At 37.2% G+C, this 55,579-nt stretch overlaps 1 pseudogene; it reads right to left on the bottom strand.

The window, feature by feature from the left end:
• Positions 1 to 15,051: 15,051 nt before the first annotated feature.
• On the bottom strand, positions 15,052 to 26,104 carry LOC107027712 (annotated as a pseudogene).
• Between the last annotated feature and the right edge of the window lie 29,475 nt (positions 26,105 to 55,579).

The following is a 55,579-nucleotide window of genomic DNA, read 5'->3' as shown; positions in this document are numbered from 1 at the left end:
CCTGCACACAGTTCTTCACACAAGAACCCTAGGTGACAATTTCTCACAGTTTGTGTTACAATGTTGTTGAAACCTCGCTCTGATACCAATTGTTGGGAATTAAACACACAACACACACAAATAATCTAGAGAAAAGAGAAACGGAACACAAACGGGACACACAAGAATTTAACGTGGTTCGGTTTCCCTACTCCACGACTGTAACAGGAGGATTTTTATTTCACTTGTGCTGCTATGGAATTACAAATACAAGGATCATATTTATAGGAAAGCCAAATGGTTAACCTAGGGTTTCAGTAATGGGTCGGGCCGGCTCACAAGCCTCCACAAAGCCCAACAGTTTGAACCTCTTTAACACCTCTACTAGACACTCCACTTGCTCAACATTTAAATCTGATGCAATGATTACCGGCAAAGTGTCATCTTTTCCCAAGAATACATACCTCAGATTAGGTGGTAGGACCTTAAGCTCTAATTTTGGGGCCTCCTTAACAGATGATTTCGCAAGTGGAGACTCACAATGCTTTATTTCTAACTCCAATTTCTTTGGTTTGAATCGAACATCACGTCAATCAATTGACGCAACCAATGACCCATACTCCTCAATACCATCACTTTCAAAATTCATGATCACTGCCGCTAGTGCCTCAACACCAAGGCATTCTTCGATTTGTACGGCAGACGTACTCTCAATCCTATAAGATATAGCAGATACCGTTTGGAGCTCACAACTTTGCTTCATAGACCTACAAATGTTGAAAGTTGCTTCTTCATTGTTCAACCTAAACTTCATCTGCCCTTTTTCCATGTCAACGAAGACGCGACCGGTAGGAAGGAACGGCCTCCCAAGAATAATAGGCACCTCAAAGTCCACCTAACAGTCAAGAATAACAAAATCGGCCGGAGATATAAATGACTTCACCTTCACTAACACATCATGAAGTATCCTAATAGGCCTCTTCATTATTTGATCGGCCATCAGTAACCACATTGTAGTGGGCTTGCGGTCACCCAAACTCAACTTTTTGTAAATAGAGAGAGACATGAGATTTATGTTTGCCCCAAGATCACATAATGATTTAGTAAAGTGTAACAACCCGATGGTAGATGGAATAGTGAAACCTCCCGGATTTTTTTTCTTTTAAACAAGAGACCTTGTAGCATAGCACTATAATGTTGCATCTGATCATCATCCTCTAAACTTATCGATATGTTCTTAGTAACCATATATTTCATAAAATTGGCATAACTGGACATTTGTTCAAGAGCTTCTATCAAAGGGACATTGATGGAAAGCTGTTTCAACATAGTAATAAAACTCCGGTATTTACCATCCTCGATCTTTTTTACCAATCGTTGCGGGAATGGTGGTGGTGGCCTTGGAATGGGGGTCACCTTTTGGGGTATCTTGGCTTCTTTTCCCAATTTGTCTACCATCTCACCAGTAACTTCCACTACCTCATCATCTCTTCTTACCTCATCTTCTACGCCAGTTGGTATAGGTGGATCAATAGTTTGCTTACCCTTTTGAGTAGTGACTGCCATGCAATGTTCATCATTTTTCAAATTTTGGACAGTGTTGCTAGGAAGAGTATCCGGTTGACGTGGGTTCACAGTAGAAGATAATTGGTCTATTTGCTACTCAAGATGCTTGATTGAGATTGCATGTGCGTCAACCTTTTGCCCAATATTAGTCAAATCACCTCTCAACTCTTTGGCGTGCTCATCACTACCATCAAACCTCCTCCTCATCTTTTGCAATATGTCCCCAACTTGCGCCATACTAACTCCCCCATCCCTAGGAGCAACTTCCCAATTTTGACTTGGAACATAGGGCCCACTTCGATCATTTCTGTTACCATATTTACCACGGTTGAAGTTGTCGCGGTTGTAGTTTCCGTCTCGAATATAATGACCCTCTCGGTTGTAATTCCCATAGTTCCGACCTTTATTTCATTGACCTTGGAGCCAATTCTCCTAATTAGAGCCTTGGGCATTCGGTCGAAAACCCCCCTGTCTGCTCATTCACTGCATAAGAATCCTTTGATAGTAAAATTCATCTACTGTCAGTGGTGGTTTAGTTAAATAGTTCACCGCATTCACTTTCTCTGCACCCAGTGACATGTTTCAATACCAACCCAAGCTTAGTCCTCATTTGAGCCATCTCTTCACGGATATCGTCTGTGGCCGGGTTTTCTGTAGCTTGCACTGCAAAGGTGTTTCTCTCAGTGTCCAACTTCCTAGTGCTCCAAGCCTTATTGTTGCGAGAGATTTTCTCCAACTTCTCTGCAATCTCTGCATATGTGCACTCACCATAAGAACCACCCACAATCGTGTCAAGTACTGCCTTATTATTATCATCTTACCCATATAGAAGTACTCTACAACGATTCATCATCAATGCGGTGGTTTGGGACACTTGCCACAAATGAGGTGAACCTATTCCAAGAACTACTTACCGACTACCCAAGAAATGCCACAAAGTTGTTCACTTTATCTTTATGGTTGAGCTTTTTATACATCGGGTAATACCGTGCTAGGAACACATCGCTCAACTGCTCCCAAGTATAAATCGAGTGATAGGGGAACTCAGTAAAGCAAATTGAAGTCTCTCCCGTTAGTGAGAGATCTCCCGTTAGTGAGAGAGGGAACACCCTTAATTTGATGACATCCATGTATAAGTCTGGACTTCCTACACCACTCTTACACACCGACCTCAGTTTCGCGATGTGAGCATGTGGATCCTCATATGGTAGCATCGAAAACAAACCTCTAGCAGTGAACATCTACATCAAGCTACTAGTTACCACAAATATATGACCCTGTGGTAGAGGAGGTAGGACAAGAGGCCCATCAGAATCTGTGATTTTAACATTGCTCCTAAAATACTCTTATGAACGTGGGGCGAGAGGTTGCCTCCTCAAAGCACCAGCACCAGGGTTCTCCACAATCACTTGGTTGTGAGCATTAACCGGCGAAGAAAGTTGACAGTTGATCCCATAACGAATATTAGAAGGATTATGTCTATCGTTCATTCTGCAGAGTGTATGGTTCAGTTCTGGATCAAATGGTATTGGTTTTCCTCGACTCCGTGTACTTGGCATAAACTATAGCTAGACCTGAAAGAGACAAAAACAACGAGAAAAATTAAAATTAGGAATTGTTGACTAAACATCAGTAATATCTCTAAAAGTTAATCTAAAAGCCACTTTCCCCGGCAGCGGCGCCAAAATTTGATATGCCCAAATTATACTTCCCTAAAGAAGTATAAGTTGTCTTATGAAGTAAAGAACTCAATTATTAGGTTGGGGTCGATCCCACGAGGAAAATTATTTAGACTTAACTTTAGTTTACAATTAAGTATATTTAGTCAAGTCCTTTCCCAAAACAGTTCATAAAAAGGGGGGTTTTGTGAAATAAAAGTGTTCCATTATTTCTAAGTAAAACAAGTAGCAAAATTAAAACTTCGGTGTTTATCAAGTGATGAGAAAAACTAGGGTGTAAGTGTTCCCCATAGGTTCATAACGCGGTAATTCTATCTATAACAATTATTTCCTAGTATCTTGCATGCAAAGTGATAAGTTAGGTATCTCTAATTCCTTGGTTTGACAAATAGAGAATTTAACCTTGTACCTTGGTCTGGCTACATGTGTATAATTTACTAATCCTTACCTTTAACTCTTATTAATCATCATATTCAATGTATGGCTTAGTTACTATTTTGCACCAATCAAAACTAGCCTATTAGATAGTGTCCACTAAATCTATGTTGATAATTCTTTTCCTATTAACTACCCCCTTGGTCTGGCAAGTAGAAATAGGGCAAGTTCTAACGCGTGCACTCATTAAAAAGACTTCTAAATGAAAGAATTATTAATACATGCAAGAATCTATTCTAGAATGGTTATTCACCTAGTTTTACCTTGTTAATCACCCATGGTTCCCACAACCCTATCTGTGGATTTAGTACCCATGCCTAAGGACAATAATTCATGTACTTACTTTAACAAGTTTGAATAAAATCCAGAAATAACACTTGAAATAGCAAAATTCACTTGTAAATTGATTCCGGAAATTTGATATAATTGCCCAAGTTGCAAAGTCAATTCCCAAGAACTAAAGTATGAAAAATAATAAAAAGTTCAACCCCAAAAATGAGGTAATTTACCCTATATATAATAACAAAGTCCTAAACTAAAAGGAGTTCTAAATAAGGAAAGTTGTCCCAAAACGCGTCTACAATCGACGACTCCACAGACGGTCCGTCGAAGGAACGATGGACCATCGACTGCCTCCGTCGGCCCATAATTACCATCTTCCTCAAGCGTCTAAATTTTACCTTCTCTAATTCAATCGACGGACCAACAACACGGTAATTTGATGCACTTACGGTCCATCGATGCATAATGTCATTCCATACTTGGCTTTTCTCCGACACCAAGTACTGGGGCAGTCTTATATCACATCGACGACTTGCTAGCACGGTCCGTCGATCAGACTAAGGACTGTCGATCATTTAGTAGCCCCACACTTGGTCAAAATTCCCCAAGTTGCTTCCAGGTGCTCGAACATTCAATCGACGGTTGATACGCTCAAATTATACTTCCCTAAATAAGTATAAGCGGTCGTATCAATTAAAGAACCCAATTGTTAGGTTGGGGTCGATCCCACGAGAAAAATGATTTAGACTTAACTTTAATCTATGATTATGTCTATTTAGTCAAGTCCTTTCCAAAAACAATTAATCAAAAGGGGGGGGGGGTGTGTAACAAAAATGTTTAATTATTTCTAAGTGAGACAAATAGCAAGTTTATAACTTTGGTGTTAATCAAGTGATGAGAAAAACTAGGGTGTAAGTGTTCCTCATAGGTTCATAACGCGGTAATTCTAGCTATAATAATTCTTTCCTAGTGTCTTGCATGCAAAGTTGTAAGTTATGTATCCCTAATTTCTTAGTCCGGCAACTAGAGAATTTCACTCCGTACCTTGGTCCGGCTACGTGTGTCTACTTTACTAAACCTTACCTTTACCTCATATTAAGCATTCTATTCAAGATATGGCTGAGTTAGTTACTACTTTGCACCAATTGAAACTAGCCTATTAGATAGTGTATACTAAATCTATGTTGATAACTCTTTTCCTATCAACTACCTTCTTGGTCCGGCAAGTAGAAATAGGCAAGTTCTAACGTGTGCATTCGTTAAAAAAACTTATAAATGAAAGAATTATCAATACATGAAAGAACCTATTCTAAAATTATTATTTAGCTAGTTTTACCTTGCTGATTACCCATGGTTCCCACAACCCTAGTTGTGGATTTAGTTACCCTTGATTATAAATACACAATTCATAGTTATTAAACAAGAAACTTATGTACTTACTTTGACAAGTTTGAAGAAAATATAGAAATAACACTTGAATTAATGAAAATATCTTGAGAATTGATTCCGAAAATTTGATGTAATTCCCAAAATCCAAAGTTCAACTTCCAATAACAAGAGTATGAAAAATAACAAAAAATCTAACCCCAAAAACGAGGTTTCTAACCCTATTAATAATAATAAAGTCCTAAAATAAAAGGAGTTCTAAACCATGTATTGGCCTTCTACGCACCACCGGTTGGGCTGATCAGCAACCGGTGCAGGGATGTAAAACTGGGGTGCTTGAGTAGAATTCGCTCTATCGGCCTCATCAGATGAGGCAGAGTGGACAGGTGCTGCAATAACAGTGGCACCATGCGATCCTGAGGAATGGGCCGACTCCGACACGGTAGCCTCCTCGAAGCCACATGCTCCCTCAGAACCCGCGGCAGACCCAGATGGTGTGTCGGTCAGTGTGCACCCCTCATCAGACTGGGAGGCAGTGACTACGCCGGATTCCACTTTCTTGGGAGTGCCCCGAGTGGTCCTAGCAGTAGGTGTCGGTTTCCGGGTTCCTGGTGGCACATGCTCAGGATCACTCTCATCGTTCGACGAACCAATTACAAGCCGGTGTGAAGAAGCGACGGACTTGGAACGTCCTCGAGAGTAGACAATGTCAGGCTTGCGGGACATTTGTACCTTCAAAGGAAGGTTATTAGTACCTTTAAAAGAAGGTTATTAGTACCAGTGTAATCATGCAACACACTCAAAGAAAGCAAACAACAACGGTTGAACACAAAACACAGTCAAGTTCAGAACTGCAAAACTGAACGACAGGCACTATCGATGGATCATCGATGGAACAACGGTCCATTGGTAGGGTCCGTCGGCGGAAGCTTAGCAAAGTTTAGAAGTTATAGGTCCACAGTAGTTGCAGTTAGAAACGATGGACCGTAGTCCATATCCGTCGTTGGACACTTAGAAAAAATTAGCTTCAGAAACACAGGTTCTGTTACAAACGACGGATGTTCAGGATGGTCCGTCGATGAATAAACGAACCGTAGACCACAACTGTCGGTGGGAACTTAGAAAAAATGTTTGAAACCCTCAGCAAACAGGGTTTTGTTAGAAACAACGGATGTTCAGGACGATTCGTCGATGAATCGACGGACCGTAGACCACATTCGTTGTTCCAGAGTTGAAAGAAAAAAAAATTGGGGTGTGGTTATCGACGGTCCATCGATTGACCGACGGTCCGTAGACAGGGTCTCTTACTGTCGGTCAGAGTCAGATTTGTTGCCACCCCTTTTGCACACCACACATACACAAATTCAAGCATAACACTTAACACATGTTCTATAGCAATATACACATCATTTCATCATTCCTAGGGCTTTGATTATTTCAATTTTAATCCCAGATTCTTAGATGCTAACAAGCCCTAAGTCGGAAAACAACAAAACACCTAACTAATATCATTTAGACACTAACACCCCCAGCCTATTCACTTCCCATCATTCTAAAGGACTACGGATCCAATTTTAACAAGTTAATCATGCAATTTCGTCCCCAAGACAAGACCCACATACATGTTTCATCATTTTCACATGCTTCTGAAGAGTATTCAATGAGAGAATGAGAGTGGCATACCTATAGACTGTAGTGGAGTAAATGGGAGGATGAATTTTTCAATACAACACCAAGCCCGCCTTCAAACACCAACCGTAAAAAAGGAAAAAAAGGATGGGAGTTTGGGGATTGAGAGTTTTGGGAATGTGGAGATGGTGAGATAGTCAAAAATTTATAGAGGATTAATGGGTGAATTAGTGTGTGAGTGAGTGGGGGGTAAGGTAATGTGGGGAGAAAAATGGTTGGGGGGAGAATTTGAAAAGTTGGGAAGTAATTGAAGAGTTTAAATTATTTTATAGTCGGCCGGATCCAGTTGGGTCCTTGAATTTGGAGAACTTACGATTCCCCATCGACGGACCGTAAGTCAATCGACGGTCCATCGATTGCTCTGTCGATTGTTCCCTAACTTAGACAATATTCAAAAACAAACCTGGGACCTATGGATCCTATCGACGGTCCGTAGACGGGACGACGGCCCGTCGATTGGTCCATCGATCATTGCACCAAACCAATTTCTGTTGATTTTTGGTGATTTGATCCCTGCACATTTAGGACCCAATAATCCATTATTTTTTGTATTTTCTGTACACTTTTTAGACACGGATTCTAGTCTACTCTCTAGCCAACACTTCTAAAGAAAATCCACACATGACATTAAGTAAAAACAAAAAAAATGCAACTACTCCTAAAAAGTCAAGAAAACCTATTGTAGGCTAGAGGATACATATTGGGTTGCCTCCCAATCAGCGCTTGGTTTAACATCGCGGCACGATGCAAGACTCTTGATTACTCAGACTTTATCATGATGGTATGCCTCAACCACTTCATTCGCATTTTCCGCGTGCCCAAGGTAGATTTCGATCCTTTGCCAATTTAATTTGAACCGTGCACCCTCTTTTTTCTCCAACTCAACCGCACCATGAAGGAACACTTGAGTGATCAAGAATGGACAAGTCCATTTGGACTTGAGTTTGCCCGGAAACAAGCGCAACCTAGAGTTGAACAAAAGCACCAAATCCCCAACCACAAATTCGCTTCTCAATCTTTTGGTCATGGTACTTCTTCATTTTTACTTTGTAGAGGGTTGAACTTTCATATGCCTTCAAGCGAAACTCATCAATCTCATTCAACCCATTTAATCTCTGTTACGCAGCTTCATTGCAATCTATTTTAAGTTTCATCATTGCCCACATGTCCTTATGCTCTAACTCAATCGGTAAGTGACAAGCCTTCCCATATACAAGTTGGTATGGAGACATACTTGTGGGAGTCTTGTATTCTATCTGGTAGGCCCAAAGAGCATCATCAAGTCTCCTTGACCAATCTGTTCTACTAGCATTCACCGTTTTTTCCAGAATCTACTTGATTTCTCTATTTGACACTTCAACTTGCCCACTAGTTTGAGGATGGTAAGGAGTGGCTACATTGTGGCGAACCTCATATTTCTCCAATAAACCTTTGAACAACTTGTTGCAAAAGTGGGATCCCCCATCACTAATAATGGACCTCGGGGTGCCAAATCTGGAAAATATGTTCTTTTTCAAGAACGCGGTAACACTCTTCCCTTCATTATTTGCAAGTGCTATGACTTCCACCCATTTTGACACATAATCAACCGCCACAAGAATATACTTCATCCCATGAGAACTCACAAAAGGGCCCATAAAGTCAATGCCCCACACATCAAACAACTCAATTACAAGACTGAGATTTAAAGGGAGCTCTTGCCTTCTAAAATTACCTCCATCTCTTTGACACCTATCACATGCCTTGGCAAACTCATGATCATCTTGGTGGATGGTTGGCCAAAAGTAGCCACATTGCAAGATTTTTTGGGAAGACCGGATACCACTATGATGCCCACCCACAGGCGAGGAGTGACATGCCTCCAAAACATTCAACATCTCATCTTCCGGCACACACCGATGAATAAGACCATCAGAACAACTCCTATATAAATATGGCTTATCCCAAAAGAAATTTTTCACATCATGCATGAACTTTTTCTTTTGATGAAAGGACAAGTCCGATGGTACTATGTCACTAGCCAAATAATTGGCAAAATCGGCGAACCATGGAATCAAGTCATGGGAAGCAGCTAAAACATGCTCATCAGGGAAAGTATCATCAATTTCAACATTTTCACCCAACTCTCGCATAACTTCATCCTCTAATATGGACAAGTGATCGGTAACTTGATTTATCTTTCACTTCAAAGTCAAATTCTTGCAACAGTAATACCCACCTAATCAACCTTGGCTTCGCATCCTTTTTTGCCATCAAATCTCTCAAAGAAGAATGATCAGTATGCACTATGACTCTCGTGCCAGACAAATAGGGGCAAAATTTCTCGAACGCAAAAACTACCGCAAGGAGCTATTGTTCAGTCACAGTATAATTCTTTTGAGCTTCATTAAGGGCCTTACTGGCATAATAAATGGGGTGAAGGATTTTATCCCTTCTTTGTCCCAATACTACACCAAGAGAAACTCCACTAGCATCACACATCACCTCAAATGGTTCGCTCCAATCCGGGGAAATAATAATGCGCGCAGACACCAATTTCTCCTTCAACTCTCCAAATGCCTTCAGACAGGATTCACCAAAATAACATTTACACTCTTTCTCAAGTAACTTGCACAGAGGATGTGCAATTGTTCAAAAATTCTTTATGAACCTCCAGTAGAAGCCCGCATGCCCAAGAAAACTCCTCACACCTTTTACAGAGATGGGTGGAGGAAGTCTCTCTATAACCTCAACTTTGGCTCGATCAACCTCTATACCCTTCTCTGAGATGCGATGGCCAAATACAATACCCTCTTTCACCATGAAGTGACATTTTTCCCAATTAGCACAAGGTTGCAATCTTCACACCTCTTGAGAACTTCGGCCAAGTGACTCAAACAATGATCAAACGAGTCACCAAAAACAGAAAAATCATCCATAAACACCTAAATGGTGTACTCCACCATATCGGAGAATATAGACATCATACATCTCTGAAAAGTAGCCGGTGCATTATACAACCCGAAGGGCATCCTCTTGAACGCGAAAGTTCCATGAGGACAAGTAAAGGTGGTTTTCTCTTGATCTTCCGGTGCAATAGAGATTTGGTTGTAACCCGAATAACCATCAAGAAAAAAATACCACCCCTCCTGCAAGCCTATCCAATATCTGATCCATGAAGGGAATAGGAAAATAGTCCTTCTCAGTCGAAGCATTCAATTTCCGATAATCCATACACACTCTCCATCCGATCACCGGCCTCATTGGAACAAGTTCATTTTTCTCATTAGGGACCACAGTCATTCCCCCTTTATTAGGCACACACTAAACAGGGCATACCCAACTACTATCAGCGATCGGATATATGAATCTGGCATCCAACCAGTTAATAATCTCCTTCTTCACTTCCTCTTGCACAGGTGGATTTAACCGTCTTTGATGCTCTATACTTGGCTTATGATCGAGCATGAGTTGGATTTTGTGTGAACAAATACTGGGTGGAATCCCAATAATGTCCACAATAGTCCAACCAATTGCTCATTTGAACCTCTTCAACACCTCTACAAGACACTCCACTTGCTCCACATTCAAATCCAATTCAATGATTATCGGAAAATTGTCACCTTTTCCCAAGAAACATATCTCAGATGAGGTGGTAGAGCCTTAAGCTCCAATTTCGGGGCGTCCTCAATAGATAGTTTCACAGGTGGAGATTCGCGATGTTTCATATCTAAATCCAATTTCTTTGGTTTGAATCGACATCACCTCGATCAAGTGCCGCAACTTATGACCCAGATCTTTTTTAGTTTGCACAAGAGACCTTGTAGCAATAACACTACAATGTTACATACGATCATCTTCCGCAAAACTGACCGATCTCTTCTTAGTGACCATATCTTTCATAAACTTGGCGTAATCAGGTATTTGTTAAGAGCTTCTATCAAAGGGGCATCGATGGAAAGCTATTTCAACATAGTGATAAAATGTCAGTATTTACCATCCTCGGTCTTTTTCACCAATCTTTGCGGAAATGGTGGTGGTGATGTAGGAATGAGAGTCACCTTTTTGGGTATCTCAACTTCTTTCCCATATTTGTCTACCAAATCACTACTAAATGTTTCTACCACATCATCTCCTCCCATCTCATATTCTACACTCGACGGTGTAGGTGAGTCAATGGTTTGTTTACCCCTTCGAGTAGTGACTCTCATACAATGTCCATCAATTTTTGGATTTTGGACGGTATTGCTAGGAAGAGTACCCTGTTGGCGTGGGTTCCCAATAGAAGACAATTGGGTCGTTTGCAACTCAAGATGCTTGATTGAGATTGCATGTGCATCAACCTTTTGCCCAATATTTGCTAAATCACCTCTCAACTCTTTGGCGTGCTCATCACTAGCATCAAACCTCCTCATTATCTTTTGCAAAATATCCTTAACTTGCATCATACTACCTCCACCATCCCTAGGAGCAACTTCCCGATTTTGAGGTGGAACGTAGGGCCCACTCTGATCGTTTCTGTTACTATAGTTACCCCGATTGAAGTTGTTGTCGCAGTTGTATTTTCCATCTCGAACATAGAGATCTTTTTGGTTGTAATTCCCATAGTTTCGACCTTGATTTCCTTGACCTTGGCACCAATTATCCTGTAGGAGCCTTGGGCGTTCAGTTGGAAACCCCACGTCTGCTCATTAACTGCATAAGAATCTTCCTCATAGTAAAATTCATTTATCGACGGTGGTGGTTTAGTCAAATAATTCACCGCATTCACTTTCTCTTCATCTCCAGTGACATGTTTCAATACTAACCCAAGCTCAGTTCTCATTTGAGTCATCTCTTCATGAACTTCATCTGCGGCCAGGTTGTGTGTAGCTTGCACTGCAAAGGTGTTTCTTCTAGTGTCAAACTTCCTAGTGCTCCAAGCCTTGTTGTTTCGAGAATTTTTCTCCAACTTTTCCGCTATTTCTGCATAATTGCACTCACCACAAGAACCACCCGCAATAGTATAAAGTACCGCCTTATTATTATCCTCTTGCCCCCAATAGAAGTACTCTTTCAACAATTCATCATCAATGCGGTGGTTTGGAACACTTCTCAGAAATGAGGTGAACCTATCCCAAGAACTACTTATCGCCTTAGGCAATGCTACAAAGTTGTTCACCCTATCTTTGTGGTTAAGCTATTTACAAATCGGATAATACCTTTCTAGGAACACATCCCTCAACTGCTCTTAAGTATAAATCAAATTATAAGGCAACTCAGTAAACCAAATTGCGGCCTCTCCCGTCAGTGAGAGACTAAACACCCTTAATCCAATGATATCCATGTCCAAGTTTAGCCTCCCTACACAACTCTTGCACACCGACCTCAGTTTGGCGATGTGAGCATGTGGATCCTCAGGTGGTATCCCCGAAAACAAACCTCTAGCGGTGAGCATATGCATCAATCTACTATTTACCACGAATGAATGACCTTGTGGTAGAGGAGGAAGGAAAAAAGGTCCATCCGAATTGGCGATGTTAATATTGCCCCTATAATACTCCTGAGGGCGTGGGGCAGCAGGTTGTCTCCTCAGAGCGCGCTCATCTGGGATTTCCAAGATCACGTGGTTATGACATTAACTGGCGAAGGAAGTTGAGGGTTGATCCCATCACCAATATTATCAGGATTGTGTGGCTCGTTCATTCTGCATAGTGTACGGTTCAGTTCTAGATCGAATGGAAGCACTAGTTCTCCTCGACTCCGTGTACTTTGAAATACTAGAGATAGACATGAAATACACAAAAACAAAGAACAAAGTAAAATTAGGAAATTATTGACTAAAATTTGGTAATTGCGCTTAAAGTTAATCTAAAAGTCACTTTCCCAGGCAATGGTGCCAAAATTTGATACGCTCAAATTATACTTCCCTAAAGAAGTATAAGCGGTTGTATCAGGTAAAGAACCCAATTGTTAGGTTGGGGTCGATCCCATGAAGAAAATGGTTTAGACTTAACTTTAATCTACGATTACGTCTATTTAGTCAAGTCCTTATTAAAAAGTTATTAATTAAGGGTGGGGGGGGTTGTGTAACCAAAATGTTTAATTATTTCTAAGTGAGACAAATACCAAATTTATAACTTTGGTGTTAATCAAGTGATGAGAGAAACTAGGGTGTAAGTATTCCCCATAGGTTCATAACGCGATAATCCGAACTATAACAATTCCATCCTAGTGTCTTGCATGCAAACTGGTAAGTTATGTATCCCTAATTCCTTGGTCCGGCAACTAGAGAATTTCACTCCGTACCTTGGTCCGGCTACGTGTGTCTACTTTACTAAACCTTACCTTTACCTCATATTAAGCATCATATTCAATATATCGCTAAGTTAGTTACTACTTTGCACCAATTGAAACTAGCCTATTAGATAGTGTATACTAAATCTATGTTGATAATTCTTTTTCCTATCAACTACCTCCTTGTTCCGGCAAGTAGAAATAGGTTAAGTTCTAACGCCTGCACTCGTTAAAAAGCCTTCTAAACGAAAGAATTATCAATACATGCAAGAACCTATTCAAGAATTGTTAGTTATCTAATTTTACCTTGTTAATTACCCATGGTTCCCACAACCCTAGTTGTGGATTTAGTTACCCAGGCTTAGAAATACACAATTCATAGTTATTAAACAAAAATTCATGTACTTACTTTGACAAGTTTGAAGAAAAACCAAAAATAACAATTGAATTAACGAAAATATCTTGAGAATCGATTCCGGAAATTTGAAGTAATTCCCAAAATTCAAAGTTCAACTTCCAATAACAAGAGTATGAAAAATAACAAAAAGTCTAACCCCAAAAACAAGGTTTTTAACAATATTTATAATAATAAAGTCCTAAAATAAAAGGAGTTCTAAAACAGGAAAAATCTGTCCAAAACGGGTCTTCAGTAGACGACCCAACTGACGGACTGTCGACTTCCTCCGTTGGTCCACACTTAGAATCTTTTTTCAGCCTCCACTTTTGCATCCTTTCTGTTACAATCGACGGACCAACAGCACGTTCTGTCGTTGGACTTACGGTCCGTCGATGCCTTCGTTCCTCCACACTTGGTGATTTCTTCAAGTCGGGTACTGGGACTACTGTCTGTTACAATAAATGGTTTGACAGGACGGTACATTGATCCTTCCGTAGCCCCACACTTAGTCAGAATCCCCCGATTTGATTTCAGCAGATTGAACCTCCAGTCAACAATCACCACCTAAGGATCGTCGATGGGTCGATGGGCCATCGATGGCTCCGTGGGTCATCATTTCTACATTGATTTTAGAAGAGTCTTTTGCACTTCTATTTTGGACAGTTTTTCTGCAAACACAGATAAAAATAAGTTAAAATTACTAGAATAAGTCCTTAGACACACACTAAACATAGGGAAAAATCATTGGAAGTACCGTGAAACCAACGTACATCAACGGTTACCTCCTACGGTCCATCAATGAGACGATGGGCCGTCGATGGCTTCGTAGGTTATTTCTGCACAGTTTTCTGCATTTCAATTCTTGACAACTTTCCTACAAAACACAGATAAAAACACATTAAAATTACTACAAAAAGGCCCTAGACACACACTAAACCTAAGGAAAAAGCATTGGAAGTACAGTAAAACAACGGTACATCACTACCATAATAGTTATAACAGAAATCTCAAACCAACAACATGAAATGAAATCACTTTTAATAAGTCAATAAATGAACAATATCAGAATCTTGAAGAGATGTGAAAGGGAAAAAACAAAAGATGCCCCTCACATTATTAAGTTACTGTACCTTCATAATGCTCCTTCTAAAAGACCTTAAAAGGAAAACTAATGTTGGTTCCATCTTTATAAGAACTCTCACAAGTTAACAACTTTCTATCTCAAAATCCAAATTTTGAGTCATATTATCATATAATGTCCAGTATCATCTCTCTTAACGGGAATGCCTTACCATCATACTTCATGGCCCTCGAATACTATTACCTGGCTGGACAGAATAATGCAGAAGACCTATCCAAGTCCAATGCACAAACATTAAAGTTCTAGCACCAATCAGTTATCGGAACAAATGTGTTTGCTCACAGTGACATTGGTTGGCAGCTAACATCTTCACAACTCTTATAGTAGAGCATCTTATGTTAATAGTATATCAAATAGCACTATGATGTCTTAACAACTTATTCGTCGACTTCAGTCATCCATGCATCATCACATTTGTACCGTTAGTTTCTCAAACGCAAATATGTCACATAGTGACCAGATTCTAACATATCTAAATGTGTGACCACTGCAAAAATTTCAAATTCTGTAGAAACTTCAGATTCATCACCCTAAAAAAAGATTATGTTCCCGTATCTTTTTCTTACAATTGAAGACGATAAATATGGTTTAATGTCCAAAAGAAAAGGGAAATTGTACATGGATATTGATCTTTCTAGACATTTTTCTGGTGGGAGAATGTTCAAATTGCTTAATATGAAAGCAGAGCACAAGAGGGAGCTTTTTTATGGACATTTGTTTATCAAAGCATCTTTAATCTGGTGACTATTTTCACAGTACGGTTTCTGATGAGATCCCTATTTTTCTTGTCTTGTGAAGAGGTCAAAGCAACCTACAAGAGATTCATTTGGTTTACTTGACATGCTAGTAAAATCCTTTCAGCGGTAGCTGCACGCACTCAAGTGAAGAGAAATGTCCATACAAGGATCGTGAGTTGTAGAAGTGAAACCGTATGATGCATTGGTAATCTTTATTACTCCCTCCGTTTCAAAAATGATGGCTTAGTTTGACTTGGAATGAAGTTTAAGAAAAGAAACAACCTTTTTAATCTTGTGATTCTAAATTAAAGTTATGTCAAATGTACCAAAATGTCCTTTAATCTTGTGATCCTAAACATGCCACGTGAAAAGTTAAAGTCAAAGTGTTGTAAAAAAAGGAAATGGGTCATTTTTTTTTAAACAGACTAAAAAAAATAGGGGGGTCATTCTTTTTTAAACGGAGGGAGTATCTGTTAAGAAATGTTTCTTTGTAAGAGACAACGAAGAAGAAGAAGACACAAAAATCTCGAGTTCTCAAGGTCATAATATATGAATAACGCTTTGCCTTATCAATGAAATTGATCCCAAATGAACGCACATGCCAAAATTTTGAAATCAGAAATCGAGCATCTATATAAACAAGATCTCTATTATATCTACTCACGGTGTCTTATTTCAGACACAAAGAGATGAGCCACTATCTAAGCAACAAACTCCAGAAGATTTCCTACATAATCAAGTAGTATAAGAGTCATTCTCATCAAAATATACCTTTTATTGCCAGACTTGTTTCACTCTCTTTTTCTTGGATCGTGTCCAACATTGAAATGAAGAAATCGTGAGCATACCACTGCTCGTAAGTAGCATGATTTTATGACTCCTGCCACCAACTGCAGACGTAACACTTCAATAAAAAAGAATCACTATGTAGGTCTTCAACATGTCAAGTCTCTTACCAACCTTAACAATTTCCACATCTAAGCATCCGATCTAAGCATCGGATGGTGATATCTCACTACAGCATAGAGATTTTTATTTTGTCATTATAAGAGAATCGTTCATGTACATATTGCCCAGTTATAGAAGAAATGCATCAAATCTTGGTTTCACAATTACACTCATGATTAATAAGACAACTCTATTATTATCTAAAAGCAAGGTTGTGAATTTGTGGGGATTAAACATCTTTTACATTTTTGCAGATCCGGTTATAATTCAAGTATATATTATCAATAATTTAAGCAGCAAAGACAAATAGAATGATACTTGAGTTCAATCATAGGAGATACTCCAACTAATAGTCACAGACTTGTAAAGAAACTTAGATGGACTACAAAGGGACCGATCACAAGAAAAATACAGCTGAAAACATGAAATCAATGTCCGAAGGTAGACACAATTGATTTGGGACATCTTTCTGCAAATTTCTCGATTATGTCTATCACTAAGGAATTAATTATCAAATGGGGTGCATGAAGCGACACTTGCAACACAAAATTCATGAAACAAATATTCCCCAAAGTGTTCAAACCTCGTAATCCCAATGGAAAACATGATTTTGATTTCCTAACAAACAATCTCTTCATATTCTTTGAATTAAATCCATCCCAAAACTAAATCTTCTCCTCTTACTCAATCTCATCTCACTCTCCTCAACCCCATTTTCACTTCTTGAAAACTCCTTGATATGTTTACACATCACAGCCTTGTCAAAATCAGGATCATACACCTTATCACAACACACAGAGTAATAAAGCTCAGCCCTTTCCATATCTACTAAAATCTCGTGTCCATCTTGAGGCTGCAAAAGGACATTGTTTGATTCAGTTTACAAACAAAAACCATTGATGAACAGGAAAACACATGTATAATATCCAATTTCAACATCTCCAATGTTGTCCTACCATATGGAGTTGTCCTAAAACAATCTTGAATCAAATTGTACCCACATATACAATTTTTCACCTTGTACTCTGCAAGATGCTTGCAGGGATTTGGATGGAATATGACCATCAGAGCAATGATTTTGGGAATCACAAGACTAATTTCCCATGGATGAGTGGTGTTCCTAACACATGGTCAGAAATGGTTTAACTCGAGAGGAGTACAAGCCATTAATTTGCAGCAAAACAGTGATATGAAAGGCACCATCTAGTGATTGCTTCAAATTTAATGCTAATGCCTGCCTCAATAGTATTATGTATCAGAAACTCATATGGAAATTTAATTATGCTGAAGCCAGAAAGTTGAAAGATTGAGTAGCTATTGAGGCTGAAATCAAGGTTATTGAGAGTGGCCTGAGTATCGTCTAGCTAATGGATTGACACTAATAATCATGGAATCTGATTCATCAACAACTATGAAGATCCTTATGTAAATAGCTCATGCATACCGAGAGGGGAATAAGTTGGAAGATTTTTTCACTAACTATGCATTCACTTGTGAAGGTTCGGGTATTAATCAGTTTCAAAGCATACAAGACATTTCACAAACAGCTAAATATATTGTACAATTAGAGAAAAACAAATTTCCAAATTTGAGAACTCGTAAATATCAAAAGCAGGCACCATATAATGTAAATGAATAAAATGGAAACATTTGATTACAAATGCTACATACAAAATGTCTAATAAATTCACACATGCTACAAAAAAAGGCATTCTGACATTCATGAAGGTGAACCATAGATACAACCAGAATGTCTAAGGATTCAGAAATACTGCAGGGAAAGATAACGACACTCAAAGATAACCGAATGCAAGGAACGACAGTAGTATCAAAACCCTGATCAAAGTAGTAAAACTGCAATTCACTTGTAGAATACTTAGAAATAATCACATTCCCTAAACAAAAAGCAGAATTGGGGGATGATGTTTCAAATTTTCCATTCATAATACTTTTTAACCATTAAAAGAATACTTAGACATAATCACAAATGGTGAAGAATTCAACTTCCAAATATCACAGTCTCGACCAAAAAAATTCCCACAAATCCCCTCATATAAAAAAACCCTAAAATCTCTCCACTTTATTTTCTCAAATTTAATTTTATTTCACCAGTATCTTCAATCAAGTTACTTATTTAATCCAACAAGAAACGCTTGCATACACAAATTTATACAAGAAACCCCATAACAAACACAAACAAAAAAAAGTAATTCATTGAAACATTAATAAAAAAAATATACACAAAAAAGAAGATAAACCCCAATACTCCAATTTTATTCCTACAGTAAATAAAAGTACACATAATAAACAGAGACCAAAAATAGAGAAACACTCACAACGTTGAAGGAATAGGAAATCGAGTATATGAGCAGAGACAATTGAATAAAACAAGATATTAGAAAGTTCTCGTTGTTTTTTGGTCGCTCCAACATTCAATTTTCCGACCTGATTATTCTCCGACCCCGATGAACTCACAGCTATTTCTTGATCTTTTTTTCTTCTTCGCCACCACACTCGAAACAATCAAAAATGTTGAAACCTTATCAAGAAGAAGAAGAAGTGTCACGCCCCAAGTCTATCCTGGACATGGACGACACCCAATGACCATATCTGGTCTTGAGCAAGCCCTTAGCCTGGTTTGCGTAACTTAGTGGAATACTTAACACATTATAAGAAAGAGACGTTCTCATAACTTTGCCAAAATATCTTTTAAGTCCCATATGATAAAATATCTTTAAATAAATAGAGACTCAAACTATACCAAGTGACTGACTATCTTTCTATGAAGCCACTATAATACAAGATGAATGTTGGGACAAACCCCTCAACATTCTATAATGTAAAGACTGAAAGCAATAAAAGAGTCCTCCGGATGCAAGCTCACCACTGAATCTGGATGCCCAAATTGGATCAACGAGGTGTTGGATGTTGATCCTAATTACATGCGTTTGTATCATAAGACAATGGATGTCAACTGATATCAGTACATTGAATGTGCGAATATGTGAGTTACAGTGCTAAAAAACAACTTTAAACTTGAAAGGAATAATCTGAAACTTACCCTGGCTCTGCTCAAATCGTGGATTGCTCAAATCAAGGATTCCTAAACTTAACATAAGGCCGTAAAACACCTGCAAAATATGTAAAGCTCTGTAAAATAGTAAAATAACTTAATTCGTTAAAGAAAATGCAATAATAAACTCAACTATACTTATTTATAAAAAATCATATAGTTTCTGTGGGAGATACTCTAACTGACAACCATCATTATAAGCCTAAGTGATGATACAACGTCTTACCTCACGTTGCAAGAGGATTGTCCTATACATTGCCGTCAATAAAGAACCTTAACTACTAAGTGGATCCACTAGACTATGCTAAAAGACACTAAGGAATTATCTAAAAAGTATGACCCTTCTTCTCTCCATGTTGGCTACATAGTTTACGAGGGCTTGAGTTAATATGAACTCGCATCGCCATATTGATGCTCAATACTACTCCCAAAATACATAGCTCATATGTTTTAAAAGAAACTTCTTCTCTTGTTTGAGGTAGTTGCTTAAACTTAGCTTTAAAAGCTCTCTTGGAAATCATAGTTTCCTTTTTACTAAAACTAGTGAAAGGCTTGTTAGAAGTCTAGCTTCCTTTTTCTTGATCAAAATGTGAAAACATTTATAACTCTTAGGGAATAATTAGTTCCCTTATAACTTTTGAGAAATGAACTCAATTTTTTATTCTTTACTCAACTTGAAACTCTTGACTTTAACTCGACTCTTTGGGAGTACTTAGTTCCCTTATATATCTTGAAGGAAAGACTTCAACTTTTACTCTTTGCTCTGACTTGAAACATGAGCCTTAAAACGAAGTTAAAATGCTTAATAAAGAATCTTGAAAACTTTAAGAAACTTTACTTTGACTTTCCTCTTAACTTCTAGACTTAACTCTTAACTCCTTTGACTTTGATCTAAACTTTCCTTGAATTGGATTATAGATTCAAGGTTATGATTTACGGTCTTTAGTGATTTTTAGGTGTTAAGAAATCATTTAAAGTAATTAAAATCATTTAAAGTTGTTAATTCACCTTAGAAGGACTTTAAAAGGCTAAACTACGAAAACGCTGATCCGGGCTTGATCTAGTGCATTGGTTGTGCGCCTCTCCAGGCCCCAGTGGTTGAAGCCCTTTTTTTTTGCGCACTGCAGATGCGACACACCTGGCCTTGCGCTGGTGTGTCTGACGAATTTTTTAACTTCTTTCCTGGTTCCAAATCGCCTAAACCTCCATGGTTTCATCCCCGAACCCCTTGGATCATCAATACCTTCAATACCCATCAGATCTAAACCCTAAACAACACCGGAAACTAGTAATAAACATCAATGGGCATGCAATCAACTCAACCAAAAAAAAGGATTCAACGAGATTATTAAAAATCATTTCTAATCATGTAATCAATTCTAAAACTTCTAAACTGAAAAAATATTGGTGTGCGGATTAATTAACCCAACACGAAAGAGCTCACATACCTCGATAGGGATCAACCCCGATGAATTCCACTCGAAATCCCTTGGCGTTCTTGGAGAAACCTTGATATTTCTCCCTTCTCCTTCTCTTATCTTTTATCCCAAGCCCTAAGAGTAAAAGAACTTTTCTAATCTAAACTAAAACTTATTTTTACCCCCAATGAAACCCTTAAAATGAATTAGGAATTAAAGGGGTAAAAAGATTAGTATACCCTTCCTTAAATTCGTATTGGACTTTCCTTACATCAATAACCCAACTTCCGAAAGGCATATCACCCTCATACGATATTGAAATCATGCAAGCTTGGCGCGGTTGGAAAGATTTTTCCAAGGGTTTTCCAACCATGTAAAGAATTGACTCTAACTGATCCTGGGCTACAAGTTCTGGCTGTTTGAAAATGACCAAAAACTTACTTTCTTAACTGTAGGAAATTCTCTTGATTTCCCCTATTCTTTCCAAAAGTTAATTATTCTTAGTTTCTTTGCTTATTCCTAGTTATTTCGAGTTACAAGATTTTATAATATATCCCCTTGGGAACATTCGTCCTCGAATAAGATTTCATTTACTAAGCTAGGAATGGAAACTCAAGTTTAACACTTATCAAACAAAAGCAAGTAACAACATGCTTACTAATGGATTATAAAGCACTAAGAATAGAATTAGTACCTTGATCTGCATTTTCTTTGAATTTAAAGAGATATGGATATATCCTTTTCATATCTTCTTCAAATTCCCAAGTTTCTTCTTCAACATATTGGTTCCTCAAAAGGACCTTGACTGATGCAACCTCTTTTGTTCTCAACTTGTGAACTTACCGATCTAAAATTTGAACCAGAATATCCTCATAGGATAATCCATCCATCCTTAATCCCAACATTTTCAGTTGGTAAATCAATGAGGGAACACCCATGCACTTCTTTAACATGGAAACGTTAAATACCGGATGAACCGCTGCTAATTCTTGTGGTAGATCCAACTAATAATCTATATTGTCAACTCTCTTGGACATCCTATAAGGTCCAATATATCTGAGACTAATTTTCCCCTTCTTACCAAACCTCATAACACCCTTCATGGGTGAAACTTTCAGAAATATCCAATCATCCACTTCTAACTCCAACTTTTTCCTCCTAACATCTGTGTAGGACTTTTGATAACTCTATGCCGTTCTTAATCTCTCTTGAATCACCTTCACCCTCTTCATGGATTGGTGAACTAGATCTGGTCCTATCAACCCTACTATACAAATTTACAACCACTCAATAGGAGATATGCATCTTCTCACATACAAAACTTCATATGGAGTCATTTGGATGTTCGAATGGTAGCTATTGTTGTTAAATGAGAGGTAAGTGAGCATCCCAATTCCCTTCAAAATCAATTGCACAAAACCCTCAAAATATCTTTTAAGGTCTGTATAGTACGCTCCATTTGCCCATCCGTCTGAGGATGAAAAAGCAGTGCTTAACTTCACATTTGAACCCAAACCTTTCTGGAAAGACTTCTAGAACTGAGCAGTAAATTGTGCACCTCTATCTGAAATGATCTACTCTGGGACTCCATGAAGTCTCACCACCTCCTGGATGTATAACTTCATATAATTCTCTGCCGAATGAGTGGTATTTACCGGCAAGAAGTGGGTTGATTTTGTCATTCTATCAACAATTACCCAAATCGAATCATGTTTCCTGCGAGACCTTGGTAACCTTATGATGAAGTCCATATTAATCACCTCCCACTTCCATTTCGGAAATTCTATATTTTGAGCCAAACCTCCAGGCCTTTGATGTTCTGCTTTCACTTGTTGGCAATTAGGGCATTTGGCAACAAACTCAGCAATGTTATTCTTCATACTTTTCCACTAGTATACCTCTCTTTAGTCGCATTACACCTTGGAGGAACCCGGATGAATAGATTTTTTGGAGCTATGAGCTTTCCCCATGATCTTCTCTTGGATTCCATCCACCCTAGATACACACGATCTACTTTGATACTTCAGCACACCATCTCCCCTTTGTTCAAAAGTCAATACATTTTGCTTATGAACATTTGCCTTCAAATCAAGCATGATGGGGTCTTGGTCTTGTTTTTTTTCACCTCAGACACTAGTGATGATTTAGCCCCGTTTGTCACCATTATCCCTCCTTCTGTGGAATCGATAAGTCTGACTCTCAGGCGTGCAAGTCTGTGCACATCCTTGGATAACTCTCTCTTTTATTTGTCAACATAGGCGGTACTCCCCATGGATAATTGCATAAAGCATCAGCAACAACATTAGCCTTACTTGGGTGGTAAAGAATACTCATGTCATAATCCTTGAGTAATTCTAACCACCTATTTGGTCTGAAATTTAGCTATATACAGGTGAACACATATTGTAGACTTTTTGTGATCAGCGAATATATCAATATGAACACCGTATAAGTAGTGACTTCATATATTTAAGGAGAATACAGCAATAACCAACTCCAAGTCATGGATTGGTTAATTCTTCTCATGAACCATTACCTGTCTCGAGGCATAAGTTATGATCTTTCCATTCTGCATTAACACACAACCCAAACCAACTCTTGATGCATCAAAGTACACCACGAAACCTTGAGTACCCTCTGGTAAGGTCAAAACCGGAGCAGAAGTCAACCTTTTCTTTAACTCCTGAAAGCATTTCTCACAAGCTTTCTCATAAACTTTAGACCATTGAAACTTAACTATCTTCTGAGTCAACTTGGTCAAGGGACACGATATAGATAAAAACCCCTCAACAAACCTTCTATATTAGCCAGCCAAACCTAAGAAAGTCCTTATATCAGTTGGAGATGTGGGTCTAGGCTAACTCTGAACTACTTCTATCTTTTGGGTATCAACTCTAATCCCATCATCGGAAACTATGTGGCCAAGAATGCCATAGACTTAATCCAAAACTCACACATGGATAACTTGGACACAACTCCTTAACTTTCAAAGTTTGAAGGACTATTCTGAGAGGAATAGCAAGATCTTCTTCATTCCTTGAATATATTATTATGTCATCAATTAAAACAATAACATATCTAAAGAAAGCTTAAAGACTTTGTTCATAAGATCCATGAACGCTACTGGTGCATTAGTTAAACCAAATGACATGACCGAAAATTCTTAATGTCCATATCTGGTTCTAAATGTTGTCTTTAGAATATCACACTCCCTAACTTTCAAGTATTGGTAGCCTGACCTGAGATCAATTTTTGAGAAGCAGGAAGCACCCTGAAGTTGGTCAAAAAGATCATTAATTCTTGGAAGAAGATACGTATTCTTCATGGTAACCTTATTTAATTGGTGGTAGTCTATATACATCCTAAGGGAACCATCCTTCTTCCCCATAAAAAAGACCGGAGCACCCCAAGGTGAGATACTTGGTCGAATAAAACCCTTATCTAACAAATCTTTTAACTGTTCTTTCAACTCCTTTAACTCTGCTGGTGTCATTCAATATGGCAGAATAGAGAAAGGACGAGTATCTGCAATTATGTCAATGCCGAAGTCTATTTCCCTCTTAAGAGAGACTCCAGGTAGATCATAAGGAAAGACTTCCAGAAACTCATTTACTATAAGAACTGACTGAAGGGAAGGTACCTCAGCACTTGAGTCATTAACTTGGACTAAGTACTAGATACACACCTTTGAAACTTACTTTCTCTCCTTAAGGTACCAAATGAAATGACCCTTAGGCACAGCTGAACTATTACACCACTCTAAACTGGCTCATTAGGAATCAGAAACTTGACAACTCGAGTTCTACAATCTATTGACGCATAGTAGGCATGAACTCAGTCCATACCTAAAATGACATCAAAATTTACCATGTCTAAATCCACTAGATCATCCATGGTATTTTTGTGATTGATAGAAATAGTACAACCACGATATACTTTTTCTGCCAGAATAAACTCTCTAAAAGAAGGGTAGAAACACAAAAAGGTTCACAAAGTTTTTCACGAAGAATCTCAAACTGATTTGCAACATAAGGAGTTAAAAAAAGATAAACTTTATCTTGGGTCTAACAAAGCATAAACATCAAAAGTAAACACTGTGATCATACCCGTGAAGACATATGGAGACTTCTCTTGTTCTTAGTGGCTAGTGATTGTATAGAGGTGGTTTGCCTCTCCGCCCGTACCAGAAATGGTTCCTCTAGGTGCAACCTTGTATGGTGGGGAAAGTGACGAAGATTTAGCTCTATTTCTTTGATTTACACCACCTTACTTATTCTTAGGACACTCTTTTATGAACTAACCTCTTGGCCGCACTTGAAACAACCCGACTGGCCATCACGATAAGTACCGGCGTGGTTCCTACAACACCTACCACATACATAAGCCCAACTACCTCCCTGTGCCACACTACATTGGGACTGGGCTGGTTTAGCCCTTAAATTCTGTGAATTTCGGCCATTATACTCACCTCTATTTCTGGGTGCATGTGCACTAGCAGATGATGGCGCATACCCTTTTTGTTTCTGAAATTGTGGCTGATTTGAACCACCCTTCTGCTGCCCAGACTCATTCCCAATCTTAACTTTCTTGTTTTTGTGCTCCACTCTGTACCTCGGCTTCTCCTCTTCAATTTGATGCACATAAATCATCGACCTCGATAAATTCATGTAACCGATTAGAATTGCAGCTCTGCCCTCTTTTTGGTAGATGCACGACCCAAGCCAGCGACAAATAAGCTCATTCTGCTCCTTATATCCTTAACCATTTCAGCAGCATAGTGAGACAGTTGGGTGAACTTCAAGACATACTCACGAAGACTCAAGAAGTCCTATTTTAGTTTAAGGAACTCCCGTACCTTTGCCTCTTTCAGTTCTCGGGGAAAAGAAATGCCCCAAGAAAGCCTCTTCAAAAAAGGCCCAACTCGGATGTGGTGCATTCTCATCTCTATCCTCCTTCAACTAATCGAACCAAGTCCTAGCTACATTATTCAGTTGGTATGCAGCTATCCAACTCTCTCAGCATCAACCACGTGCATCACATTGAAAACCTTCTTGAACTCTTCCACAAAGTTTTCCGGATCCTCAATATTGCTTGAACAGGTGAAGCTGGGAGGATTCATTCTTAGAAACTCGCAAATGCTCGAGGCGTCAGCCCTTTCCTGTCGAGCTCCTCTCTATTTCCCGACTTGGTTAGTCACCATTTGGCTTAACATTCAGATAGCCTCAAGGAACTCAGAATTGGTGACTTCTCCTTGAGATTGCGCATTTGGTGCATTAGGTACCTCATGCTCCTCTACATACCTTCTGGATGGAATACCTATTGCTGATCTTCATGGAGGCATGATGATATGAAACACATGCAAGCACGAATTAAAGAGAAACATTTTAGGGATAAACTCTTAATGCACGAAAAGGAATATGAGAAAAGTGAGGAATTCCTAAATCTTACATGCCCTTTATCATATATATGGCGTGCTTCACCCCGATAACTAAGACCCTATAGACACGACTTCATAGACTCCCTAGGATTCTTAAACACTGTGCTCTGATATCAAGTTTTTCAGACATCGAGTCTACACCCTGGACGTGGACGGCACCCAATGACCGTTGCTGGTCTTGAGTGAACCCTTGGCCTAGCTTGTTTAACTCTGGTGAAAACTTAACTCATTATAAGAAAGAAACGTTCTCAAAGAATTACTTTAAGCATCATAATTTGGCCAAAATGGCACTTAAGTCTCATATGATAAAATATCTGTAAATAAATAAAGACTCTAACTATACTAACTGATTGACTATAAGCCTCTATAATATGAAGATGAATGTTGGGACGAACCCCTCAACATTCTATAATGTAAAGACTGAAAACAATAAAAGAGTCCTTCGGATGCAAGGAGGCTCACCACTGAATTTGGATGCCCAAACTGGATCAACGAGGTGCTGGATGTTGATGTTGATCCTGATTAACTATGTCTAAATCATAAGATGATGCATGCAAACTAACATTAGTACATTCAATGTGCAAGTATGCGAGTTAGAGTGCTAAAGCAACAACTTAAATAAGAAGAAACTTACCTTGGTTCTACTCAAATCATGGATTATTAAATTTAACATAAGGAAGTAAAAAACATGCGATATGTATAAAGCTTTGTAAAACAGTAAAACAACTTAGTTCGTTTAAAAAATGCAAAACAAACTCAACTATACTTATTTATAAAAGTAGTATAGTTTTTGTGGGAGATTCTCTAACCGACAACTATCACTTTGAGCCTAAGCAATGGTACAACATCTTACCTCACGTTGCGAAAGGACTGTCCTATACCTTGCCGTCCGTATAGAACCTTAACTACTAAGTGGATCCACTAGTCTATGCTAAAAAGCACTAAGGAATCATCTAAAAAAGTATGACATTCTTCTGGCCATGTTGGCTACATGGTGTAGGGGTCTTGAGCTAACATGCACTCGCGTCCCATATCAGTGCTCAATACTAATCCCAAATACTTAGCTCATACTTTTTTAAAAACAACTTTTTCTCTGGTTTGAGGTAATTGCTCAAACTTAGATTTAAAAGTTCTCTTGATAATCATAGTTTCCTTTTTACTAAAACTAGCCAAGGCTCTGTAGGAAGTCTAGCTTCCTTTTTCTTGCTCAAAATGTGAAAACATTTATTACTCTTAGGGAATACATAGTTCCCTTATAACTTTTGATAAAATAAACTGAACTCTTTACTCTTTTCTCAACTTGAATCTCTTGAATTTAACTCAAATCTTAGGTATACTTAGTTCCCTTATATTTCTTAAGGGAAAGACTTCAAATTTTACTCTTTACTCTGACTTGAAACTTCAGCCTTAAAACAAAGTTAAAACGTTTAATAAAGATTCTTGAAAACTTTAAGAAACTTTACTTTGACTTGCTTCTTAACTTCTAGACTTAACTAACTTTTAACTCCTTTGACTTTGATCTTAACTTCCCTTGAATTGGATTATGGATTCAAGGTTATTATTTATGTTCTTTAGTAATTTCTAGGTGTTTAGAAATCATTTGAAGTAGTTGGAATTATCAGAAGGTGTGAATGTACCTTATAAGGACTTTAAAAGGCTAAACTACATAAATTGGGCAAAAAATGTCAATTCGAGGGCATTGGTTGTGCGCCGCGCAAGCCTTAGTTGACTTAGGCTTGCTTCTGGTGCACTGGTGGCGCACCACACCAGGCCGTAGTTGTTTGAAGTCCTTTTTTGGCGTACTGTAGACGCGACACATGGCCTTGCCCAGGTGCGTCGGACGAATTTTTTAACTCATTTCTTTTGTTCAAAATCGCCTAAACCTCCATGGTTTCATCCCCAAACCCTAGGATCACTAATACCTTTTATACCCATTAGATCTAAACACAAAACAACATTCGAAACTATTTATCAACATCAATGGGCATGCAATCAACTCAACCAAAACAGGATTCGTCGAGATATCAAGAATTCACTTCTAATCATGTAATCAATTCATTAAATTCTGAATTGAAACGAGATTGGTGTTCGGATTTCCCCTTTTCTTTCCAAAAGTGATTTTCTTAGTTTCTTTGTTTATTCCTAATTATTTTGAGTTTCAAGAAGAAAATTTGTTGCTCGAAATAGACGTTAGGAGTGGACAAGGATTTGAATTGATACACTTCAAACTTTTGTCAATAAATTTTACTAATAGGTTTTTCAGTACTTTTTTTTCCAACTTGAAATAGATGAAATAATATAATAATATGTTAATTTGTCCTGTGTTCAAATCTACCCGTCACAAGTTTTTTTATAATAATTTATTTACATTCTTTTTGATATTTTGAGATTTTATTTTTCTAAGAATAATTTTCAAAAATGAAATAGTTTATTTCTCCATCGTCTATATTTTTATTTTTGGAGTAAATTTCCATCAATTGCATATTAAAATTACATTTGTTTCATATAATGTCAGTTGAGAGAGAAGAAAGTCTTTGACGTGTTATATATTCTTTTGAAAAGAATAGTAGCTGAATGATATTTTTATTCTAAAAAGAAAACACAAGTAGTTTTTATAGGCAATTCTAGAAATACGAGTGAGCATCCATACAAATAACTCTTCAATTAAAAAATAAAACATTGTATCAAAAACTCAGATGGAGATTTTATTGTGATGAAGCCAGAAGTTGAAAGATTGTGTAGCTATTGAATCTGAAATCAAGGTTATTGAGAGTGGCCTAGCGTATTGTTTAGCTAATGGATTTACACAATTAATCATGAAATCTGATTCATTAACAACTATGAAGATCCTAAATGGTATATGGGAGGTACCTTGGTTGATTTCTGTAAATGTGAGGGTTATTCAAAAGACGATGAACAAATGAACATGTGGAAATAGCACATGCATAGAGAGAGTGGAGTAAGTTGGCAGATTTTTTCACTATGTGTTTAAGAGCATACAAGACATTTCATGAACAACTAAAGTATGTACAAATACAGAAAAACAAATGCCCAAATTTGAGAATCCATAAATATTAAAACCGGGCACCATACAATGTGAATAAATAAAGCGGAGATATTTGATTACAAATGCTATAAACAAATGTCTAATGGATTCACACAAGGTACAAGAAAAAGGCATTCTGACATTCATGAAGGTGAACTCATAAATACAACCAAAATGTTTAAGGATTGACATATGCTCTGTAGGAAAAGATAACGACACTCAAAGTGAATTGGAATGAGATGCTATAGATACCAAATATTGGAAGAACAATGTTATAACTAAAAAATGGGCGTCCCTAATATAACAGCAAAGAAGTGTCAAAATAACACGGGAAACAACGGAACAACAACTACAACTCAATTCTACAAATACAATCAACTAAATGAAATGATACCTTAGTCGGCCAATCAAATTTGACAATGGAAAGGTTAAAATCGGAGTCTTTAAACAAGGGTTTTAGCTCCTTTGGAGCTCAACCTGTTAGGGATGAAGAAATGGATATTACCTATACTTGTACTATTGTTATGAAGATCAATTAGAGCTTCAGAGAGAGTTAGATATTTTCCATCATTGATAAGGAAACCCATTGAGTATGAATTCATGGTGCTCGTGGGACTTGTGAAGCCCATTGAGATTGTTTTTCAAGAACATCGATTCAGCTTGCAGCTCTCTCCCATGATGTCTCAAGGTCGTCCAGAGTTGTTGTACCGTCTATGCTTTTTATATTTGTTTTGTTTATTTTACTTTTATGCTTAGCATTTTAGTAAATGTTAAAAATCTGAATATTGCTTCTCAAGGTATGACACACTCAAAAAGCTGAATATAGCTTAACTATACGTGAAGAATACACTAACTATATATTAAGTACCAAATTTTAAATATGAATTTCGCTCAATATTTTGAGTCTTATGATATATAATTCGCTCTAAATGATTTTCATGTGTCTTTACATGTATATGAAGTTGCTTCCGAGGAAGCTATTCGAATGGAGTTCTAATTGTATTTTTTACTCATTATTATGTATATTATTTGTGTTAGACAAACATTAGGCGTGTTCTCATATTATTGTTTGAATTTATTATTTGTATACATTTCATGTTTATTATGCTTGTACATCATTATTATCTCTTCCTCAATTTTAAAAAAATGAATTTTGTTGGGACCCATAAAATCTTAGACTTTGAAAAGTGTTCAGTATCTTCCCGTCTAAATCACTTGAACCCTTACTTAGAATCTATTGGTTCCGTAGAATTTTTTTCTTAATTAATTAATTAGTTTTCTAGTTATCCAAAAAGTAAGTGGTGACTCCTTAAATATCTTCTTTATTTAAATTCTTTTTTTTATTTGAATTAATTGATTTTTTTTGTGAGTAATCATGATGTCGCCTTAGGGATTTCAACAGAATATCCACTTCGCTGGAGAAATAGAGGTTTTAATCATCATGAGTTCATTTTTTAGAATTAAAGATGCTTGTCTTTTCTTATGTCATACATTGTATCTTGTATACTTTATTGATTATTTATATGTTGTAATTATTATTTTATTCACTATTTGTTTGATTATATGTACATTGTCATTGCTTTCATTATAGGTTTCCATCAAATGACATCAATTTTGTTTATATTTAAAGAACGATTTTGCGATTCCGCAGTTGTTTTTTAGATATAACCCTTTCAGAATGTATGATAATTTACCGATTTGTCATGCATCCAATTGTTGTCATACCAACTCAAATTATCCGCTTGGGCCCGATATTTTGAATAAAGGCATTGTTGGTCACATAATTTTAGAATATTCACAGTATAAGTCTAATCACCATTTATATGTTGGAATAACGTTTGACCTGATTCCTGCTTCAACAATATACGTAGGTGCTACAATGACTCAGTCATGTTTCCCGTAAGCTTTTCATTATTTAAAAACATAGACTCGACAAAAGTTTTTGAGCCACTCTCCTAAAATTTGACAAATGATACAATTGCTACAAGATTGAATATCGGAGGTTATTAAAGCTGAAAGAGGGACATAAATTTTAAGGAGATTCCTCAAAAAACTTACCAAAGTTTTATTGAGATACCTGATTTATGAGGCATTCCTCCGAGCTGATTTATACCTTTATATTTATTTTTTGTACACGATGTTATATTCAATATTATCTTTGATTTTATTTGTTTTATATTCCATTAAGAAATGAAAAAAAATTCTTGACATTTTTAAAGTTTGGATGGTCCGTTCTTCAATCTAACTCATTGATTTTTCAATTTTTTTACTTTTTTTTTAAATAATAAAAAACTTATTATTAAATTTGAGTTGTCTTCCCTTCAATATGATTCATAGATTATTTCATTTCAATTATTTTTTTCTATAAAAATATTTATTTGTTGTTTAAAACATGTCTTATGTCATAATTACACAAATTATACAGACTTGATTCTCATATCAATGAGATATGTAGGCACCCTTCTAAGATTCAGTATTCTTATTCAAATTTTTTTATTCTTTTAGAAATATCTATATTTCTAAAATTATTCTTTTGATGTTTTGGTGCCAACACAGTCCGAGTGTGCATATCAAGAACAATCGTTTAAATGGTGAAGATTGACTTTATGATAATTATAGATTTGTTTGGTACCTGTTGTTCCTACTTTTGTTACATATGAAAACATCCATGCACTCAAGATAAGCACAAAAATAGATTCATTATTTCATGCGCATGGTGTGGTGAAGTTTGATTAAATTCAATTGTGTTGCTTTATTGATCTAGACCTCGCCTGTTAAGGTGAAATCTTGAGTAATGTTTAAATTGAAAAATGACTATAGGTCTGATTTTATTTGACATGTTTGAGCCTTTCAAATCCCACCAATGATAATCAATCCTTAGTATGTCCCAACTTTGAGCCTAAATTCTTTCCTTTATACAATCACATTTTAGCATATACCCTTTAGAAGTACTCATATGCATATTTCTCGCTTGATCCAACTTTCTTCAGCACAACGAAGATGTGCAAGTTATAAAAGAAGATTCAAAGTTTAAATTTTTTCAAAGACAAAGTTACAAAGTCCTTGAAAGTGAAGAATACAAAAATGACTTCAAAAGAAAGATTGAAAACTCTTCACAAGTTCAAGTAAGCAAAATTTTAATAAAAGAAGAACACTCCAAATAAACATAAGAAACTTCAAAAATTGATGAAAATGAGAAAAATATCAAACAAGCAAAGTTTTAAAAGAAGTCAAAAAGTACAAAAGGAAGGGACAGCAAAGAGGATCAAACTCTAAAAGTGTAATAAACGGTGAAAGTAAAAATTAAATACACTCAAAAAGGAATTAAGTTATTTTATCCCAAATGAAAATCCTACACGTCCTTAAGCCTACAATACAATCAATAGCAAGAACTACATGATTTTATTTCAAATGTTCTCACATTAATGGAGAATGAAATGTTTTCACGCCAATTTCAGCATTTACATGTCCTTTTTAGGAATTGTGCAAATTCCTCAATTTTTTCGTGTGTATTAGCCCATGTATCTGGCGTCAGAACGCCCAAAATCATTTTTCAAAAAACTTTATGAGGACCACTGTACTGAGTTGGAGAATCATCACATATACTCATACCATTTCTTTATGCCCATTTCAGCATTTACAAGCCTTTTTTTAGAAATCACGCAAATTCTTCGATTATTCGTGTATATTAGCCCATTGATATGGCGCCTGGAGCACACAAAAAAAATTTCTCAATAAACTTTTTGTGGACCTCCGTATTGACTTAGCGAACCATCACTTATACCCACACAATTTTTTGCATGCCTATTGCCGCATTTACAAGCCCTTTTCAAGACATTGTGTAAACTTCTAAATTTCGTTTGTATTAGCTCATGAATCTAGCAATCTTAGCACCCAAATTTTTGTTCTCGAAACTTTATGAGGACCTCCGTATTGAGTTGGGAAACTTTCACGTATATCACACTATTTTTTTCACGCTCTTTTTTAGGCGCAAATTCCTTAATTTGTCATGTGTTTTAGCCCATTGATATGGCGCCCGAAGCACATAAAAAAATTTCCCAAAAAAAATTTATGTGGACCTCTATGTTGAGTTGCACTACCATCACATATACTCATACCATTTTTTTAATGCTCATTTCTGTATTAACATGCCTTTTTAAGATATCTAGTAAATTTCTCAATTTTTCGTGTGTATTACCTCGTGGATCTACTGCCCAGAGAATCCAATATTTTTTTCTCAAAAAAATTATGAGGTCCTCCGTATTGAGTTTGGGAACCATCACTTATACTCATTTTTCACGACCATTTCTGCACCGGCACTTTTCTGGGAATCGCATAAATTTCTTAAATTTTCATGTGTATTTCAACATGGATCACACACCCAGAGAACCCAAATTTTTTTTTTCTCAAAAGATCTTACAAGGATCTACCTATTAAGTTGAGGAACCTTTACATGCCCTTTTTAGGAATCACACAAATTCCTCAATTTTTCGTGTGTCTCAGAGCATCCAAAAAATAATTTCTGAAAAAATATATAAGGACCTCCGAATTTAATTGGGGAACCATCATGTTTTCTCACACCACTTTTTCTGGTCCATTTCATCATTACATGCCATATTTAAGAATCGCGCAAATTGCTCAATTTTTCATATATTAGCAAATTGATCTAGTGCTGGGAGCATCCAAAATTTTATCCTCAAAAAACCTTAATGAGGACCTTTGTATTGAGTTGGGAACCTTCACTATACTCACACCAATTTTTTTCATGTCCATTCTACATTTACATACCCTTTTTAAAGGACTGCGCAAAAATCTCAATTTTTATGTGTATTCTCCCATTGATTTAGCGTCCAGTGCACCCAAATTTTTTTTCTCAAAAAGCTTTATGAGGACATACATATTAAGTTAGGGAACCTTTACATATACTCATATTATTTTTAACGTCCATTTCCGCAATTACAAGGCCTTTTTTCGGCAAATTCCACAATTTTTTGTGTTTATTAGCCCATTGATCTAGCACACGGAGCACCTAAAAAAAGAATTTTCTTAAAAAACTATATGAAGACCTATGTATTGAGTTGGGGAACCATCACATATACTCACACCATGTTTTTCACGCCAATTTCTGCTTTTTACATGCCCATTCTAGAATTTGCATAAATTCTTCAATTTTCGTGTGTATTAAACCAAGTGTTTGATGCCTAGAGCACTAAAAATACAAAAAACTTTATGAGGATCTTATATTGAATTACGAAATCATCACATATACTCACACCATTTTTTCACGATAATTTCCATATTTATTCCTCAAATTTATATGTGTATTAGCCAATGGATCTGGCGCACCCAAAAAAATTCCTCAAAAGACTTTAAGAGCACTGTTCGCAACAAATTTTTGTAGTAGCTGAAAATTAACAGCAAGCAAAAATAAATAAAAGAAAAATATGATTTTTATTAATGAATTGTTGCGAGTACAATTCCGTTGTTCTCTTAATTCTCTCTACTAAATTTCTCCACGATTCGAGGGCCTTCAGTAGCGTATTTCTCGAATATAGGATGATTTAGACCTCCTTAAGATGTATTTGATCTCCAGGAATGTCGAAAAGCGCTTCGTCATTACAAGTTGATCTCCGGGAAGAACTCCGTTCATCAATCCTATGAAGAGCTATGTAGTTGATGTTGTATCTTATGCATACCTCTTTGAGATATATTTATCTCCGAGAACGTCGGGAAGCGCTTTGTCGTTACAAGTTGATCTCCGGGAAGAACTCCGTTATTACTACTTCGAAGAGCTATGTTGATGATGTTGTAGCTTTCTCCAATTACAAAATGCTTGTTGAAGTTTTTTCTCTTTTTTTCTTGAATGTCATGTCCATCCCCTATTTATAGTTGTAAGGGGTGGACAAGGTTGCTTGTGATTGGCCAAAGGATGTCATTTTGATACTTGGCGCATTATGATTCGTTCTTGCATTTGATCGGGACTACCACCTCATTTGGACACGTGGTGTCACCTTGTTGGTCTTTGATGTCTAGTCACTATGACACATGGCATGAGTTTGGGCTTCAAAGTGAAATGGACCTTGGACTTAATTTAATAAAAATGGCTTATTTATTTGTAAAGCCCAAATTAATCATTCAACCCAAATAAACATGGATTTTATCCAAATTTTGTATGAATTAAATCCAATAAAATTTGTGTGTCTACAGATGCCTCCTACTTCAAGCCTTGTTGAAGTGTAGGTTTAACAACACTTGGTGACAAAACTTGAAGTATTCATGTATGTGTATTTTTTTTAGACCTGTCAACATGTAGGCTTGTCGAATTTGACGACGAAAGTTGAAGTCTTTATGAAGGCATTGTTGAGACTTCAAGAGTATTTGTTTCTTGTCATCGCATTCTAACTAGGTCATACAAATGATTTGTTTGTAGTGATCTCAAAAAAAATTCTTGCTTGACAACCACGTGGACCCTCTATATTGATTTCGAATAGATAGGTCTAGTGAGTAGTAACATTGTGTGATCTTCCTTTCAAGGTGTGAGAAGAACAAGAAGATTGATTGGATCTTGAATCAAATAAAGGAATATTGACTTTCCCTTGGTTGATTTTGTAAGAATCATTCTTGACATCTCAAGACTTATTGCTTTCCTTTTGAGTGCTAGCAACTTCCATTTAGATGGTAGGAATTGATATGATTTGATTATTTCAATTTTATCAAAAATTTCCTTATACAAGAAATAACAATTCTTCTAACCAAATCAATGTGGAACTCCAAATTTTGTGTCTTCTTTTCTCAATCTTGTGCAGTCCCAATAAAATTACGTTTTCTTAGTGTAGAAATGTCCAAATGACGAGTGGCATTACTACAGCCTATCCAAAAATCAGCCTCAAGAACCTTCCGAATTGTCGGGAATCAATTTTTGAAGTCGGATCCAAAATCTGTCAGTTCTTCTCACAGCTATGCGAGATCTCGCCAAAACATTAGTTTCTTGGTGTAGGAACATTCAAACGATGAGCGGCTTGATTCTGGAGAAACTAGACTTCAAGTACTACGACAAATCCAATAATCACAGTTAGAAACCTTTTGGACCGACGGGTATACATTTTTGAAGTTGGACCCTAAATCTGGACGTTCTTCTCACGGCTATGTGTGATCTCACCAAAACATCAGTTTCTTGGTGTAGGAACATTCAAACGATGAGAGACTTGATTCTGGAGAAACCAGACTTTAATACTACGACATATATAAAAATCATAGTTAGAAACCTTTTGGATCGACGGGAATCAAATTTTTAAGTTTGAACCCAAATCTGGATGTTCTTCTCACGGCTATGCGCAATCTCGAAAAAGCAACACTTTCTTTGTATAGGAGCATTCCAATGACAACACACTTAATTCTGATGAAACTAGACTTTTGGTTATACGACATATCCAAAAACCAACGTTAAACTTCCTCCGGATCGACGGGAATAAAATTTTGAAGTTGGTCATCAAATCTGGAAGTTCCCTCATGGATTGCGTCATTTGGATTTTTCTTGTTTCTCTTTCTTGTAGGTATTGGTTGTGGTTTTGCATCTTTATTTTGCATATACATGTTTCTTAAACAGAGGAGATTGATTTTCAAGATCCAATTTGACCGTAATTCAAAACTTCGTGCTATTGGCACCGCTATGTCGAACAAGATTGTTGTGTTGCTGCTCATGTTTGTCATGTCATATTGAAGGGTCATGCACTTACTACATCAGTTTATCAGAAGTATATCAACCAAAAAAAATTAAAACTTCGTGCAGTTGGCACCGATTACTCCAATTTTTATTCTTTTTTTTGTTTCAGGTTTCCAAAGGAGCGTCACCAATCTCGACATCTTATCAAGAAGATGTAAATAACATTCGTAATTGCAATGGAACACATGATGTACCTACACTTCTGATTGCAGTTTTCACATATTACAATTTAGCGCGGCATCTACCTTTTCAAATGAGGATTTGGCAAACAATCATTTAGTATTTCAGCTTAAACGTTCAACACAGACTTGGTTGAGAAAATCGACTTTTTTAGCTTTCATTGGGGACTTGGCGAGACACTACTTGGAGAATTCATCATTCTTGCGGCATTGGTGGAATCAACTTGTCAATTCCAAAATCCACTCACAATTTAATCCTTCTCGACTTTTAGCTTGGCGCATCTGTAGTATAAAATTCACAACTCAAAGTAGGAGTATTGAAATTGCGATTTTCTTTTTCCGATGGAAAAACAACTCAAAGAACTACACTATGTGTAACAATCACAGCCAAAACCTATACGGATTTTCACAAATATGTCTGCTCAGTTTAATTTCGAAATCTGATGGTCTATTTCGCAGCTTTGGGTGGTCGTGGTCGAAATTACATAACTTGGCATACAAACCTCTGAAACACAAGCCAATTTTTATGTTGCGAATCAAACTCCAAGAATTGCAATATATGTGAAAATCATGGTCAAAACCTTTGTGAATTTTTAAAAATATGCCTTTGAAGTCAGCTAAGATGTCTTGCTCAACTCTTCTCTTTTGCTCATCTGTGACACATTTGAACTCATATGCTAGCTATATGGTTTTAAAGAGCTAGGGTGATGATCCCTCAATGCCACAAATTTTTTTTGTTACTCATTTGACTGAACTTAGAGTGATTACTCCAAACGCCTACGTACCTCGGTGAAAAGGATCAAGTCAAATCGTAGTTCAAGATGATGAGTTTGTTTAGGCCGTACATAGCATATACTCTTGCGGGCCAAGAGTAACATGCAGTTTATGCTCTTACCTTAAGGAGCGTTGTAACTTGCAGTTTAGGCTCGTACGTTGAGGAGCATTTCTAGGAAGAACTCCATCTATGTAACTGGTATTTAACCTTTTGTGATGAATCATTCATGTACTTCAGTTTGGTGTCGGATTTTATGATTTCACATTTTCGAAGCTGATTCGTACCCGATTTTGTGTCGACTTTTGAAAGTCGAAGTTTAGAAGTCCCTTGATGCTTTTGCCTTTTGCGAGCGACCAAATTCCAATTGTTATCACTCTCTTTATTGAAAAAATCATCTACCTTGGATATGTTTGTTGTTTTCTTCAAGGCAAAAATTTCAACTAGTTCAAAGCTCCTAAAATGTTGTATGATGACATCTTCAATTTTTGGGGAAGCCACAGGACTTAGAACTTCTGAAAATGTATCATAATCCAGTTTGACACTAGCATGATTTGTCTCAACTGTCTCACCATCGTCAATGATGATCTTTCTCTCTCGTACCAACATCATGATCTTTTCCTTTAGAGTGAAGCATTTTGTGGTGTGATGACCGATGATGCGGTGAAATTTACAATACATAGGATCATCGACTTTATTGGATTCTTCAAGTCGCTTTGACTTTGGGAGTGCAATGATTTTTTTGGTTAGCAGCTCGTCAAGAATCGCAGGAACGTCAGATTTCGGAAAAGGATACTCTTTTTCTTGTAACTCCTTCAAGGTAGATTGATTTTTCACTTATCGCATTTGCTGATGTGCTACAATATCTTTGAACTTTTGTCTCCCATAGGCTTTCATAGAAGTTGTGGTTATCGCCATAGACTCATCAGTTGTGTAGTCTAACGACTCTTTGAATTGTATATCTTCTTATTTTGGATCAAAGACATGTGATGTCTTTCCATGGCTTGCAATACTCAATTCCATGTCATGAGCGCGTATAGCTAATTCTTCAAAAGTTTGAGGCTTAATTCCTTAAAGGATATATACAATGCCCCAATGCATTACTTGTATACAAATTTCGACTGCAGAGATTTCAGAAAGTTGATCCTTGCAATCTAAGCTCAGCATTCGCCAACGATTGATGAGTCCACAACGAGTTCATCCTTACCTTGTTTCAACGATTGATGAGTCCACAACGAGTTCATCCTTACCTTGTTTTGTGTTTGTCAATTCCATCATGCTCACTGTACGGTGGGTACTGTAGAAACGATTGAGAAATTGATTTTCTAGCTGTCCCAACCTATCAATTGATTCAGGCTCCAAGTTCATATACCAATCAAAGGCGTTTTCTTTTTAAAGAACGGACAAACTGCTTGACAAGAATATCATCATGTGTACCGGTACTGCTACAAGTCTCGACGAAATGGGCAATATGTTGCCTTGGATTTCCCCTTCCATCAAATTGCTGCATTTTTGGTGGTTGATATCCAATTGGCACTAGTAAACCCTCGATTCGCTTATAATACGGCTTTGAATATCCTAAGGAACTTTGTGATGGGCCACCATATTGAGCTTTAATTTTGTTTGTGATCATATCTTGTAGTTGTTGAACTGTTAGAGTGGCAACTGAAGCAGACTGTTTTTGCGCTTTGAGAGTCAACTGACTTGTTGAGAGAATCAATATCAACTTTTTCTTGAGTTTTTAGATTGTGATGTGACTCTCTAGAGCTGTAGAGATCTCTCTTGATCATAAGTTGCGTGATTTGAAGATTTTTGTCATCAATAGACTTTTCAAGGCTTCAATAGTTTGCTCCATCATTGCGAACTTCTCGTCCATGTCAGTTGTGTCAACCATAAAAGAGTTAGCCTTTATTGAAATTAAAGAATCTGTTGAACTTTTAGATTCACCAAAATTGAAGCTAGAGTGAGAAAGTTCATCAAACATTTGATGCAATGTTGCCCCCAGGGATTGCAGTTTTGAGTGTCATTCGAGAGTTGCTCTTTCTTGGCATCTCAAAATACGTGAAATACTCAGATCAATTCAAGGCACTTGTCTTGAACTCGTGTCGAGTGATTGGACAACATCACTAAAATCAAAAAATGTGGCAATAGTAGAGTTCTTGCATGAAACATCATTGATCTTCTTGAAGACCATATTTTTAGGAGGAAGAGATGAAGAGCAAAATTAGTCCCACTGGGTGTGCCAAATTTTTTCGCAAAAATTTTCGCAGTCTCTAAAAATTAAGTGCAAGCAAAATAAATAAAAGAAAAATGTGATTTTTATTAATGAATCGTTACGAGTACAATTTTGTTGTTCTCTTGATTCTCTCTCCTAAGTTTCTCCGTGATTCGAGGGCATTCAGTAGCGTATTTCTCGAATATACGATGATGTAGACCTCCTTAAGATTTATTTGATCTCCAAGAATGTCGAAAAGTGCTTCGTCGTACAAGTTGATCTCCGAGAAGAACTCCTTTGATCAATCCTTTGAAGAGCTATGTAGGTGATGTTGTATCTTATATAGACCTCTTTGAGATGTATTTATCTTCAAGAACATCGGGAAGCGCTTCGTCGTTGCAAGTTGATCTCCGGCAAGAACTCCATTGATCACTCCTTCGAAGAGCTATGTCGTTGATGTTGTAGCTTTCTCCAATTGCATAATGCTTGTTGATGTATTTTCTCTTTTTTTTCATGAATGTCATGTACATCCCCTATTTATAGTTGTAAGATGTGGACAAGGTTGCTTGTGATTGTCCAAAGGATGTTATTTTGACACTTGGCGCATTGTGATTCGTTCTTGCATTTGACTGAGACTACCACCTCATCTGGACACGTGGCGTCACATTGTTGGTCTTTGATGCCTAGTCACTATGACACATGGCATGAGTTTGGGCTTCAAGGTGAAATGGACCTTGGACTTGAATTTAATAAAAATGGACTTATTTATTGGTAAAGCCGAAATTAATCATTAAACCCAAATAAATATGGATTTTATCCAAATTTTGTATGAATTAAATCCAATAAAATTTTTGTGTCTACAAACACCTCTATATTGAATTGGGAAACCTTCACATACCGTTTTTCACACCCAGTTCCTCATTTACAGACCCTTTTTTTAGGAATTGCGCAAATTTCTCAATTTTTTGTGTGTATTAGCCCATGAATCTGGCACTCGTAGCACGTAATTTTTTTTCAAAAAACTTTATGAGGACCTATGTATTGAGTAGGGAACCTTCACATATACTCACACAATTTTTTTCACACTCATTTCCGCATTTTACATGCCTTTTTTTAGGAATCGCATATATTTCAAAAACATTTTGTGCCAATGCCCATAGATCTGGCGTCCTAGACATCCAAAATGTTTTTCTCAAAAGACTTTATGAGGAATTTGTATGGAGTTGGGGAGCCATCACGTATGTTTATACCATTTTTTCACTTTGATTCCGCATTTTCAATCCCTTTTTATGAATTGCAAAAATTTCTAAATTTTTTATTGTGTATTAACCCATGGATCTATCCCTCAAAGCATCCAAAAGAATTTCTCAAAAAAGTTTATGAGGACCTCCATATTGAGTTGAGGAATTTTCACATATACCCACACCATTATTGTCACGCCCATTTTCGCATTCACAAATCGTTTTAAGGAATCGCGCAAATTTCTCAATTTTTCATCTGTACTAGCCCATTGATTTGGCGCCCGGAGCACCCAAAAAATATTTCTCAAAAACCATTATGAGGACCTCTGTATAGATCTGGTGTACCAAACACCCAAATTTTTTTCTCAAAAAACATTATGAGTACTCGGTATTGAGTGAGGAACCTTCACGTATACTCACACCATTTTTTACACTCAATCCTGTATTTACAGGCCCTTTTATAGGAATCACGTAAGTTCCTCAATTTTTGTGTGTATAAGCCCATGAATTTGGCGCCCAGAGCACCCAAATTTTTTTTTCTCAAAAATCTTTATGAGTACCTTGGTATTGAGTTAGGGAACTTTATCAATACTCACACCATTTCTTTCATGACTATTATTGCATTTACAAGCTATTTATTAGGAATCGCGCAAATTTTTATAATTTTTGTGTGTATGAGCCCATTGATTTGGCATTGATGAGTTCGAGATTGGACTTATTCAGGAATTTATTTAGAATGATTTAGTGTCTTCAAATGCTTATTTTTTGTCAATAACTAACGTAAAACCCTTGTTTCAGGCATATGAATTGAAGAACAAAGAAAAGACACTAATTTGCAAAAAGGAATGAAGCAACATGAAAGAATGAAGAAAAGCAAGCCTAGTGATCGTCAAGTCCACTTGGCGAGTCGTCGAACAACTGGTTGACCGTGCCAAACTTCGCAGGAAAGAACCAAGTTGATGAGAGAAAGGAGCAGTCGGCGTATCACCAAATGGTTCCGCGATGCAGTGTTGGATCGCCTAAAGTTACAGAACTTGACGATGTTGAAGGCCAAGATAAAAGGGAAATGGAATTGACCAAGGGAAAGATCGGCGAGTGGATTAGCGAGCCTGACTTACTATGCCGAGCGGATCCTTGCAGCACATTTTTGGCGACTATAAATACATTTTTGAACATTTAGTTTGGTATCAATTTTTCATAATCAATCACTTTTTAGAATAGTACTATTAAATTTTGAACACCAAGAAAAGTTTTCTCTAGTTTTCATTTAGCTTTGAAGAATTGAAGTTTTCAGTTTTGAGAAATTGGAAATAGGTCTTTGAGATTCTTCAACTTGGACCTTTGTAAATACGAAATCAATCATACCAGTTGATGAAAACTGAACTTGGTAACAATTTTTTATCGTTTTATGATGTCTATCTAAAACCCCAATTCTTAGGGTGTGATTATGGGTTTATTTAGCTTATGGGTATTGCTAATTGTTAATTTAAATATATTTTAGAAGTGAGTTCAATCAATAGTTGTATTTTAATTTAAGACTTGTAGTTGCAAATGTAGTTCCACATTTGTGTTTTTGGCTTGCTCGAGAGAGAGGTTTTAAAACTAAGATAATTGATTGATGGTGTGTGGGTATTGGGTTGTCATGGGTTCAGCTCGAGAGGGTGAATCTTAAACCCTTTTTCCACAGATTTAGCTCGAGAGAGTGAAAGGTGTGGGTTGGCCTTATTTTTCATGCTTATCGATGTTTGAGAGAACTCAACTTCATTCGGGGTAAATTGTTCGAGAGAAAGTTTACCTCGTCTATAGTATAGCTTACTCACTATACTCATTTTTCTATAGTAGCCTATAATCGGATCACATCCCAAGATCCCGTCTCATTATTGTTAATTCATATTGTTAGCAACGATTCATAGTTGATAATTTCAAACCAAAATTCCCATTTGACATTTGTGTCACCCCCTGATTTGGATAATGTTTTTATTCGATAATATTTATTCTTATGACTGATTTGAGCATGTTAAACACTTTTCTATTGAATCTTAATCATGTACCGCTCCCTGTGAGATTCGACTCCAACTTATTTAATTGGGTTGTATATTGACTAGCAATCATTGACATTTAGAATTGAATGAAGTGTCCTTCAAACGTTAATCAAAATGGTGTCGGTACTGGAGAGAGGTGTTGTTTATGATTATTTTGGGTAAAGATGGATTTTGTTCGTTTTAGTTATAGTTGAATCTACTTGTTTTTAGTTTTGGTTTTTATATGGCTTGTTTAGAATAGAAGAAATGAGCATGTATTGTAGCAACGGTAACCAAGTGAGCCACCTTTCTTCGAAAATGATGATTCTTAGGGATAACATCCTGTGTTTCAGGCAATTTGATGGTGAGTCAATCCATGAGTTGTGATTGAGATTTAAGATACTATACCTGCAATGCCCAACTCATGGAATCTCAAATTAACTGCTATAGGACTGCTTCGATAGAGGTCTTGGTCCTGAGAACAGACGAGTAGATGACCAAATTTCTCCAAGTTGTCTAATATGACTACCCTATGCAATAACATCTCCTTGATCACGTGGTCAAGACCAACAATGAGCCAGAGAAGAACCAGGTCTTGTCCACACTGTTGACTTAGCTGGATCTTGTGGCCCAAAAGAACATGGAATTAGAAGTACCATACCAAAACAAATATAAGTACATTCCACCTCATGAGCATAGAAAGTCCAAGGAGCACAAAAATGGACAAGTAAATGAGATACTCTCAGTCATTCTCCGCAAAGTCAAAAAACATGATAGAGTATTGAAAGAGATAAAAGAGCATGTCTCAATCCTGAATCAGATGACTGCTTCCCATTCCTTATCTATTCAGCTACTAGAGACCCAATTTGGTCATGTTTTGTCTCATATCCACCTAGGAGTGAAGTCTGAATGGGGACTTGTGTCGTGCCACGACTTTAGCGTAGGCGTTTCTTAGGAGGCAACCCAATTTTTATATTGCTTTCTTTTTGTTTAGAAATAATCGCATATTGATTTTGCAGGTTGAAGTGGAATGTGTTTGAAAGGTGCATATTAACAAGAAATATGTCCAATCGGCGACTCGCCGAAGAGGTCAACGAGCCCAACTTGGACTATCGTTGGTCTGGAGAAAGTATAAATTTAGAGTTTGTAAAACTCGGAAACCCATGGAATACTTGGCAAATCACCGACCAGGTTGGTGACCCCGACTTTGTCCGCTGTTTCGACCTCGACATTAACTGGAGGTCCTATAAAACTTGGCAAGGTAAGTGATCACTCATTGTGTCGTCGAGTGGTTTGGCGAGCCCTATTAATGTCGCCGAGAGGGAGAGAACTAGATGATTTTAAATGCCAAAGGTTTAAAGTTTCATACTCTTTCACATTCCCTCACTTTTAAGCTTCCCAAGATCAACACCCGCACTATAATTTTATATATTTTTACATTTTTCCGCTGCCTAGTCGTCAATATTGTGTTTGGAGTTGGAATTCTTTGTTGCCTAGCTTGTCACAGTATTTATTTGGCATTAAATATTGGTTTTCCGAACCCTAAACTTCCATTTATTTTTTTAATGAATTGTAATTGTTTTGATCTTAGCGATGTATGTTGGGACTCTCCAAATCACTGTTTTTGTGTCTGTTTTCCCGTTTTAAATTGGGAATCTTTCCTAAATTGCCTATATTGTTGATTTGAATTTCGTGATTTAAAATTGATCTAAATAGTTGGGTTGTGCTAAGTTATTTTTGGGTCTAGTAGGGTGAAGTCTACCCGATGATGGAGTGTTTGATGTCATTCATAAGGGCATAAGTCATCAAATGACCAATTTTAGCCAAACCAAGGAAAGTTTGAGTACCCCCGAGGCATGGGTCTGAATCTAATTGCATTAGTGTATGGTTAGATTTTATTTTCAGGAGTTGCGGGGTTAATTTTAGAAGTAAGGGCTGAAAGTAGGCACGTTAGGCACTTTGGAAAGCTGGGTCGAGCTCACCAAACCACTCGATGGTTCGCCGAATCCCACCTGATTGGTTTTGATTTCATGCTAATGTTAACTTTTGGTTTGTAACTTTTAGCGAGAAGCCTGAGTTCACCTAGTGCACTCGGCGACTCGTTCAAAGTCTTCTTTGATCGCTCTTTCGTGCCTCTAACCTTTAAAATACACTGTAACTTTCGTCGATCTTTTCTTTGCTCGCTGAATATTGTCAGCGATTCTCCGAAATTCCCCTCAAATTGCCGACATGCCAACTTTTCTAAGAATTTTTTAGCCAAGCCTTTCGGTGAGCCCGATCTGGCTTGCCAAAGTGATCCGGCTACTCGCCAATCCGATCGGCGAGTCTGTATGAAATATAATTTCTATGATTTTCTTAATATGATTTTAACTTTCTATAATGTTTTTGCAGATACGCCTAGAACCAACCTGGACATGCCGACCCGTAAAAGAGGACAGGGCATAGTAATAAATGAAGGGGCAACAAATCCCCCTAAAAAGGGAAAGACGGCACCTCCCAAGACAGGCAAAGGCAAAGGAAAGAAGCTCGCATCTGAGGTTCTGAAGCATAACCCCGGCAGTGAGGGTGAGTCTTTTAACTCCCAAACTACAGTTTTAAAGCCCAACGATTATCAGCCTCTACAGTCGTGCTAGTTCTTGCTGAGACTCATCGAAATCCCTAGCAGCCACCCCTCCAATAGCTGATATAGTGCCAACTCCGGCATCGACTGTGGCACCAGTGCCACAAGTAGAGGTTCCTCCTCTTCGGCTTCTCAACAAACTAAAATCCAATGGGTTGCGGAAAATTCTCGAGAAGAAGCTGTTATCCACGGAGGGATTAGTAGGTAGATACTCCGCTGGAACGGACACAGTCCAGTTTCACCGTTTTGAGCAGTTCACCAAGCCTCGACGCCTCTATATTCCTACATGCATTTGAGAGTTTTACACAGTATTGTGAATTCATACCCAAGGGAAAGAAGAAGACCAATGCCTTCAGACTAGAGAAATTTGTCATGGTCCGAGGGAAAGAAATAGGGTGCAGTTGCAGCCACAGTAATAATGCACTCGACAAGGCTTTAGGTTCTACACATGCATATGAGGACTTGGCTACTACTCTATCCCTGTATGACTTAAAGGGCTGGCTTGCCCCTCTGATTTTTTATACCACCCCGAGATGGATAGAGACAGGATCTCCTATCGAGAAAAAGGACCTAAATATTGTCGCTTGGTACTGGTTTAGTTTTCTTAACATCACCAATATGTCATCCCAAAAAAAGTCCATCATTCGCCATCCCAAAGAGGCTTGCCTTGGTTCGATCATATCTAGAAGTAGCATTGAAATGGGACTCATCATAGAGTAGGATATGTCCATGAGGACCAAGAAGAGCCAAACGTCCCTTTCATTCCCAGTATTAATTATAAAGATGTACCAGCATGCTGGAGTCTCTCATGATGAGATGAAATATATTAAGGTCACTCCCACATCCTCCATAGACATTTGCAAATGGAGTCTGAGTACACCAGGAGGAGGTATACATGATGAGAGCATCTCCAGAGATGGATGTTGATTCTATAAGTGCAGAGACATATTTGCCTACTCCGGCCTTTAGGTACTTCCACTTCCTCCTAGACTCCTGGTGCTTTTACTACTTCCCATCCCACCAGGATTACTCAGTCCATGATCCTGAAGATGGGGAACTTATCCCATTCTGCGGATGTGAGGGCTACTCGATTAGAGGTTGTGGTACCATGAATGGGCAAGAGTGTTATCCTAGTTGCACTAACATCCCTAGAGCATCAATTGACACTGTCAATGAGAGTTGAGACTTGTCAGAGTAGGTAGGTCGCGACTTTAAAAACTGAGGTTGCAGTCTGAGGAAGGATGTGGACGACTTGAAGTCCATTACCTTCACTTCACTATTTGAGGTAACATATGATGTAGATGTCCCGGCTTCTTCTGAGATCCCTCCAGCCACCACCGAAGACGTGACGATGGATGATGTGATCGCTTTTGCATCAGAGGTGGAGATCAATAAGGATCATCTAGGGGAGAAACATTTTGTTGTATATGATAATCTCACATACGCAGGCCAAATGGCATTAGTACATTGAATGTACAAGTATGCGAGGGGATTACTAAAACAAGATATAAGCTTGAAAGGAACTGGAGGAACATATGTGGTCTCAACTCAACTCATTCAATATAAAGCAATAATGTAAATACAATATGAATAAAAACTTTTAAATCATAAATAACATCTCTGTGTATTTAGAAATACAATGGTAACTCAATTTCTATACATGGATAAATATAAGATGAGAATCTTTCAACCAATCTCATGTAATAACCAGCCAAACTAAGAAACTCCTTATATCTGTTGGACATGTTGGTCTAGGCCAACTCTGATATACCTCAATCTTCTAAGTGTACACTCTAATACCCTCACCAGAAACAATGTGGCCTAAGAATGCCACATACTTAACCCAAAACTCACACTTGGAGAACTTGGCATACAATTCTTTGTCTCTCAACGTCTAAAGAACAATCCTTAGGTGAATAGAATGATCTTCTTCATTCTTTGAATAAATCAGTATGTCATCAATGAAGACGATGACAAAAAGATCTAAATAAGGTTTGAAAATTCTGTTCATAAGATCCAAGAACACTGCAGGTGCATTTGTCAAACCAAAGGACATAACAAAAAATTCATAATGCACATACCTTGTTCTAAAAGTTGTCTTGGGAATATCACATTCTCTTACTTTCAACTGATGATAGCCTGATCTGAGGTCAATCATGGAAAAGCAAGAAGCACCTTGAAGTTGATCAAAAGATCATCTATCCTTGGAAGAGGATATTTAAACTTGATGTTCACCTTATTCAACTGACGGTAGTTTATACACATCCTAAGGGACCCATCCTTTTTCCTAACAAATAAGACCGGAGCGCCCCAAGGTGAGACACTTAGTAGGATGAAACCTTTATCTAACAGATCTTTCAACTGTTCCTTTAGCTCTTTTAACTCTACTGGTGCCATTATATATAGCGGAATAGAGATCTGACGAGTATCTGGGATGATGTCTATGCCGAAGTCTATCTTTCGGGAGAGACTCCGAGTAGGTCATCAGGAAACACTTCTGGAAACTCACTGACTATAGGAACTGAAAGAAGGGAAGGTACCTCAACATTTGAGTCATTAACTCTGACTAAGTGATAGATACACCCTTTAGAAACTAACTTCTCGCCTTAAGGTACGAAAAGAAACGACCCTTAGGCACTGTTGAACTACTAACCCACTCTATGACTAGCTCATTTGGAATTTGAAACTTGACAACTCGAGTTCTGCAATCTATTGATGCATAATAGGCATGGAGCCAATCCATACCCAAAATGACATCAAAATCTACCATGTTCAATTCTACTAGATCAGTCATGGTATTCTTGTGATTGATGGAAATAGGACAATAACGATAGATTCTTTCCGCTAAATCAGGCTCCTCAACAGGTGTAGAAAAACAGAAAGGTTCACAAAGCTTTTCAGAGAGAATTTCAAACTGATTTGCAACATAAGGAGTTACAAAGTATAAACTTGCTCCTGGGTCTAATAAAGCGAAAACATCAAAAGTAAGGACTTTGATAATACTGGTGACAACATCTGGAGAGTTCTTTTTCTCTTGGCGGCTAGTGATTGCATAGAGGCGATTTGCCCCTCCGCCGGTACCAGACGTGGCTCTTCTTTGTGCAGCCCTATTTGGTGGAGCAACTGACAAAGATTTGGCTTTATTGCCCGGATTTTCACCACCTTGCTTATTATTAGGGCACTCTTTCATTAAGTGACCCTTTTGACCACACTTGAAACAACCTGTCTGGCCATGACAACATTTGCCAGGGTGGATTCTACCACATCTACCACACGCAGAACTGCCACTACCTCGTTGTGCCACACTACCTAGAGATTGGGTCGGTCTGGCCTTGAAATGTTACGAACTGTGACCGCTATACTCACCTCGATTACGGGGTACAGGTGCACTAGCAGATGATGGTGCATGCCCCTTTGATTTCTGGAATTGTGGTTGGCTTGAACCACTTTTCTGTTGGCCAGAATCATTCCTAGTCTTTGCCTTTTTGTTTCGGTACTCCTCTCTATCCTTCACCTTCGCTTCTTCAACTTTTTGAACCTATACCATCAGCATGTATATGTCCATGTCACCTATCAACATGGCAGCCCTACCTTCCTTTCTTGAAGCGCAACCCAACCCTGCAACAAACAGACTCATTCTGCTCCTCATGTCTTTCACCATCTCCGGAGCATAGCGAGATATCTGGGTGAACTTCATCCCATATTTCTGTACACTCATGGAGTCCTTTTTCAGAGTAAGGAACTCCCTCACCTTGGTTTCCTTCATTTCGCGAGGAAAGAACCTCCCAAAAAAGCTTCTTCAAAGCAAGCCAAAGTTGGATGTGGTGCATCCTTAGCTCTACCATCCTTCCATTGATCAAACCAGGTTCTAGCCACACCCTTCAGTTGATATGCAGCATATTCAACCCTCTCAGCATCTACCACATACATTCCCTCAAATACCTTATTTAATTCTTCTACAAAGTTCTTCGGATCCTCAGTAGGGCTTGATCTGGTAAAACTAGAAAGGTTCATTCTCAGAAACTCGCAAACTCTCGAGGTACAGCCCCTTCTTGTCTAGTTGTTCTCTGTTGCCCAACCTGGTTGGTCACAATCTAACTTAACATCCGAATAGCTTCTTGAAATTCAGCATTTGTAACCTCTCATTGGGGTTGCACGTCTGGTGCATTTGGAACCTCTTGTTTCTCAAAATTTCTTTGTGGTCGACCTCTGACTGCTCTTCTTGGAGGCATGATGATATGAAAAAATTACGTGTAAGCATGAATTAGAGAGAGACTTTAGAGATAAACTCTTCACGAAAGAAACATGAAAGAAGGGAAACATTCCTAAATGTTGTAGCCTTCTAATCATAGATGTGGTGCGCTTCACACGGATGACTAAGACTCTATAGACACGGCTTCCTAGACTTCTTAAGACTTTTGAACCCTGTACTCTGATACCAAGTTTATCACGCCCCGAGCCTACACCCTAGGCGGAATCGGCACTCGAATACCACTACTGGCCCTCAAGAGAACCCTTGGTCTGTCTTACTTAACTCAGTAGAAGATTAAACTTAACTTAAACAAGAAAAAAACATGTTTAAAGGAAAGTACTTCATAGCATAACTTTGGCCAAAATGGCACTTAAGTCACAAAGTAAACTAAAATACTATTGTCTACGAAGCCTCTAAATGATTTAAGAGGGCTGTTAGGAAAGACCCCACATCATCCTAAAAGCTAACTAAAAAAGCAATGAAAAAGTATGCCCTCCATAATGCAAGGAGGCTCACCACTAGCTATGGAACTCTGTCTGGATCAACGAAGTGTTGCATGCTGATCCTGGGTACCTGCGTCTGCATCATAAAATGATGCAGGCCAACTGGTATCAGTACATTGAATGTACGAGTATGCGAGTTGGAGAGCTAAATGACGACATATACATGAGAGTATTAGGTGAAATTACCTTGGCTCTGATCAATTCAAGAATATACTTAACTCAAAGGATATACATATAAAGCAGTTTAAAACACATGCACAATATGTGTAAAACTTATAAAACAGTAAAACAACTTCGTTCGTTAAAGAAATGCAATAACAAACACAACTTTACTTGAATATAAAAGTAATATAACTCTGGTGGGAGATTCTCTAACCGACAACAATCACTATGAGCCTAAGTGATGGTACAACGTATCACCTCACGTTGCAAGCGGACCATCGTAGCCATCGGTGTAGGACCTTACTCAACCTAGTGGATCCACTAGCTCTCCTTACGCGATCATCTAAAAAGTATGACCCGTCAATTGTCATGGTGGCAACATGGTTTACATAGAGACTTGAGTTATATGAACTTTCATCCCCACATTGGTTCTTAATACTACTACAAAAATTGACTTTATCTCATTCTTTAATTTCTTTTCTTTGGGTTGAGATAATTTGCTGAACATTTTAGCTTTAAGAAGCTCCTCTTGGAATCAATGTTCCCTTTTTGTTCAAAACTCTTTGGAAGTTTTAGTTCCCTTTTTATTCAAATGTGAAACTTTTGTAAATCTTTAGGGATACTTAGTTCCCTTATAGCTTTTGAGAAATGAACTCAACTCTTGCTCTTTACTTAACTTGAAACTTAACTTTTAGGGAATACTTAGTTCCCTTATAGATTTTGAGAATTTAACTGAACTCTTTACTCTTTCTTGACTTAAACTTTAAGTCTTTAAAACAAAGTGAAATGTTTGTGATAGACTTTAGAAACTTTACTTTGACTTGCTCTTATCTTCTAGACTTGACTCTGAACGTTCCTTGAATTAAAGTATGGATTCAAGGATCGTGATCTCATATTTATTGATGATTTCATGATGTTTAGATGTACTTTAGAGAGTTAGGATCAACTAGGGATGAAGGGCACATCACTTAGGAACTAGTACGAAAAGATAGGAAAAGAATGGTGTTTTCGGGGGGTCGGGGCACTCTGAGAGGCGGAGCGCCTGACTGACAGACTCTATGCCGAGGCGCTTTGGTAGTGCGACGCCCCAGTGCCTATCAGACGGGTTTTTCCAACTTTCTTCTTTGTTTTCATCTTTAAACCTTTCCAAACTCCCATGGATCCCACCTCCAAACACTTAGGATCCCTAAATAACTCATTACCCAATAATTTAGACCTGAAAACAGTCCAAAAACAGGAATAAAAAGTACTAAAGATCAACTACAAATCAACCCACAAGAACTTCAAACTTTTCATCAAGAACTTCAAGGTTTACTTTCAATTAACTCTAAATCGTTGTAATGAATCAAGTTGGAGGGTGGGTGAAAGAACCCAACACCGAATGATCTCACAAACCTGATAGGGATCACCCCCAACGAAATCTTGGTGTTCTTGCGTCTTTTTCTCCCTTATCCTCTTTTCTCCTTTCTTTTGAAGCTCTATCTTATTTTCTAAGTGTGTAAACTGAATGGGATCAGTTTAAACCCCAACATATTACCCAAAAACGAAATTAATGATTGACTTAGGAAAAGACCAAAATGCCCTTAACAAATCCGGATTGGAAATTCCTCTGCTTAACAGCCCAACTTACGAATGGCATATTTCCCTCATACGAACTCAAAATTTAGCAAACTTGGCATCGTTGGAAAGATCTTGCGACGATATTTCCATCCATATAAAGAACACATCCAAACTCCTCTTGAGCTGGAAATTATGTCCGTTTGAAAATGATCAAAACTTACTTTCGAAATTTGGAAATTTTCCAGATTTCACTACGTATTTCCAAAGTTGATTCTTCTTGTTTTTCTTAGCTTAACCTTAGCTAATTCTAGATACGAGATGTTACAGAATCAGTACACAGCCACCGTCAACTCGTAAGATCACGCAGCATCCTTCTAGTGTAACATAAACAAGTCAAACATAACATTATAATCATATGCATATATATCAACATGGTGAATCAACAATACATTTCACATTTATCCTCACATTATTGATCCTCTCACGGAACCCAAACTCAAATTATTAGTTTGCCAGAACGTGGAAATCCGATTTTATTTTATGTCGGAATGTGACAACCCGATCCCAGTTAGCTTATCGGAACGTGGCGATCCCCAAAACGCACACCACAATCTGAATCACAAGTATATCATCAGCATCATACATTTGCATCATTATTTCATGGCAACGTCATTCATCTATCTCATTTACAACAAGTGCGGTCAATATTGCAACATTCTTACATATACAAGTATCAAAATGAAGCAAAAACATGCATACATCACACAAACGTAGAATCACAATCATCACCTACCTCGAAACAAGCTTGAAACCCTAAGAAACATGATCCTTCCCTTTCCGGATTCGTTCCGCTTGTTCTTAGTCTACAAACAATCAATAAAATATAGGAATCATCAAACAATCGCTACTTACCCGGATTATTAACAATTCTATGAATCCTGGATCAAATTCATGATCCCTATCATTATTAACCCATTCTATTACGTTTGATGGATCGAAAAATAAATTCGGGGAATGAAAAGCATACTTTTAGCCTCAAGAATGGTGAAAAACGAGTAGAAATCTCCTAGGTTATTCTTTAGATAAAAGTCAAATTGTGCATAATGAGGTCATTTAGGGGTTTATTAATGACTTTAACTAGCGTCCTGCTCGCTACAGCGACACCCATCGCCCCAAAACGGCGACGGAAGAATCCCCCGCTAGGGCGGGATTCTTGGACCAGTGAGCTCCCTCAAGAATTTCCAAACTCCCATTTCACAACACCTCTAACCCACGGCGCTCAGAAAATGTCATTTATGCTAAGTTCGATTCCCGGAGATTTACTCACTTAAATACAATTTCTAAAGTCGTACGTGTTCGTTAACGAGTTATCTAACACCTCATGTAACCGCATTCATAATTAAGTTACCTGATTGCTACAAGATTTCCCTACACCTTAGAAGTCTCCAATTTCCTTCAAATTTGGACATAGTTGAAAAAATTCAAATACTACCAAAAAGTTTTTCCAGCCCCAATTTTTTCCCGTTGACTTTTCTATAATGACAGAAACCGATCATTACACATGCTCTTAATGATTAAGATTTGAATGATTAAAATTGATCGGACATAAAAGAACAAGCAAATCCTAATAACTATGATCTGATAATCAAATTTAAGAGGTTTAATAATGCCTCATAGTTCTTTACACTAATATATTTATATTGATTGCATTAGGGAAAAACAATTATCAAAATAAAAATCTTGTCAACCCAAAATAGGAGAACATTTGACAAGATTGTCTAACTATTTGCATTGTCATATGATCGTGCCAAAAACTTTTGATTACTGTTATTTCTTTTATTTTATTAAGTTATACGATATTACTTTTTATTAATATATTTTGAAACAATATATTTAATATTTAAAATATCTAATTATATTATTTTTATTTATCCCTATTTAAAATGTATAATAACATAAATACTATTATAAATTTTGAAATAACTAGGTATAATTTTTATTTTATACTTTTTAATTTTTTGTCAATTTAAAATTATATATAATACAAATTAAAAGAGAGGAATATTCCATTATTGCAAAGAAGAGATTGAGAAGCCACCCACCTTATGTACTGTTTATGATCTTTTGATTTATTTTTCTTGATCATTTTATAATAATTGAATTAAACTAGACAATATAGGCCCCAAATTATGTCTGCTTTAGTGAAAAAGAAACAGAAAGTAGAAGAGAAGAAGAAATAATAATATTCTCTTTTTATTAGCTCAATTTGTCAGCTTGCGATTTGTCTGGTTTAAAAAAGTTGGCTAAGTGATAATATTATAATCTTTTATAAATAAAAAATGTAATTCATTAATAATAATTGATAAATAACATATTTTATTAGTTTGATTTCTTATGTCCAACTATGTTATAAATGAGATTATTCGTGTACTCTAAATTATCACAAAAATATTTTATGTTAAACTAATAAATTTTAGATATATATTTTTTTATACAGATGTCTATTGGTTGAATATGATTGAATGGTGTAAATTTTATATTTTTAATTGGTAAAATTAAAAATATTTGTTTTGACATAAATACGGAGACATGAAAATATTTATGCTAAAGTATTATGTTCACTTTTTTCAGTTTCTTAATAATTTAGTTTTATACCTTATTGGTATTTTTGTTTTTTGGCCCTTAGACGATACTGTTTCTACAAAATTATTAAGATGCCACTTTTTGACCCCATATAGTAATTATTACTATAAGAAAATAAAACCAAAGTACCAGCTAATAAATAAGTGTATTTAAATGTTAGCCATCTCCCTTTTTCACTTTTTACTTTGTTGTGGAATATATATATATATATATATATATA

The sequence above is a fragment of the Solanum pennellii genome, chromosome 8 (assembly GCF_001406875.1).
Source record: "Solanum pennellii chromosome 8, SPENNV200".
Lineage (NCBI taxonomy): Eukaryota > Viridiplantae > Streptophyta > Magnoliopsida > Solanales > Solanaceae > Solanum > Solanum pennellii.
The sequence above is the reverse complement of the archived record's forward strand: the minus strand, read 5'-3'. Positions and strand labels throughout refer to the sequence as shown.